General features: G+C 46.4%; 2 protein-coding genes across 5 annotated transcripts; one reads left to right on the top strand and one right to left on the bottom strand.

The window, feature by feature from the left end:
• Nucleotides 1-1,379: 1,379 nt before the first annotated feature.
• spg11 (SPG11 vesicle trafficking associated, spatacsin) lies at nucleotides 1,380-21,747 on the bottom strand. Of its 2 annotated transcripts, XM_019360919.2 has the most exons (40): nucleotides 21,370-21,744; nucleotides 20,699-20,886; nucleotides 20,396-20,623; nucleotides 19,548-19,758; nucleotides 19,063-19,200; nucleotides 18,512-18,909; nucleotides 18,083-18,228; nucleotides 17,748-17,880; nucleotides 17,168-17,323; nucleotides 16,914-17,089; nucleotides 16,631-16,807; nucleotides 16,255-16,326; nucleotides 16,005-16,132; nucleotides 14,728-14,939; nucleotides 14,459-14,654; nucleotides 14,021-14,224; nucleotides 13,655-13,761; nucleotides 13,409-13,554; nucleotides 13,156-13,320; nucleotides 13,002-13,068; nucleotides 12,449-12,611; nucleotides 12,131-12,339; nucleotides 11,733-11,841; nucleotides 11,314-11,473; nucleotides 10,922-11,203; nucleotides 10,403-10,603; nucleotides 10,189-10,296; nucleotides 9,683-9,848; nucleotides 9,382-9,596; nucleotides 8,350-9,085; nucleotides 7,422-7,567; nucleotides 7,097-7,301; nucleotides 6,848-6,988; nucleotides 6,229-6,362; nucleotides 5,828-5,947; nucleotides 4,176-4,344; nucleotides 3,993-4,069; nucleotides 3,724-3,879; nucleotides 1,872-2,023; nucleotides 1,380-1,790 (listed from the first exon to the last, which is right to left on the bottom strand). In XM_019360919.2, the coding sequence occupies exons 1-40, from the start codon at nucleotides 21,582-21,584 to the stop codon at nucleotides 1,616-1,618; spliced, it is 7,287 nt and encodes a 2,428-aa protein (XP_019216464.1). In that variant the 5' UTR covers nucleotides 21,585-21,744; the 3' UTR covers nucleotides 1,380-1,615. The 2 variants fall into 2 exon arrangements, with proteins under 2 accessions (XP_019216464.1, XP_019216465.1); XM_019360920.2 differs by lacking the exons at nucleotides 1,380-1,790; nucleotides 1,872-2,023 and adding an exon at nucleotides 2,033-2,285 and having other exon boundaries at nucleotides 21,370-21,747.
• Nucleotides 21,748-21,889: 142 nt separating this feature from the next.
• Nucleotides 21,890-30,640, top strand: ciao2a (cytosolic iron-sulfur assembly component 2A). 3 transcript variants are annotated; one of them, XM_019360923.2, is made up of 6 exons: nucleotides 21,890-22,162; nucleotides 23,655-23,819; nucleotides 26,304-26,353; nucleotides 28,903-28,948; nucleotides 29,896-30,007; nucleotides 30,048-30,640. In XM_019360923.2, the coding sequence occupies exons 1-5, from the start codon at nucleotides 22,039-22,041 to the stop codon at nucleotides 29,994-29,996; spliced, it is 486 nt and encodes a 161-aa protein (XP_019216468.1). In that variant the 5' UTR covers nucleotides 21,890-22,038; the 3' UTR covers nucleotides 29,997-30,007; nucleotides 30,048-30,640. The 3 variants fall into 3 exon arrangements, with proteins under 3 accessions (XP_019216468.1, XP_019216467.1, XP_019216466.1); XM_019360922.2 differs by having other exon boundaries at nucleotides 29,896-30,023; nucleotides 30,064-30,640; XM_019360921.2 differs by having other exon boundaries at nucleotides 29,896-30,640.
• Nucleotides 30,641-60,948: the final 30,308 nt, after the last annotated feature.

Raw genomic sequence — 60,948 nt, 5'->3', positions numbered from 1 at the left:
GTGTTTGTAGACTTTCTGCCCAGTTTGACCCATTTAGCAGAAGTCAGCCTGTTTAAGGCTCTGATATCTATTCTGTATGACTTAAAGCAGTTATGACATGCTCTGATTTTCTCACCCGATAAAGGAATATTTCATATATCAGTCTGATCTTCATTCTATCAGAAACAGTTATCACAGCTCGTACATTTTCTTTTTACACATATATGTAAGCATTGAGCCAAATTTAGTAATGCCAACATATTGAAAGAACAATATTTGTCTCTTATATATAATACATCTGTATATACACTGTCAGAGATACTTGTCTTTGACTGGAGATTTAAGGTGATAGGAAATATAAATAACTGCTACTTGAATCTTTACTGCAGCTCAGTATTTGGCACAGAGTTCAAACTCACTGCTGTAATAACTAATCATGATTAATATAATAACTGTAATATTGGCCATATTATATTTACATTAGCAAAGTGAGATGACTTTAGTCTCATGAACAACATTAGCTAATTGTTATTTACTAGCTAATCTTAAATGACTGTTCGGTACAGAAATGAAGCCCAACTATCATGTTTTACAGTCCTGTGGTCTCAGCCTCAGATACTTATTAAATCACACAGAGCTCATGTAGAAACAAACGAACAAAATATGTTCTCCTTCATTTCTGTCAAACAAAGCTGTATGACACGTTTCCAGCGGTTGGTATCATGGTTGCTAGGCAACCTAGGCAGCGCGACAGAGGCTAGACCGTCCCATTTCACAAGCCTACAAGCCTCACACTTCCGGCCTTAGCGGTCTTTGAGTACGCGGCCCTTGAGGACCGTTAAGGCTGCGTACTTTAAGGCTGCAGACCCTGAATTCGGACACAGCCAACGTCTATCTCAGTCCACGAGGGACGGTGTCCTGCAGGTTTTAGATCTCACCCTGGGTCAGCACACCTGAATCACATGATTAGTTCATTATCAGGCTTCTGGAGAACTGCAGGACATGTTGAGGAGGTCATTTAGCCATTTAAATCAGCTGTGATGGATCAGGGACACATCTAAAACCTGCAGGGACACCGGCCCTCGTGGACTGGGACTGGGGACCCCTGCTTTACAGCTCTGGTCTCTGTGGGTAGTTCCTCTCTTCATAACACCTGTGCAGGTGGTGAGTCAGCGGTCTGAATGGTATTTATGCTGAAGGTTTGCATTATGAGGGGCGTGGCCTCTTTGACTGACAGGTGAATGTGGCAGAGGAGGCTGTTATGAACTGCACTGTGTTTGTGCTGCTGGAGCAATTTTAGTTAAGTGTAGTGAAAGTCTGTGCAAGACGTCTGAGTGAAAGTCGAGGATTTATCTGATCTCACTGAACACGGACGGTGGAATTACAGGAAAAACCCAAAATAGTTGAAAGAGCATGTTTAATGTTTACTTTCACGTGTTTCTACAAAGAGTTTGTGCTTATTTAACCACTGATGAGCTTTTGAGCCAGAAAACTAAATCCTCGTCACCCTGTGAGAAAGAAATCATCCATCAGGTGAGAAGGACACGGTATTTCTCTACAAACACATTCTGTACATCCACAGTGTTTCCTGTCGTTGGCCGTTATTGATCATGATGATGGTGTGGCCAGGTAATGATCAGCTGCCCAGCCTGTCGCTCAGGTAGCTCGACGTCTTGGCGTCCTGCAGCAGCATCTTGGTGACGTCGTGCAGGTTCTGCTGGTACGCCAGCCTGTAGCGGCTGTACACGTCATCGCAGTAAGTCAGCAGGCGCTTGACGTTGGAGGTGACGCTGCCGGGAGCGCCCTCCAGCCTGAAACACACACACAGCGCAGGTGAGTCCACGTCAAACTTTGGCTGTTTTCAGGTCGTTTTTCTGTGGAGGGAGTCTTACTTTTTGAAAATGTCCTCAAACAGGGTGGAGGTGAGTGGGCGGTGGCGTTTGAGCTCTTCCAGGTAACCAAAGTCTCCGTTCAGGACGACCTTCTGGTACAGAATCTCCGCCCAGTCCGGACTGTAGCCGTATGCCTCCGACACCACGAACACCTGAGACACAGGAAACACTGTCATGGCGGCTCCGCCCATCGTACGCAACAATAAAACCGCCTCCCGAGTACCGGGATCAGATGTGGAGAACAAATCAACAGCTTGAACTTTTCTTCAAGCCTTTAAATTTGATTTATCAGCAGAACCTTCGTCACAGCGTCATAGTGCCCTGTTTCCAACCAATCAGCTTCAAGAAGCGATCAGAAGAGTTGCTGCTTCAGACAGGTGGAGGTTTGTGGAAGGAAGGACAACAGGAACCCACCTGCAGTGATGGGAATAACGGCGTTACAAGTAACAGCGTTACTAACGGCGTTACTAACGGCGTTACTTTTTTCAGTAACGAGTAATCTAACTAATTACTATTCCTATCGTTACAACGCCGTTACAGTTACTAACAAGGTAACGCGGTCTGTTACTATTTTTCAACAAACAGACGGTTGAAGCTGTGTTCAGCTTACCGCATCTTATATCAGCTGCAGGAAGTAGCTGTAAGTAATCTGGACGCTACAGCTTTAAGCAGCTGCGCGCTCCCGCGGACGGTAATCACGATCACTGTCTAGCACAACACCTGGAGCTCAGGAGGCAAAACAATCGCATGAGTGCTGCTGTTTGACTGAGGAAGAATAAAGTAGTCGTGGTAAGTCAATCACGTGACCACTTAAAGACAAAGCAACAAGGTGATAGGCCACGTAAAACCAGAGTCATGATAAACAAGATATACGCGGCGTTTTTTCCTCAATAGTTTCGCCACGTTAGCGCTAGCAAGCACTCTCTGCTTATGAGCAAAAACCAAAACAAAACAGGGGAAGTTTTAGGAGTGACGGAGAGAGAGAGAGAGAGAGAGAGGGAGAGAGCAGAAAGAGAGAGAGAGTTTTGAGATGTGAGATTTGTGACGTTTAGCGTGTTTGGAGTGTGTAGTTAATGTGTTGTCTTGTGTAGTTAGTGTGTAGTGTTGTGGATAGTTTTGTGTTGTGTGTCAGAACAATGAGGCGACTGCTGTCTCCAGGTAGAAACAGCAGTGATACACCTGCTGCTGTCAGGCCTGCAGGTATCAGGCTGTGATGTTCTCCTTTGTAGTGGACACAAAATATGTTTTTGGAGTGGCACAAATAATTTGTGTGGCATCTTATTGAAGAACAGCTGATTGTTCTGTAAATAGTTTGAAATGGTTATTTAAAAAAAGGGTAAAAGGTAAATGGCTGCAAATAACTTTGTTGTTTGCAAAACTTGTGCATAGGATTTTAAAATTGACAATTTATATTTGCATTTGAAGTTATGAAATATGATTCATTAAACATGTTTGTGGTTGTTACAGTAAAAATATAACTTTTTCTACTCTGATTTTATGGTTTTTGTCTGATTTTAGATCAATTCTGGTTATACAGTATGACAAAATGAGAACATAACTGTAAATTCAGGCACGTGAGGTTGTGCTGAAAAGAATGATACCAAACAAGGCAAAGTAAATAGTTTTTAAAGGTAAAATGTGGAGAGAAAATCAAAAGTAGTCAAAATGGCCAATTATACCCTGGACCCCAGGGGGTTAAACGTTCTTTGTTTTTTTTTAAAGTAACGCAATAGTTACTTTTCCAAGTAATTAATTACTTTTAGAATCTTGTAACTCAGTTACTTTTTTGAAGAAGTAACTAGTAACTATAATTGAATTACTTTTTCAAAGTAACTTGCCCAACACTGCCCACCTGGTAGCACCGCGGCAGCGCCATGGCGGCGCTCAGCAGCTCAGCGGGTCGCAGGTTGATGATGCGCAGGTCTGATCCCTGATTCAGGAAGTGGAGCTGAAGAGCAACCAGCTTAGCTGTTCGGACACAGCGAGTCGCCTGACGCACACACGAATCCTGACACACACACACACACACACACACACAGACACACACACACACAGAGTCAGGTCCTCTCTCCTCAGGACGTTAAAGACAGGAACAGGAAGCTGTGGGAGGAGCTCGGGTACCTTGGAGAAGCTCTCTGCCGCGTCCTTCAGCAGACCCAGCACTTTGACCAATGAGCTCTTCAGCTCCGGCGTGATGACTGAAACACAGGAAGTGAAACTGGGATCAGACCAGAGGAAAGAACCAATCGTGGAGGCTTTGATGAGTTTTTGGCGTTGGCCAGTTCTCGGCGGGCGCTCGCTCACCCCAGGCCTGAGACTCGATCATCTTCAGCTGCGTCCTGGCAGCTATTTCGTGGTTTTCTCCGATCTCCCTCCTCATGGTGAAGCACAGTGCCACCATGTTGTACTTCTCGCTGTCTGCGGGGAGGCAGCGCTTTATGTAGTCCAGCAGAGCCGACTTCAGACTGGAGCTCTGCAGCGAGGGAGCGAGCGTCAGTGTGAGTTTACTCGACTTATGGACATGCTGCAGGATGTTTCCTCATCCAACTGTTCCAGACATTACCAACAACTCTCTGCAGTCATGTTTCTCTCACATGTACTCACAATAAAATCAGGTAGAATCATCAGTAATTAGTTATTATAGACCTATTTCTACTCTTTCTTCTCAACCCCTTTACAGTGAGACCCAGTCAGGGTTGTCTATTAGGGCTGCCACGATTAGTCGACTAGTCACGATTACGTCGACTATTAAAATCGTCGACGACTGATTTAATAGTCGACACGTCGTTTGAAGCTTTGTAAGATCCCAAAAGACGCAGGAATAAGTAGTAGTATTTAAGAGTGTAATAACGGACTGAAACAGAAGATGGCAGCACTGCATGTACAAGGATGCCAGCTGCCGTTAAACCCCGAAGAAGAAGAAACTGTGTTCCAGAATTCATAGCGCGGCCCAGCGCAGTTGTCAACAATGGCGGCAGCTAGTTAGTTTTAATATTACAATTATTATTCTTTCTGGGTCACAAAATAAACGTTTAACATATTTTCAGGTGTACATTTTACGTCCAATGGATGCATGATCTGATTAGTCGACTAATCGCAAAAATAATCGGTGACTAGTCGACTATCAAAATAATCGTTTGTGGCAGCCCTATTGTCTATGAAGGTTCTCAGTCATCCCGCTCATCGTAGTCCGAGGAGCCTGGAGAGAAAAGCGCCCGGACTTCTTTAAGTTTCCTTCGAGACGTTTTATCTGAGAAGCTTCTTCAGTTCTCAGAGGAACTCGTCTGATTTTAAGCCAATGTGTCATCTATGTCCACTGTGAACGACCATCTGTGAACAGAGGGCGGGGCTTACACACCAACTGTCTGCCATCTATAATCCAGTTCTGAGATCCTTCCCAGACGCCTTAACGCCCACTCACATCCTGGACCTTCTGACCTCAGTGAGTCACATGATAGGGTGGGGGTAGGCTTCACAGTGGGTCCATGACCCTCTTGGGGGGATACTCCCACAGGGCTTAACTCTGGGACTGCTTCTTAGATGAAACATCTTCAAGGAAACTTCAAAAGTCCAGACGCTTTTCTTTCCAAGCTCCTTAGACGAGTCCGGGTTCAGAACCAATCAGAGCACAGGAACAGCTCTTACTAAAGAAACTCAGCAGCTTCAGCTGTACTTCTTGATCTCTGCTGATTTTAATCCTTCGTGGCTCAGTTGGTTTAACAGGTCAGGTTCTTGATTCGCTCTCACTCGTGTGCAGACTTGCTCGTCTCAGCAGCAGATCTCTGAACTTTCTCTTACTGAGGAACAGGCTGCACGCTGACCTGAGACCAGTTAGAGCTGATCCAGATTCAAAAGCAAACTTTTTATTTCCACTCAGTAACTCTGTGTGTGTGTGTGTGTGTGTGTGTGTGTGTGTGTGTGTGTGTGTGTGTGTGTGTGTGTGTGTGTGTGTTGACCTGTCCTCTGTCTGTGTCCACCTTCTTCCTCAGCAGCATCTCGAAGCAGTGGTTCTGATGCAGCAGATCGAAGACGTACGTCATCTCGTTGTACCTGCTGATACCTGTCAGCAGACGGACCTGCGCGCGCACACACACACACACACACACACACACACACACACACACACACACACACACAGGAAAACTTTTTTTTTCATCTGTAATCCAACTTTGAACCAAGTAACTGAGTAGAAACTATCCACGGCTGGTTTGTGTAATGATAGTCACGAGCATTTTTTTTTCTATCAGCTGGCACCACGTGTACACACCGGGACGCTACGACGCAGTAATTAACACGCATGCAGCAGCACGAGCATGAAGGGTAACATCGGGGTGTGGATCTGTGTTTGGGGGCTCACCAGCAGGCTGTAGTGCCCTCCTGGAGCCAGGTAGGTGTGGCTGAGGTGACGGGCGGCTTGGAGCACTCTCACGATCCCCTCCATGTTGCAGGTGACACTGAAACAGTCGTGCGCCACAATCAGCAGCTCCACAACTACAGGAGACAAAAAGGAAGGGGGCTTTCAGTTCTTTTCAAAATAAGACGCCGAGCCTCGTAAAGCCACCTCCCAGCTGGAAATGGAAGAACTTGAAGCATCCTGATCAGACTCTGAAAGTCCAACTGCACATCTGAATGTGCAAAACTCATCCCACAGTTTTTATCATCACAGTTTGTTATATGAAGGTTTTATATTGTGTCAATGTTTATGAGTACGTGTGTAAATGTGTGAGCATGGGTTTGCATTTATGGCCCTGGTCGAGGATACTGTGCATTAGTGTGCGTAACAGGACGAATCTATAACAAAGTAAACATTTAAATCAAGAAAATTTCGTGCTTCTTATTCAGAAACCAGCATTGTTCATTTGCTTTGTGGCCTCTTGGGGGCAGCAGAACACAACAAAACAGCTCTTTACACTAGAGGTGTGTTTGTGTGTGCGTGTGCATGTGTGTGGGTGTGTGCGTGTATGTGTTTGTCTTACTGCAGTTCAGGTCCCTCAGAGGAACAGAGTTGAGGTGCTCCAGCAGTTTGAGTCCCACCAGGTTCGGGTCGTCACATAGTTTGATCAGCTGCACCAGCGCGTCCCTGCCCTCCAACGGTCTGAAAATGTGCTTCTCCACCACTAACACACACACACACACACACACACACACACACACACACATTACCTGGATGCTGCAGCCACACGTTGGAGAACTTTTCTTTTCAAACCTGAGATGTGCTCTCTCACCTGGCTGCAGCTCCTGGGTGAAGGCCAGCAGTGCCTGAACCACAGCGGAGGAAATGAGCTCGGCCACGGCGTCTGCAGACAGACCCTGAGCTTTGACGAAGGCCCGAGCCTTCCTGAAGCGCTCCGGCTGCTCGGACAGCAGCAGCTTCTCCAGCACTGAGCAGGGCTCCTCCCTGCAGATGCTGCTGAAGGAGCACTGCAGCTCCTGAGGAGACGGGGTTGGATCTCCGGTAAACGTCATACAGTTTTATAAAGAAACAAACAGAACGAGCAGACGGTTCTGCAGGAACTTTATCAAATCACCCGACAGGAGCCGATTAGATACCTTGGAGAGCTGGTAGAGGCTGAGGACTTGTTTGCAGTAGTTGTTGCCATGGCGACACTGATCCACCAGTCTCTGGAGCTGGATGGCGACCTCGTCTTCAGGGAGGGGGAGCATCACAAAGGAGGACAGGCTGCTGACTGAGGGAGCTGGAAAAAGATAGTATTCAGACTCACTGATGACGGTTCAGGAAGCAAAACTGTAATTATTGGGTTAAAAACAATAACAGCTTCTCCTTTTTCAGAACACACAGAGTTTCTGCCCAGCTTGTAAACTGCTGCCTGGATCGAACCATACATGTATTTATAAGCTGCTCTGCCACCGACTCGTCTCAGCGTTTTTATGGAGAGGATTTCTCACGGCAGTTAAGGTCAAAGTTCGGTGGCCTCGGGATCCCATCTCTGCTTTTTCTGGATAATGTGGTTCTGCTGGGTTCATCAAGTGATGACCTCCGACTGCACTTTCATGACCTACAGCCATGAGCTGCAAGGACGACACCACAGATAGAAGCAGCAGGAAGTGGAGCTACTGTTCCTCCACATTGAAAGGAGGCAGCTGCTGTGGTTCGGGTATCTGACCAACATGTCTCCTGGATGAACCTAGGGTTCTGGGGCATGTCCAACCAGGAGGAGACCCACCACAGACCCAGGACACATTAGAAACATTACCGAGCTGGGAGAGGGTCGCGTGGGCGGTTACTGTTACTGCTGACCCCAAAGACAAAGACTTGGATAGATGGGAGAAGATGGATGGATGGATGATTCCCTTTTAATCCTATTACACGAGTAGTTGGAATACAGTTGATAAAAATAAATATACAGCATCAAAAACTTCAATATTTTGTGCTTAATAAAAAAATCTGTTTTCTGGAAGTTCTGCTCGGAGAGGAGATATGTGCTTTTATGTGAACTGAAGGTCAGAGGTCACTTACAGCTCGTGATGCTCGCCCTCGCGGGAGCTTCAGAGGCATCTTCTTGGGGTTCGTCGCTCAGCTCTCCAGATGCCAGGCCTCTGCAGCGCAGCACCAGCCACACGTCCGGGTGGTACAGGGAGAAATAACGGCAAACTCGACTGGCTTCATGGATGCTGCCGTCGTCTAACAGCTGACCAATCAGAGCGGCTAGAACGCTCCTCTCCTCTGGACTCAGTGCCGACTCGGCATTTGGCTCCTCCTGCTTGTCTAAGGGACCGGGCAGTCCCTCCAGCCCGAGGTACCCCTCGGTGTTCAGCTGTGTTATGTGGGAGAAGGAGAACTCCTTCATCAGCGCCTCGTGCGTATTCATTTCAGGGGCGACGGCCGGCGGTGGCAGATTAAAGACGCTCTCCTTCTCCATGGTGACGGTAAGGATGTGTTTGCGGATCCGGCTGAGCCACTGCTCTTTTTCCAGGCTCTCCAGTTTGTCCACGGGAGCCGGGGTGATCCGGGAGAGCCAGTGGGCGGCGAGCCCGAGCAGCAGGCAGCGCTCCTGGATGTCCAGCAGGTCCTCCAGAGCCTCCAGAGACCCTGGATCGCCGGCCTCAGCCTGCGACAGGAAGAACTTGGAGGCGGGGTCTGGATCGGTGCCGTCGGCCTCCAGCTGCTCGTGACATTTCTTCCAGAAGCCGACGCGGGTCTCCAATCTGCCCCACTGCCTCTTGGACTTCTGAGAGCTCACCTCCTGAAGGAGCTGAAGGAGGACAGACAGAAGCTGCCGTTAACTTTAAAGGGAAGTGTCTCCGATTCCTCACCCAAACAGCACAAAGACTTTATACTGGGTAAACTGGACCACTTAGAAATTCACCCTGAGACCATTTACAACAAACCAAACAGAGAAAATTAAGCTCGACTCTCAGCGGTGTGCAGGACCTCTCCTCTTCTGTGTCAGTAAATCAGTTTTTGAGAAGTCACAGATAAATGATAGATTTTAAAGCATGCGTGAAGAAGACCGAGTGTGGAACCCGGCCGTGTGCAGGTGGGTCGCACCTGGCTGAGCAGCAGACGGTGCACAGGCAGGCCGGCCAGCTGGGACACCTGCCGCGCCTGGCTGTAGCACCCCCTCGCTTGCAGAGCGTCCACGGTGGCCTGGAACTCCTCCTGCTGGACAGAGGGAGAACTGCTCTGCAGGAGCCTGGGAGATAGGCTGACCTCTGACCCCTGAAGCAACTGACTCAGCTGGCTCAGCTTCCTGAAATCTGGACCTTCAAATGAAAGAGAAAATGAGAAACTCGGGTTCATCCAGAAGGTTGATGAAGCGGGCGCCTGCAGACCGTCGGGCACAGCTCACCATTGGATTTGAGGAGTTTGTCGACGTCGGCGAGGAGCTGCAGCAGCCGGTGGAGGTCGTACTGGGAGGAGCAGCACTGCAGCATCATGAGGAGCAGCACCGAGGCCTGGCTCTCTACCCACTGCAGGGGGAGGCCACCAGGCGGCGCAGGCCCACCATTTCTCAGCTACATAAGGAGAGAGGCGGGTTAGAGACCCCTCGTTTAAAAAGCTGCTGGGTCGGGCTTCTGTCCCTGAAATGACCCATCTGTGCAGAGCAATAATCACCAGCATCTACTGGAACAGCAGCATGTGTGAGAAATCAGTTTGTAAGTAGTTGACAAATGTGAAATAGAGAGAGTAAAAGTCTGTTTTCTGCTTGAGTTAAAAACAGAAGCTCAGTTCTCGTGGTCACTAACAGATGAAGAAGAAAAACATGCATTCGGGTAAACTAAAGGACGGATGGAATGATGAGGAAGGCCTGTCTTTGTCTTTTGTGTCGGGTGCTGGAGCAGTCGCCGGACTCACAGTGATGAGCGTCCGCTGGAAGTCCAGCAGCTTCGACTTGGCCTCGGCGAAGTTTCTGAAGTCGCAGCACAGCTCAAACATCCTGAGCACCAACACCAGAGGACAGTCCTGAGAGACAAACACAAAAACATCAAGTTTCTGTTTCAAGCTGATGCGACAAAGTGTTGAACGCTGACCACGAACGCGACGAACGGTCACTGAGTTGTGTTTTTACCCTCTGGAAGAGCTCGAAGCCTCGCAGGAGGGGCCTCACGTGGCTCCGGCCCAGGAGCGTCTTCCAGATGATGGAAAGGTCGTGCAGGGTCCATTCGTGATGCTGGGGCGCTTGAGCCAGGTGGGAGGTGGCTTCCTTGGCCGTGACATCATCGACAGAGGTCAGCACCCACACACAAAGGCACGGCAGGAGCTCTGCTCCCTGAAAACATCAGGTTTCAAACATGTTTATACTGCAGTACATGTGGACTTTATTACAGAGAAGCCTGTACAGATGAAGGTGAATTTCCAAACAGCACTTTTTTACTCTCTCTGAACACCCACACAAGTTTTACAGAGCTTGTTTTATTCACCATTCATGCTCCAGTGGATGCATCAGAGTGTAACTCAGCGATGTATCTCAGCACAGATCAAACCACCAACCTGCCGATTAGCAAACGACCTGCTCTACCTCCTGAGCTGAGCCCTGTAACTTTGATAATAACTGGAAAGGATAGCTGGGTGTGTTTCACTCTTTTACCTGCACACAGGCAGCCAGTACCGCCAGTGTCGGGCAGCGCTGCACCAGCGCCTCCTGCAGGAGGTATCTGCAGGGCGCCGGCTCCTCCTGGCTCTGCAGGAGCACCTGGAACATCTCCCCAGGGCGCTCTGGGCTCCCTGAGACCGCCTCCTCAGTTCTCAGAACCGATTGCTGCTCATCAGAGTCGCAGCTCTTCCGCTTACAGTAAACCTGCAGGTCCTGAAATGCCAAGCTCAGGTGGGCCTGGAGGGTGGGGCCAAACTGAGCCGCCAGCGACCTCACCTGGAGGAGGAACCAGATATTGAGAGAGATTAATGTTAATGAACCTGCAGGGCCAGGCTGACCGTGCAGAGGGTACTGCTGTGTGTGTGTGTTTGTGTGTGTGTGTTCACCTGCTGAGGCGGGAAGTTGTGCAGTTGGACAAATAACAGGAAGTGGATGAACTGTCCGTCATGGGCACAGTGGGCGGGGTAAACGGAGCTCAGCTGCAGATTGTGGAGCTGACAGAACTGAACGGGCAGCGCCCACTCCTGAGCCGCCTCGTACGACGACCTGACACACACACACACACACACACACACACACACACACAGACACTTATGAATAACATGGCTACAAGTTTCAGAAGGATAACACAAATGTAACACCAGCCTGTGTTTAAGGAATATGAAGTGCCCATTCAACCTTTACACAAAAACAGGAAACAAGCCTTATACTTCCTGTTTTGAAAAAAATGCTTCAATAACACAATAAAAGTCTATTTCAAACATTTCCGAGCTGCAGAGCAACGCATTAACGAGGCAGGGCTGACCTGCCGATGCCTCTCTGCTCCAAACTGTCTGTTACTGCAGCTTCCAGGTAACCAATCAACTCCTCTGCTGCTCCAGGCTCCGCCTCCACCAGCTTCACGCCTTTAGACACTGAAACGAGACAGCAGAGGGGAAATGTGAACGTGTCCAAGCATCAGGTCAAGTAAAAAAGGCAAAAACCTGCAGTTCCTCTAAAGTCCAGCAGAGGCGCCACAGTGAGTCCATGTTCAAACTACAGCCAGACAGAAAAAGCTCATTTTTCCCTTCATAACAGCTTCATAACAACGGGCCACTTCCTGTTTGCTTCTCAGTTTCCTTCCTGCTCGGTGAGAATATTGCAGTTTAAACTCAACTGTGTGTGTCTGTGTGTGTGTGTGTGTGTGTGTGTGTGTGTGTGTACCCAGAGTGTGCAGATGCTGTGTCGGGCTGCTGTGTGTGTTGTGTTGGTTCCAGTGCTGCAGGATTGCATTCATGGCTCTGATGTCGACCCTCAGCTTGAGGCTGCAGACTCCCAGCAGCTCACAGAAGCAAATGGCGGCCGACGCCACAGACGGCATGTTGAAACGCTGCAGGGCCAACCTGGACGCTCGCCGCGAGGCCTCCTGCAACCTGGGACACACGACACTGATGCTTAGCAGCAGGACGATGCTTCTGTGTGGTGTCCTCGCACCATTACACTTTCCTCACAGAAGCTCTGAAATGAGCGCGCAGTACTCACGTTAGCCTGACGTCTCCGCTGCCGCTCAGCTGCTGGACGAGGAAGGTGGCGTAGGCGAAAGATGGCCGACCGTGGTGGAGGAAGTAGAGATAGTCCAGATTCTCTTTTAGAGCAAACCTCTGGACCAGGTGAGGGCTGGAGAAGTGAGGCAGCTCCGACGTTTCTGTGGAGAAGCATCACAAACAGTCACACGCAAACTATTTATCTATTTAAACTCTTACAACATGTCAAACGTCTTCAGCTCATCCTCCGCCGTCTCCAAACCAGCACAGCAGGCCATCTTCAAACCTTCCCTTTCACTTGTCTCCACCTGCACTTTCTTCTTCTCCTCTCTTTGGCTTCACCTTTGCACCTGTCTCCCTTCCTCTACAGCACCTCCCCCTCTCCAGGGTATCTTTTACCTGCTTCCTACTCTCAACACAGATCACAGTCACACTAAATTAAAGAAAACATCTGTTTTTTGCTTCTTGGTTTCCAAAGTTCAGAGGTTTTGGGGGTGGGGCTTCCTGTCACCACCTGAGCCGTGACCTTCCTGCTGGCTTTCAGGGCTTACCTGTGGAGTTGAGTGTGTTTGCTGCCTGCCAGCCAAACAGCCTGGATGGGTCCAGAGGGTGGAGGGACTGGAAGGAAACACCAACGGGCCGTGAGAAAAACGACAATAACGAGGTGAATACTAACGAGCCGGCAGGTGACGGGTGGGTGTTTACCTGCAGCAGGTGGTAAACGGAGATGTCGGAGGGCGGGCCGTTTCCTCGGGGGACGGCAGGGAACAGGGCGGCCCTCAGTTTGGGATGCGGGGCCAGCGCCATCTTCAGCAGCTGTGGGTCGACCGTCCTCTCCGACCTGCCCGACCTTTCACCCTGAGCCATCACCTGAAAGCACGGCGTGGAAACACTTCATCCTCCACCATTCTTTATGTTTAACACAGAGCAGCAGCTTCTTGACAGGAGCAGAGTTTACCTGGTCGATTCCTCCGGGGGCGAACATGATGGCAGCCAGAGTGAGCAGACTGTGACCCTCTAACAGCAGACTGCTGAGAGACGCCTGGCTGCCAGGTAATAACACCTGAGCACTGGTTAGACTGGCCTGGAACACCAGTCCTGGATCTGCAGCAGAGAATGAGGACAAAGCACGATGAAGAAAGGATTAAGGAGCTAGGAGGACGAGGAACACGCTCAAACTGAGAGCGCAGAGTTCGGTTCCCACCTGACAGATCTCTGGTGATCTCCTGGATCCGCACCAGCATTTCGAACCAGGGCTGCCGCTCAGAGAGGCTCTGACTGCTCAGGAGGGAGCAGTTTCTGGGGGTCAGTCTGTGGACAGGAGGCCAGAGCTCATAATGGTGTTTACACAGCACCAAATCACAACAACAGTCACCATAAGGTCGATGCTACAATAACACATACAGAGACAAACCCAACAGTCATGTGACCCCCTATGAGTGAGCAGTTTGGCAACAGTGGGAAGGAAAAACTCCCTTTTAACAGGAAGAAACCTCCAACAGAAGCAGGCTCACGGAGGGGCGGGGCCATCATCGGCACCTAATCCACTTACATGACATCACACACACACCTGTAGTGCTCCAGGTAGGTGTAGAGCAGGTACTGAAGGTTGTGCTCCAGACAGAAGGTGATGAAGACGCCGTGGAGGTCGAGCCCGAGGGGAGAGCGGTACTGAGGGATGGGAGGAGAAGAAGCCATCACGCCTCCACCCTGAGCCAGCCTCCACAGCAGCTGCTCCAGGTGTGCCAGCTCGTCCGGGATGAACACGCCTCTCCTGCAGGAAATAAAAACCCTGTGGTTATTTTCTCGCACTGTGCCAGCTGCACAGCTGATACGGTGATTGATATCAGGCTAAACTGGAGTTTCCTGGTGTACACAGGAGCTTCTGTTCATGTCTCTGTCGTCAGAGTCAATGTATTTGGTCTTTTGGATGCAGGTGACCTCATCGCTGCTCGCAGTGGAGCTGTGACGAACCAGGACACCTGTGCACAAGCCTCTGTGTTTGTACCTGGCCAGCAGGTCCAGGATGTTCTCCCTCATGTAGCTGCTGCAGGCCGTGCTGTCGTTCACCAGTTCTGGGGTTAAGTCCGGCCACCGGGGGGCGCCAGAGGTCTCCGTATTCTGGATCCAGTCAACCACGCGGCGCTGGTCGTGCAGGACGGTTAGATAACGCCACAGCACTGCAGCGTCGCAGGCTCTGAGCTCTAACGGAGAAAAGGAGCTGAGGTTAACGCTGAACGGAGACTTATTAGAATCTGATCACGACCCGGGTTCTACCTGCGTACTGCAGTCTGGACAGGAGGACGGCTGTCCGGCAGCTCTGGTCCCAGTTCTTCACCCAGTCCAGTCTCAGTTTCCTCCAGAGACCCCCCCGCTCCTCCTCCTCCTCCTCTTCCCGAGGCCTCCTCTGCACCTCCAGCTCTTTCAGAACCTCCTCACCACCTCCCTCTTTACGAGCCATCCGAACAGTCCCAGGAAGTTTTTGGATTCTCAAAGTCAAAAACAAAGAGTTTGTGTTTACTCAGAGGTTTAACGTATGAAAGAGTCGAAGAGTCGAGGGGAGGCTTAGAGGAGATAAAGAGAGGGTTCAGAGGAGGTGGAGGGCAGGTAACGTAATAGGGAACAAAAACAGCCGAATCAAAGCAGCTTAGAGCAGGATGGGGATGTTTGTAAGATGAAACAGGAGGCTGAGAAGGAAGCTGAGGAGAATTAATGTCCGTTTGTGGGAGGAAGCAGAGTCAGAGCATTTATAATGCAACTACCTGACCAATAATATGGCTGCTGTGAGGTTACCGTATCAACAGACTGTCCAGTCAAATTACAGCATTGTGATTGGATGTTACAGATTAGCAGGTGTCTGTGTGATGCTCACAGTCTGCTGGCTCCACAAACAAACATGGCGGTTAAACATGAAGCTTTAAAACCAGCTGACTGCCTCACGGTGAATGTGCCATTTTTCATATACAGTTTATGCATCTACACGACAGCAAAGACCTCCGAGGAATATTCAGACCTGATTTTCCATAAACATGTTCACAGTGTGCTAGATCAAATTTGAAATAATGTAATATTCACAAGCACATTTACTGCTTTATGATGACTGTTATGATAAAGCCCATTAGCCACAGTGACTGTTTTCACTGAGGGAAGCTGATAGAGCAGAAACTTTATATATTTTTCAGTTAGAAGTAAACTGGGCTTTCAGCGTGACGGCAGTATCAAATCACAGGCTGTGGAAATGTCAACTTTAAAGTCTGAAATTCCTCACATTAGTCCCACCTGTAGGATGGAGCCCTTACACAGCTTACCCAGGTCTCACCTATGACCCTGAAAAAGCCCAGGATTGAGCTGTAAGCCGTAGCGTCTCTGTCCTTTTGCAACATACTAACTACTGGGTCGGCTTCCAGAAGCTGACCAATCAGAAAGAAGCAGGTTTTTGGGTGGGCGGTCCATAAAGAGACTAACACGTCCACAACACAAACGTCTGCAGTGCGACAGAGAGCCACTCTGATTGGTGGAACTCTCTGCTGTGTATTCAGCTAGCAGCTGTTTACCCTTGATTCGAGGTACTTCCTGTGCAGCGGACGGCCGGCTGCGACCCCAGCTTCTCCATCTCCCCGATGAACTCAACACTCTCCTTCTCCTCCTCTGGGAAGTAACTCCGTCTGGACAGCTCCTCCACCTGTGCAACAGGTAAGAACAGTTTAGAGGTCGGACGGAGATGATCCTAAACATTCACAGAAATGAACAGAGAGCACTTTTCAAAGTAAAATACAGGGAAACGCCGTGACACGCCAGACTCACCATCAGCTCCCTCAGCTCCTCATCATCCGTGTGGAGGCAGATAAGGTGGAGCTGCTGCTTCACACTGAAACCCTGCAAACCCAAACACAGAGCGCTCAGCCTCGACGCTCTGTCTCCTTTAAAGAACAGAGCTGTCACATCCATCCCAGCGCTGGCTCACGTGCTGAGCTGAAGGATCGACGAATCAGCTCGCAGAGCCGGGGTCAACGCCCTGCTCCGTTTGAGACTGTGGACTCAGAGTTTCTGTGACATCATACAGATCCCAGAGCAGATAAACTGGCCCACAGGTTTTACTCTTACACCTGCGGCCACATTATTAGAAATGCTGGTTGTGTTTGATCGAACGGGAGATAAAATAATTGGTATGAGTAATCACCATGTTGGCGAGGAGCGTGTTGGTGGTCTCCAGGTCTCGGCGCTGCAGGCAGGAGAAAACCTGCCGCAGACCCTCCCTCCTCAGAGCCGACAGGCGACGTTCAGGCCGGTTCTGGCTCCGCAGGACCGCCTGAGCTCTGGGGATCTGATTGGTCAGGATGGACTGATGGATCATTTCCTGCACCATGAACACAGAACAACACTTTTCAGATTTTCACACATTTTTTTAGCGTCACAGGAGGGACTGCGGTTATGGGACCAAAGTAAAAACGTCTAAATCTGACCTCTGCTGAGAGCTGCTCCCACTCGTCCCGCTGAGCCTCCTCCTTGGCCGGAGCAGCAGCTCTGGTAGCCGACACATCGGGTCCTGCAGCCCAGGGGAATCTCTTCATGTAGCTCCTCAGCTCGGCGACGTACCGATCCAGAACATTTATGCAGCTCTGCATGGCCGAGTCCTCGTCTGCAGACGCAGCAGAGCGGCGTCAACTCGGACACCTGTATTGATGCTGTGTGTGTGTGTGTGTGCGCGCTTTCTTACGGTGTGTGTTGGACAGCACGGAGCGGATCTGCGTGTTCACGAAGCTCAGGGTGATGTTGAGCAGCTGCTCAGAGAACTGTCGGCTCTGAGCTTCGCTGTTCGAGTCTCTGACGGCCGAACACAGCAGGTCTAAGGCGGGACACAGCTCCTGCACTCCTGCAGGGGCGACGGCTCGTTACACACATGATATTAATCTTTGTTTCTTTGCACACAGGGCAGGTGGGATTTTCTCTAACAATAAATGAAATCATCTTTTAAAATCATGTAAGTGTGACAAATCTGCAAAAAAATAAGAAATCAAGAAATAAGAATAAGGGGACAGATATTTCTTCACAGCAGTTTACCTCTAAGATTATGTGTTTTCTGATGTTACAGATATGTTGTTAAACTGAACGATGCTTTCTGCTGTTTCTTCGTGTAATAAGCACCAACAACGCTGAAAATTCTTCCCTGAACTCATTTCAGGGAAAGTTGTTTTGGAAGATTTGCATGCGACGGCATCCACGTGCATCTGCGAGCGGTTTGCACGCTTCTCTGCCTGTGATCTAAAACGTGTGCTTGTAACGTGGCGTGCACGTACTGTCTGTGAGGCTCAGTGTGGAGGCGGCGGGATGATCAGCAGAGCTGAACGCTGCCGCCGGAGGGTTCAGGACGTTTTCTTTGCTCTTCAGGTAGAAATCGACCGTGTCCAGCTGACGGTTCTTCAGTCCAGTCTGTGCAACAACAAAGAAGACAAACTGTTTGATCCAAACGTCGTAAGCAGTGGAAAAAAATTTAAATTTGTTTTTATTTTTCTTAATGAATAGATAACAGAGTTTTTTTGAAGATTTTCTCTCTCACAGAACCATCAAAGATCTCAAAAATGTTTTCCTGTGATCACAATGAGGTTTAATTAGATAAATAGGTGTTTGCTACCTGCAGGGCGTGGATGGGGATGGAGCAGCGCCCCCAGCTGTTCAGGTGGCAGACTGCGTCCACTGTCGCCGCGCTGCCGAACAACATCAACCTGCTGAGCAAGTCCTGCTGCGACACGGAGAACAGGACCTGGAACACACCGGCCTCTGACACACACACACACACACACACACACACACACACACACACACACACACAGAAACAGCAGCTGATCACTGCTCACGATTACTGTAAACAGGAAGCACTCTCAGAGAAACACGAGCTGTCAGGTGATCGTGCCGCTTCGACACAAACTGCAAGTTTTTGAAAATTACGTGGACAAAAAAACAAGTTGGATTCATTTGTGCAGAATAACCGTGTGAACCTTTGGCGGCCTGTCGGGCTGCTGAGGCCATCACAGCAACAGTGACTCGGAGCGCGGCGACTTACTCTTCAGCAGCAGCCGATGCTGTCGTTCTCCACAGCGCTGAACCGGCGCCGCCTCGCCCGCCGCCTGGTGGTAGCTCACGTTCCCGTACTCCCGTATATCCCACAATGCCACTGTGGTCTGTTGGTTTCCTGGGCGGACGAAGGTCAGCAGAGCGGAGAACTCGGAGACGGTGAGCTGAGATGAAGCGGATGATTCGGGGACGGCGAAAGCGACGGTCAGCCCCCCTGGAGGCACTCTGCTGTGGGCCGAGGATGGAGCCAGGTGGGAGTCCAGGTGGGGGAGGGAGGAGAACCAGGAGGAGGTCCTGGGAGGCCGAGATGAAGAGGAGGAAGAGGAGGAAGGAGCAGTGGCCTGTTGTGCTCTGCTGTACAAGAAGGTGAGACGAGCCTCCCAGGAGCTGGAGTTGAGGTCAGAGGTGAAAGGTCAGAGGTCAAGGGTCAGAGGTGGACCTTTCTCTCTTCTTAAAATAAATAAATACTTTAACAACAAAAATCAAGAAAGTTTCAGGCACAGCTCATAAATCCAGCATGGCGTCTGCTCCGTAGCTTACCGGTCGGCGCTGAAGGTCGCTCCCAGGGCCGAGATGCTGAAGCCGGAGCTCGACAGGCTGTCCTGGTCTCTGGGGTGCTGCGGCTGAAGAGGGGGGCGTGGCCGGGGGGCGGCGCACAGCAGGTGGTCCGGAAACATCCTGAAAGACAGATCATGACTCTGACATTTGCTCTGTCCCGTCTCTGCAGTGCAGAGCGGGATTAGCTCGCAGACGAGTCAGCGCTATTGGATTTTCCCTGTTTGATGCAGTATTCCTCCAGCTGAGCCGGGAACCTCACACACAGGATCAGAGCGCCGCAGAGGGCAGACTAATCCACCCCGCCCTCACCGTTTCTGCTTCTGTCACCATTCTGAGAATCTTTTCAGCGCTTTATGGTTTTAATGTGACGCTTTTCACCTGAATCACCATAGACAGACTCTAACACAGACACTGCTGCGCTTTCTACACATCGAGACGCCTTCTGAATCATTGCACTGACTTTATACCTGAAGTAGTGGTTGAGGTCGACGGCGACGGCGGCGTGGGACTGAGTGACGGCCACGGCTGTGCTCAGATCAGCCGACACCTGGAGGAGGCAGAAGGAGGGAGAGGAGGAGAAGGGGAAGGAGGTGAGCTCGTCCTCTGCCGGGCTGGAGCTCAGGTAGGCGGGCAGGTTAATGCTGGCCAGCAGAGTGCCATCAGAGACGCTGCACACAGCTGGAGGGGGCGGAGTCAAAGAAAAGGATGTATGGACAAAAAACAAGGCTCTTTATTTTTTGCATTTATAGGAGTTACAGCACAAACAATTTGAGAGGAACGTATTTAAATGATTCATAAAAAGGAGAACTTCATCAGTGGTTACACGCCTCTGGCCTCGACCACATCACTCTTTCCTGTCTCTTAACTAAAGGGAAGCTCTCTTGGACATGTGCAGAGGACAGAGAGTGGGTGATGAAGCTGGAGCTGCCAGGCAGGAGGAAACAGGAAGGCCTCAGAGAAGGTTCGTGGATGCAGTAAAGGAGGACGTGGTACAGAGGAGGACGCTGGGATGGACCATAACAGGAGCAGCTGCAAGAAGAAATCACCCAGCAATGTCTGTTTTCATAAATTATGTTACTGACGGGGGATCATCTGCAGGACTTCCACCGCATGTCAGTGCATTTTTGTGATTGTGACATTTGCGCTGATCTCGTGCTATGAAGCACTTACTGGTATTGTGACATTCTGCACTCTGGTACTCGTGCTGACCTGTTTAGGACGGTGTATGAGTCACACGCCAGCCATGTTCTCAGTGTCGTATGTCACAGTGTGCTCATAGTAATACTGTGTGTAGCAGTGAGACAGTGAAGGATACATATGAGTCCAGTGGAGCTGAGGGCAAACAGGGTTTCCATGGAGACGCAGTGATGGACAGCAGAGCACGAGTCGCCGTCGGCCAGCTGGACTCTGCAGCAGGATAACGTCTGAGGCTCCTCCTCCTCCTGCTGCCACTGTAGCTGCAGCAACCAGTCAGAGTTCAGCAGAACGCAGCAGCGGCCAGTTACAAAGGACAGCACCTGCACCACCTGCAGCTCGCTCACACCTGGGAGCAAACACTCAGTCAGCTAATGCGACACGTTAATAGCAGGCGGGTGGCCTAAACGGTTTTGGTACTCACCGGGGTCCTGGTCTCTAACGGTCTGCAGGAGCCGGTCTGCAGGACACTCACACACACAGAGCACGGAGATGAAGGCCGACCGCTCGGCCCTGACCTCCAGCAGCTTCAGGTCACCCTGAGATCCCACAGCCAGCAGCCTGAAGCCGCCGACTCCCCGAGAGTGGACGGACACCTCCTCCCACGAAAAACTGTGAGCAGAAAGAAACTTTTAGAAAATCTGCTAGTTTACCTGCAGTCCTGGGCAGTCCTCACTAACCTACCTACACAGCACACGGACGACGTCTGATGACCTCCAGCTGCAGTATCAGCTTTCTTTGGAGGCATTTTACTCGCTTTTTGTCTCCGTTTGTGCAGCTGCACTCCACAGAGCCACACACTGCAATGCTTCAGCATACAAACACATGTTGGTGTTTTAGTAATACATGGATTTATTTTTAGCCCCTTTTCTTACTGTGTGTGTGTCATTACCCAAATCATATAAATATTTTAGCAGTCACTGTTAAATGTTTGCTGTGACTGGACAGTGACAGGAGGAGCTCTGTTTGATGGGTTCTCCGTTTAAACAGAGGATGTCTCACACTGACGTGTTTCAGATCCAACACATTTTAATGTTAAACGGGGATTATTCCGCTTTATCACAGTCACTATCTGTGCAGTTCCTGCTGACTCACTCTCGATAGCTGCCCTCCACTGCAGCCGGAGAAGCCTCTCTGTCCGCCGGGTCCCACACCACCAGCTGCCCCCGGACACCCAGACATCCGAGCAGGGAGCCTCCAGGAGCAAGCTCGGCTTTCCGTATGTCCGCTACATCACCACAGTGCTGATTCTCCGGGATCACAGCCACCTCCGTGGATCCAGCCTGAAGCCGCTGATCCACCTCCAACATCTTCGCGCGGTGAACCGGGACCGGAGAAACCGGATTAAAGGTCTAACTGTGAGCTAAGAAGACATTTTAGTTTCAAAAGAAGAATAAATCTGCTGTCGAGGCTCTTTGGATACTTCCTCTTCTCATGTAAACAGCTGCTCGGTTTCAGGTGTCACGTGTGCTGCCTCTACTGTCAGCTGACCTCCGCGGAAACTCATGCGCAATAACGTCATCGTGGATCGATTGCTTTTCCCTGGACCCAGCTCTAGAAAGCGACACGCTAATTGGCTGAGACTAATACCGCCGATCTGTATACAGTTTAGCAGTTAGCGCTCATGCTAACTGTAGCTGGTTGGTTCCATTATCGCAGATAGAGATCTGCTGAAGGCGTGCTGCTGTACGCTAACGGCCGTCTCTTAGCTTTCCTGCCAAAGTCACCGCGAAAGGTTGCGTTTATTATGGCGTTTTCTAAAACATGGAAGCAGTGTTGAGCCTCGTGTCGTTAACTGTCACGAAGGTTTTACAGTTCTCCGGACTGACGGACAGCTGGAATGCCCTGAGGACCAAAAAGATGGAAGAGAAAGCGTTAGAAGTGTACGGTACGTTCAGCCGGTAATGGAGGCTCTGGTCTCATAAACACGGCTCTACTGCACTGTCAGCTAACCTGTATACGTACTGTAAGTCTGTAAATCACGGCCAAGATACTGAAAATAAATACCAACGACTGTAAATAATTATTAAATACATACAGTCAGTGATGCTTACCGACACACTGTAAGAAGAATATCCGAGTAAGAGTTTTCTGTCAGTTTTGCTCGCAGATGATTAAATGACGTGCCGAAGTGTCGAGTGTGTAATAAGCTTCAGCAGATGTTATAGATTAGTAGTAAAAACGTAAACTATTGAAGATTAAGTTAAATGTGAGATTATTGAACTGGAGTTTGGTGCGACGAAAGAAAAGATTTGGCTGGTTAAACATGTGGAAAAGGGTAGAGAATTAAAACTTACCCTCAACATTTGACCTATTTTTAACTGTCCTCCTCAGTAAAACTACATGAAGTTTCCATCCAGCCGTCCTGGCCTTGAACCTCACAGTGATTCTGGGCATTCACTGATTTCTTTGAACGGTTCTTGTTCCAGGGTGGACTGCTTTAAAAAACAAGATCTGGGTGCTCAACTCTGAATTCATTTTGATTGGACACAAGTGTTTATACCGACATGTTTACCTACATGTGCTGAAAGCTTCTAATAAAAGATGTTGGAGGTTCTATAATGTCTTTAAACTTGGCCGAGGCCTGTTAACTTCTCATTAGTGATCATGGTTAATTACAACTGACAGATTCTCTTGGCAGCATAAAAAGGATTTGTTTGACAGCACTCACTGGATTGACCAATACTGGGAACAATGGGAAAGTCCAACCATCTCAGTGAAGATCTAAAAAGCAGAACTGTAGATTTACACAAGTTGAGAAGTCTCTCTGAGCCATTTATGAACAAGGTTCCAGGATCACACAAGTACAAGTTACTCAGATCTGTCACCACTGAGGTCTGGGAGAAGACCCAGACTGTCCCCCTCAGCTTAAATGAGCAGCTGGCCGGGTGAAACGGGGACACAGTGGGGAGTTCCAACAGGACAATGATCCCAAACACACATCAGACCTGGTTTTGGATAAAGCAGGCTAACACTGGGCTTAGCATTGAGCCTTTCTAAACCCCCAAAAATTTGTGGACCAATTTAAATGAACTCGACTGATTCAGCAAAGGAGAGCGGTCAAATATCAGCCAGACATGCCAGACGCTTGTTGATGGATACAGAAACATGTGGTTGAGGTGCATCTTGCTAAGTGCAATTTAACCTGACATTCATGGGGGTGTATGTATATATCTGAGCCTGAGAGCCTTTAGACTCACTTCCTTCACAGTGACCTTCCTACAGGTCAACTCTGCAGCAGGAAAAACTCTGAATTTCTTAGACTCTTCGTATCGTTCTCAGTTTGTTTCAGCTGATCCTCAAACACGAGGCTTTGCCTGTTTTCTCATTTTAATCTCGCTGTCACGTGACTCATGTTTTCTTTTTCTGGCCTCCATCAGATGTGATCAAATCGATCCGTGACCCAGAGAAGCCCAACACGCTGGAGGAGCTGGAGGTGGTGACGGAGAAGTGTGTGGAGGTGCAGGAGCTGGGAGAAGACGAGTACCTCATCATCATCAGGTTCTCCCCCACCGTCCCCCACTGCTCCCTGGCTACGCTGATCGGTGAGTCGATGATTGAACCAGGTCTGAGTTATTTCAGCTCCTGTTAGGAGGACAACTCCGAATATTCCCAACAATCTATTTCTACGGTTTATGGGAAATCTTTGGAGATCAGCAGGAGACGCTTACAGGAGGAACCTCATTTGAAAAACGAATTTTAGCTTCAACAAAAAGAAACCAGAGTGAAAAATCAACATGAGCCTAAAGACAAGACTGAACACTTAAAAATGAAATCAAGTTAAAAACAATCAGGAAATAAAAAGTTTAAACAACCACCAGTCACACACCAGTCTGTCTCCACCCCAGAAGCTCCTGTTAGTTGGGATGCTGTGTGCAGTGTAAGTAACACTGCATCTACTGGAGCACAGAAAGATGTGTCGGTGTTTAAACTTAGAAAATGAACCATTTTAATAAAACGATGAGCTCATTTTGAGTCTGATGGCAGGAACGTGTTTCGTGTTTCTCACGGTGGCGTCCGCTCGTCGTTTACATCAGTGCATAAATGTCTGTGAGCCAAAGAGAGCCGCTGCTCGACGTAGTTTTGTGCAGATTGTGAACCTCTGCTCGTCTTTCCTTCTCACCTGCTGCCAGTGACCTGATTACCTCGGCCGAGGTCACCTGGTCTGTGTTTGGTGTCGTTCTGTCTGTGGACGCGTAGCTGGATAAACTGTCAGGGCTTCAGGTAGAGCAGGGTCAGGTTAGTTTCCATCATTCTTACAGGTGTGGTGTGTGTTTTCAGCATATAGAAAGTACTGTATACAGATTTAAAATGTGATGTCACCTTTGACCTCTGACCTCTCCTTCCATGCTGATAGACTGATATGAAGTGATAATAATGTAATATAGGCTACATACCGGCATTTAAGGAATACTCATGTCACCTTTGACCTCTGACCTCACGCTGCCTTTTTTCAAAGTGTGTTTTTATCGTTAAAGAAAGCGTCGTCAGGTTAGTCAGAAATATACTGCAGTATAATATTAGTCCTGCTTACAGTTTGTGTAATCAGAGTAAACCTCTGTCACACTGCCCGTATCTGAGTTTTACTGCATCACAAACTTGTTAAAGTAGATTTAATAAGAGCAAAGAAAACCAATGAACATGTAGAAAACAGCATCGTGCCCTGACAGCGAGCTGCCCCGCTGCTTCTCCTTCTTACTAAATGTGCCTGTTTTCATGGAGAATAGTAGAAATCTCAGTTTAAACATTTGATGTGTTTTCGCTCTTCTGTTGGGAATAAAACATGAATATTTATGAGAGCTGCACATCACTGAATCCTTGTGGAACGGGGTCGTAACCACCTGTTTTATTTTAATTAGAAGTTTGTTTCCCTTTTAATCACAGTCCAGTCTCTCCATCACCCCTGTAAGGCCGCCGTGCTGGCAGCCACAGAGCTCGTACTTATTATTCTGGACGTCCTCACAGCGTCGGCGCTGCAGTGACAGAGTCTGCCCGAGGACGCTCTTAATGTGATGAGCAGCAGGAAATAACCGACGCCTCGCTTTTAGCTCACAGCGATCTCTGGAAGCTGTGTGTGTGCGTGTGTGTGTGTGTGTGTGTGTGTGTGTGTGTGTGTGTGTGCGTGTGTGTGTGTGTTCTTGTCTAGCTATCTTTGTGAGGACCGAAATCTGCATTCTACTATACTTGTGAGAACCAGCAGTCACTTGTGAGGACACACAACCCGGTCCTCACATTTTTGAAGGCATTTAAAGCCATTTTTGAGGCTCAAAACGTGGTTTTAGTGTCAGGGTTACAATTAGGTTATGGTTAGGTTTAGGGTAAGGGTTAGGCATCCATTTTTAATGGTTAGGGTTAGGGTAAGGGGCTAGGGAAACCATTATGTCAATGAGGGTCCTCACTGACATAGCTGAACGGGGTTGTGTGTGTGTGTGTGTGTGTGTGTGTGCGTGTGTGTGTGCGTGTGTGTGTGTGAAAGCAAATAAAACTGTAACCAGACAGCGCTGCTGCATCATGGAGAGCCTTTTAACACAGCTGTGGGGGGTTAGCCCACAGCTGTGGCTCCATTTTGGGATGTTTTATCGGCCCGCTCCAGCTCCTTTTCCTATTTCTATCAAACTGTCAGAGCGACAGAGTGAATCTTTCTCAAAACAGACTATATAAAACCCGATATATGCTGTGGCGGCTGAAGACATCACTGGGAGCAATGATTAATTTAGCAACTAATGGGAAAAGTTGGTTTGTTTTGAATGGGAGTCTGCTCTCAAGATTCAAGGTTCAAAGTGTTTATTGTCATGTGTCACAAGAGAAGTTTTTACTTGGCTTTGATTTCAAACTCCAAGTTTGGAGACTTTCTTTGGAAATGAGATGAAGCACGTGCTTCATCTTCTCATGTTTGATGTTCCTGTTTGCTGTCAGTGTTTGCTGTTTTCCTCATCAGTAAACTCTGACACACACCCGTCTAATCTGCTGCTAACGTTGCTCTTCGTCAGCAGTGATCAGTGTCTGATGGGCTTCTTCTGTGTCTGCAGGCCTGTGCTTACAAGTCAAGCTCCAGCGATGTTTGCCATTTAAACACAAGGTGAGTTTCAGCGTGACGTGAGTCGCTGCACCCAAACCACAGATGACACATTTTGACCCTGACCTCCTCTGGCATCAAGCACCCATAGATCCTTTTTATCTTGATGTGGTGGTCAGGCCAGTGCAACGAATCTCTCCTGTTTGTTTTGGTCTCCAAGTCTTAGCACTTTGGGCCAAACAGGGTTCAGCCAGAGCTGCTGGAAAATCACCAGCTTTAGTTTGAATTCCAATTTTTGGCAAGCAAATGAACATTTAAAAAAACTTTATTAGGTATGACAGATGTACAGAGAAAATACACAAAGAAGGTTTGATGGGGTTTGATTTGAACCTTTGCGTTTAGCGCTTAGCATCACCTTTTTCCCCGCCCACTTTCTACTCTTGGTCAGGGTTTAGGCGGAGCTCGTCACAGTCTAGGTTAAAATGCGCACCAGCTTCTCAGTGATGCCACAACAAGGTGGTCAGCTGACCTCTGCCAAACGACACTTTTGCTTTCAGCCATTTTCTGACTTCAGTTGTAGAAAAATGGCATCAAGAGAGATTTGCCAAAACCTGCAGTTCCTCTAACATCCACTAGAGGCTCCAGCAGTGAGTCGGTCCCCATAAACTCCCAGGTTACAATAATATGTTTTGTATCAGGTACATAAGCTCTCGATAGATAATTTCCCCTGAGGGGTGAATTTATTTATAACCTGTTTAAATTACATTAAAACATAAAGTCTGGATGGTTAGGGGCGTGGCCTATGCGACAGCTTTGGCTATGTATAAAGCAACTAGTAGTTTCACCTGGTGCTGTGTTTGTGTGCACAGAAGTTTGAACTGCCCTCCAAACTCAGATGTGACAAAACAAATTGAACGTTCCCACAGAGAACAAAAGGAAGGAGTCGAAGCTTCCTGGACGGACACAGCTGTTCTCTCATTAACACATCAATAAGCGCCAGTCGGAGAAACGGAGGCAGGAATACCGCTGTGGACGAACTCTCCGCTGGCCTTGGCAGCCCGTTAGCGGTTTATTCATGAGCTCGTTGGAGAGGTTTCAGCATCAGAGATTGAGGAGTTCTTGGACTGTTATCAGACAGACAGGAGAGGGTGCAGGCAGCTGGAGAGCTGCAAGCTTCATCATTAAAGCTGCTTTACAAACGAGACAAGTAGCCTCTTAATTAGAGGAGTGATTTTAATCAGCAGTGCTGGACAAAGCAGCTTCACACTGGCAGAAAAAGTTATCAGGGTAATGAAAAGTTTGTTTAATGGAGCCTGATTTCTGCAGGAAGCTCTCACTGACTGTTTGCATAGCAATTAATCCAAACCACATGGGAACATTAAAAATACAGTGAGTGATTATTTCAGGTTATTTGGTACAAAAACTCTTATTTGTATTATTGGTGTTTAATCATCTCTTCCTGATTCTCCTAAAAAATAATCTCACATTCGGTTAAACTTATAATTAATAGGTAACACATGAAAAGTGCATAAACATGCTCATTTCTTCCTGATGTTGCCCTAATTACATTTTACCTGCAGATTAGACGAGCCTGACGAGCGCTGGTTAAACAACAACAACAGCTGGTTATAAGCTAACGCTTTCCTGACTGTTCTTCTCATTAACAGTTTGATTTCATTCGCATCATGTGAGAGTTTATTCAGTAAGTGTTCAAGTCCGAGGCTAACAGTGCCCGATAGAGGCTAACAGAGGCTAACAGTGCCCGACAGAGGCTAACAGAGGCTAGCAGTGCCCGACAGAGGCCAGCAGTGCCCGACAGAGGCTAACAGAGGCTAGCAGTGCCCGACAGAGGCCAGCAGTGCCCGACAGAGGCTAGCAGTGCCCGACAGAGGCTAACAGAGGCTAGCAGTGCCCGACAGAGGCTAACAGAGGCTAGCAGTGCCCGACAGAGGCTAACAGAGGCTAGCAGTGCCCGACAGAGGCTAGCAGTGCCCGACAGAGGCTAACAGAGGCTAACAGTTCCCGACAGAGGCCAGCAGTGCCCGACAGAGGCTAACAGAGGCCAGCAGTGCCCGACAGAGGCTAACAGAGGTTTTAGATGTGTCCTTGATCCATCACAGCTGATTTAAATGGCTAAATGACCTCCTCAACATGTCTTGAAGTTCTCCAGAGGCCTGCTAATGAAGTCATTTGATTCAGGTGTGTTGACCCAGGGTGAGCTCTAAAACCTGCATGACACCGGCCCTGCACCAGATGTTCTCTTGGCCAAAGCTCGGTTAGTTTCCAGCCTTGTCTTCCTGCCACATGATAGCGTTTCTCTGCCCATTGGGGACCAAGTCCTATCACTGAAACCAGTCATCTGAGAGCAGTCTCAGTCATCGAGTGTTCACGCTTGAGTTTTAAATGATGAATGGCGTCTGTTGTTCTCTGAGCCGCAGGAATCCCGCTTTATTTCTGTCTCTCCGAGCTTCTAATCCTAAACCACCTTCCTCTGTGTTTCTCTCTTTTGCAGAGCCGAGCTTTCAAATCCTCTGTTAACTGAATAAAAGCTGGATAAATAACTCTGAAACAAGCAGCCCGTTAACACCGCTTCTTGTTCTTTGTCTTCTCAGCTGGAAATTTACATTTCGGAAGGAACACACTCTACTGAAGAAGACAGTAAGTCTGCCTCATTTATTTTTAAAAGGTATTTTCATGGATTGTGTGGAACACGCAGCTAGAAGTATTCAGCAAAGACAGCAGGGGTTCAGGAGGATCCACGAATGTTTGATGCAGCTTTTAGAAACCACAGATTGTCTTTTACCTGAAGGGATCTGCTGTTAGAAGCCAAGATGGCTCCTCTACTCACTCTCTGGGTGCGTTCATGGTATTTACATGTCTGACTTTGCTTCTAACCCTGTCCTACTGTTTTAGTCACGTGCTACCCCAGCTCTGCACAGGTTCCTATGGTTACTATTATTTTTACTGTCTTTAGGTTTAATTTACACAAAACTTAAGAATTATGGGATTAAAGTGCTCAACATGTAAAAGTATTAGCAGATTAGCAGATTAGTAGATGGTGCAAGATAAAAAAATAATATCAAGAGATTATCTGTTCAGATAACTTACATGAACGACTTTTAAAAAATGGAGCAAACTGACAAAATACAACAAAAGGTTAGAGTGAAAACCTAAAATTCACCACAGAGTGATAAAGTACAAAGAGACAATGAAGAGGCCAAAACGCTGCACGAACATTACAGCACAAACATGAGCAAGTGGTTCACAGAGCACATGGTGTCATTAACCATTAAAATCCCAAATCTGAAACATCAGCACTGATCCAGCTGACACTGATACCTGATCCAGCTCAGAGTTACTCAGAAATGTGGTGAAATCTTTACAAAGACTCAGATAAACCTGAGCTGGGAGCAACAGCAGAGGTCCTAGATTGGAGCCCTGAGGAACACTAAGAGATGATATGTTGGCGCTAAGCCGCGCTCTCTGAGGTTATCTAAAAACCAGCTCAGCGACTTCCAAACGTTACAGGAGGGGGCAGCACATGGCCGCGTTTCTTGTGTGGTCCAGTTGTCAGAGCGTTTGTGTCGTCTCTGTTTTTGTCTCAGTTAACAAACAGATCAACGATAAAGAGCGAGTGGCGGCCGCCATGGAGAACCCCAACTTGAGAGAGATCGTGGAGCAGTGCGTCACCGAGCCGGACGACTGACTGCTTGGACCGTGTGTGTGTGTGTGTGTGTGTTTGTGTGTGTGTGTGTGTGTGTGTGTGTGTGTGTTTGTGTGTTTGTGTGTGTCCATAGTGCCTGAAAATTACACTCAGAGGACTGCTTAGCGCTCGCCTGAAGGTGGAGCCTCGTGTTGGCTCGCCGGACCGTGTTGGGGGGATTTGGGGGATTGTTTTGGAGGCTCCTCAGGGGGGAAGTCTGAGCCATAAAGAGCAGCGTCAGAGGCTGAACTCAAACAGCAGGTGTGTGTGTTGACTTTCTCATCATTCCCTGCTGGAGGGACTCTCCCTGAGCGGCGGCGTTTATCGCTGTCGTCTGCTAAGGGTGACACGAGACGCTGCAGGCGGAAGTGGGCAGGGCAAAAAGAGACTGTCCTCCTTCCATGTCATCGTGCAGACTGGGTGGTTCTGTGGAGACTCTGTGAATCTGTGGCTTTACCTCCTTTTATATACAAGAAGAGAGAGAAGCACAGATGTTTCCAGCTTTTCTTGTAATGGTTGTTTTTTGGCGTCTGTCTTTTTCTAAATGCACTTATCGAGATTTATCTGAGGGGGTCGTTATTTTTAATGAGTAAGATGTAAAAATCTAATTTACTAAATAACCAGGTAATAAAATTAGATTAAAAGTGGACCTGTGTTCCTCGTTTTGTTCTTGTTTCCTGTCATAAATCTCCTGTTCCTTCATATTAACTTGATCAAAGTTTGTAATTATGAGCTCAGTGTATGTACCGTCATCCCTGTGAGCCGATAGGTCAGGCTGCAGACTCACTCATTTTATCAGGTTTTTCTACTCCTGGAACTTTATGATGTCACAGAGAACGGTGGAACAGCCAGAACTGAAAGATCTCACATGTACACGAGTATTTTTAATAACAGGCAAGTTCATGTTGATGAACATCTCAGTCGTCAATATTCTCTCAAGTGCTGCCGAGAGCACGCCAAAGCAGCGGGTGTCGATATCATCCCAACCAATCAGTCAGTCAGATGGCCACAAACAAGAACGCGGCGCACAGGCTGATGTCCAAAACCAGAGATGAAGGTTCACTTTCAGCATTGGAAGACTAAATTTTATTTCCTTGTTTTGGAAAATCCTCACCGTCACAGGAGTTTCTCAAAGACCGCACAGAGGCATGAACTGCGTATCATGCAAAGCTGCTCTAGTAAAGCACAGAGCAGATGAATCGTTTCATTTACGACTGCAAAGCTACAGCTGAGAGCCGCCGTTACAGACAGGAAGTGCTGGAGAACAGTGAGGCTCTAAAGTCGGCTCGTAGGATCGATTTGACCAATGGCGACATCTGAACCCGACTCCTGCTCCTGTGCTAAATATCTCACCCTTAAACTTGGCACTGATCCAGCTGCTGTCTGGTACTGATGAGGCAACAGCTTTTTCTTTTTTACTGCGTAATAATAATAAAAGTAATTGTGCTGGAAAACCAACACTGGCAGCTAAAATCACTGAAAACGCTCCAGAAACTTCTCATAATTACCCTCAAACTGTAACTACAACTCTGACCACCAGGGGGTGACGTCGCCAGCAAACTGTTGCAATCTTTCCATCTTTTCCTTCAGTTTCCTCAACAGATTTGACCTTATCCCAGAAAAAAAGGGTGTTCTTAATAACCTGGTTAAATAAAGGTTACACTGACTCGCTGCACCAGTTTGTGGTACAAATGATGAAAGTACAGCCCAGCTGAAGTTCATCCTCAGACGAGTCCACATCCTGTCGAGGCTTCAATAAAACCAGATAAATGCACAACTCTTTGTTTCAAACTTGAATGACTCCCCTCAGGTGGACCTGCGTGTGAAAACTGTGTTTTTTTCCACTGCAATGATGTCGCATCAGCTGCTGGGGGCGCTGTTGGTCTTGGGTAAAGATCCTGAGAGGATGTAAAATGATAATTAAAGCTATGTTATTTGAGGACCTCAGATCTGAATAATCAGGGCCGACTGGTCGACATCAGAGTGAGCGTGTGGGTTTTCTAGTCTTCGGTTCGGCGGCATCCTCTCGCTGCTCGGGCTTGTTGTTTTGCTGCAGACGGCAGTTTCTGAGGTCTGCAGCTGAAGTGCTGAGAACAACAACACAGAGGAGGTTTTAGACCTCATCAAATCCCCTCACACCGACTCATCACGCTCACAGCCACCACACTGTTGTTACTGGGACTGAACACCGATTGCTGTTTTTCTCTTCCTCTCATGAATGGAAAGTTTAGACGATGAGGGGGGAATACAAAAGTCCAGAGGTGCAGGAAAGAGCAGGGGAATAGTAAAAGGAGGAGATCACACTCAGAATAAGGCCTGAAATGTCATTTTTCTGCAGTCTGCTGCTGATGGACTTCTCAGACATCAATGATGCCTTTCGTTACCTAAAGCAATAAAGTCATCAGGATAGAGGTGATGCTAAAAACGATGGTTAAAAATTCCTCTCTTTGCCCCCAAATCAGGTTTTTAAAGCTTCCCTCTGGTTAAGTTGTACTTGTATCTTCCATGTAGCAGAATGATCCCACAGATTGAATTCAGGAGTCTCTGAGTCCTCTGTCGCTTTCCTAACAGTGTGTCTGCACACACCCCGGCTGCTCAGTGCTGATGCTTCCCAGTGTGCTCTCAGGGTTCAAATGGACATTTTATGATGAAAGCATTTTGAGAATCATCACATGAATGTTCAAATTTTCCCGTGTGATGTGGTGACACTGCATGAAATACTTTAAAAACAACGCGTCGCTTGTCTTGAATGTCATATCTGCCTCATCAGGGGCATTTCCAGGTTTGTTGTGTTCCAGGACTGACATGGTGGAGTGGGCAGGAAATCCGAAGAGGGGGTTGGAATTAAATAAATTTTTTTTGCCTAAAATATATATTGTAAGGTAAAGACCCTCCAACAATACAAGGAAAAAACAATGATATGACCCCCTAAGAGCAAGAACTTTGGCAACAGTGGAGAGGAAGAACTCCCTTTTAACAGGAAGAAACCTCCGGCAGAAGCAGCAGAATCCACATTTATGAGATTTACAAAACCATCACAAAAATACAAAAAGTTTCTATATTTTTAAAATTGTGAATCTAATTTAGTTGCATTTTTATAGTATTTATAAAACATAAAAAGTACATACAAAAATATTCGGATATTTTTAGAAACTATATTTTAAAATAGTTATGTTTAACAATAGCTACTGATTTTAAATGATGATGAAATTTAAAATGTTCAAAATTGTTAAATTTGTGGATATCTTCATTGATGTTATCTTATTATTACTTTTCAGCAAGTTTATCAATTTCTTTGTAGAATAATTTTTTTCAAGATATAGAACTCATACGAGTGAAATTACTCAGTTTATATCTTTTGAAAATATTTTATTATTTGCAGTTATTATTACTACTCCTGTATCATTGTTTTAATTTTTTTTTACAATGAAAACACATCCAATAATAACTGATCTTTGCGCGATTACAGAACTCAGACGTCTTTTTGTGCAATCTTCACTCAGTGCATCAGATGTTAGATTTTTAGTTACAGCATTAAACGAAACTTTAACATCTTTTCTTTTTAAATGAACATCACATGTGTGTGAAATTATGTTACATTTATAAATGTATTTTTTTTGTGGTAGTTTTCAGTTCATGTTTATTCACAGTTTTTCTTATTTTGTATGACATTATTTAAAATTCCAGGAAAATTCTGTAAAATTACAAATCTTCTTCTCCCCACTGAGTCAAACAGTTCAGTCAGTCGCGTCTGTGAAGACCAGCTGACTGCTCCTGCGTCCCTGATGATCACGGTCGGGTCCATCGGGACAAAGGCATTATTCACATTAACAAACACAGTTTTCTCGGGTTTGTTTCCACAATAATAACAAAAAACATATAAGATTCAAAGTTCTTGAGATCTTTTCGCGGATTTGGATCAATTAAAAATTTTAGATTTTGTCTCAGCCTGAGGCGATTTTCTGTTTGTCCCACGAGGTTTAACACCAAGGTGTCCACTGAGTGTCCATTAAAAAACACACCATCATCGTAAAGGTGGTGAAACTGTCCCCGGTGGGCGCAGACAGACACCATCACGTGGCAGGCAGAACACGCTGAAACAGACCACAGTGAGCCAAGGCTGAGTGGATCCATCCACGACACCAGGTTAGTCATTAATCTGCTTCTGTCTGGATTACTGCTCATCCTCAGCTTAATGCCCACGCTGACACCTCACTCAGCCCGAGAGGGATTCTCGGAGGGGCCGAGAGTGACGTTGGGGGTTTTTGTGTGTTAAAAAATGAAAAATGAGGCAAAGAGAAGAAAGCTCCCGATTCAAACCCCCGGCTGGTGTCTGCCGCCTGCCTCAAGGCTCCAGCGCTCCTCCGTCAGCGATCAAACACTGGCACATCCGCGGGTCGAGGGTGGCACAGGCGCTCAGCGAGCAGCGCTGCCTCTGCTGTGCTGAATCATCGGCTCGTCTGACAGCGGAGGCTGAGAGTGCCGCAGGGACGCCTTTGATAACAGGGGAAGGGGAAGAGGTGATTTGCATTCAGTGTCAAAACATAATTTCCAGGACTCCAGCACTGAAACGGGCTGCGAGGAAGAGAGAGCTCAAACACTGCTGCTGCGGCCTGATGGGAAGCAAACTGGGATTTTAATTTCATGCTACACATCCTGGACCCAGCTCTCAGAACAGAAGCGTAATGATTTTGTGCATTCCTGCGACACTTCTGATTCTGATCAGCTGGTTCGCAGCGGACACGTTTTACATAACCGGATTATGTAAATGTCAAAAGAAAACATGTTGAATAAATACTCGCGATTCTTCCTAATATCCAAGATGACTTCAGGGTAAGTGAGCGTGATATTATTCACTTTGTGAACTCTGCCTTTTCTGTCTTCCATCGCTCTTTGAATTTACAGCATCTTTATGTGAGGAAACATCCCACACGGTCCCCAAACACCTCTCAGCCCGAGCATCGCAATGCTGAGCAGAAAAGCCACTGTTGAGGAGAAACTTCACCACAAACTAGTTTCCACGTTAAGCGTGGAGGGAAAACACGCAAATGCTGGACGCTCAGAGAAAGAGCAAAAACAACAAGGAAAGGTCCGTGAAGAACACGAGGGATGTTGGAAGGCCTGAAAACCGAGCTAGATCTGAACAAGAGAAAGAGAAGAGCAAACCCTCACAGCCACTTTGTTAGGTACAGCTGCTTGTTACAGCAAGTATCTAATAAGCCAATCACGTGGCAGCATTTAGGCACGCAGACGTGGTGAAGATGACCCGGAGTTCAAGCTGAGCAGCAGATATCAGTGACTTTGAATGATGCGTGGTCGTTGGTCGGAGTATTTCACAAGAGTCGGGCCGATTGGAACGAGCAGAGCTTCACCTGAGCGCGTGCAGAGCTTCACCACGTGTGACGCCCGCTTTGACCGCCTGGCTGCTGATTTCTGCACGTGCAGGTTTGTGGCAGTGGATACCTGCGCGTGTGGAACTGCTCGTGAATATATTCGGTTTTGTGTGGTATTTAAACAAAACTCTGACTCCATAGTTTCGTCTCTCAGATCGCGTGGACCACATGCATCTTAGCACTGCTAAATCTCAGATCTGCATCAAACTTTCATGGTCCACATTTTTTGATGTGTGTGTGAGCGGACCGCTCTGATATTTAGCTTCATATATCCACCATGTATCTCCATCCATGTTCATATTTCAGTGTGAAAGTGGGTCGATGGGCCTTTTAAAAAATAAAAAGCTCAAACTTCACAGCACTCATTATATATGCTCAAACTCTGGACCATAACATTTTTAGCTAAAGCAGAAAATGTGATGATATGGGAGGAAATTACCCCTGTAGTGAAAGCTGTATTAATATTGCAGTTTAGTATTATTTTCTGATATTGTCGATGGGGGAAGAGAAGAGCAGGGAGAGCTGCTGTGTGGTCTGAAGATGCTTGTCCTGATGTAGAGGACCAGGACACGTCCTGACCAGCTAAAGCTGTCTCAGTACCCACAGGATGAGGATGTATGGAAAACAAGAGCCTTCGCTGCTTTGTCTGTATCAACACATTTGTGAATTTTGGAGTCAAAAATTGTGGAGGCACTGAGCTTGTTTAAAAAAACATGAAAGGACACCGTCACACGGGGACGGTGTAGTTTGGAACTGCTATAAAGCAAAGCTATTCCAAGGCAGTGTTTCCCAGCTCCCGCAGATAGGAACAGCTAGCTCCGCTAAAACAGATGAAAGGAGTACCTGCAGCATGCTGAGGCAGTGACCTGCATGTAAGCAAACAGTGCCATTTTTAGTTCATGAAGAACTCTCAGAAAGTCACAATAAAAGCTGTCTCCATAACTTTGTTGGAGCCGTCTGATCCTGTCTCAGACGGGTGTACACCTCCATCAAACAGCGCATAGCTCCGTCACAACGACATGACAGAGTGCTGTCCATTAGGAGAGAGATGAGGGCTCCACTGTGGCTGATGAGGCCACCTCCAGGAGAAGCAGAGAAAGTGGTGCTGATGTTGTAAGACAGAAGTCTGCACCTCTGCTTCAGGAAAACAGGAGAAAATCCGACTAAAGAAACGGAAACAACTGTGTCAAACGACGCCGTGTCGGGGGGCTGTGTCCCGGCATGTTTCAGGTTGTGATTTTTTTGTAGTTCTTTGTGTTTGGAATGTTTAGTTTCTGTTAGTTAGTATTAGTTACTCTTTGCTTTGATTGGATGCCATCTCAGCTCGGTGTCTCGTCTCCGCCGTCTGTCATGCGTGTCCATGTACGCCCATCATGTCTCGTTCCTTCTTCCCTTTCTCTCTCGTTCTCCTCCCTCTTTCTGTCTTTCGTACCAAGCTTGTGTGTCCCGGTTTACGTCTCCCTGTGTTTCCTGTTTTATTTTGAAAGTCTTGTGTTTCCATGTTCAGTGTGCTTAATTTTGCTTCCCTGTGGCGTCATGTTCATTTGTGTCAGCTGTGTTTCCACTTCCCTCATTATTGTGTAGTTAAGCCCTCTGTCTTCCTGTGTTCAGCGTCAGGTCGTCAGTTTGTGTGGCTTCATGTCATGTTTTCAAGTTTTGTTTTTTCCAGGTTCATGTTTATGTTTTTTCATGTCTTGATTTAGCTTCATCAGCTCAGATCATATTTTAGTTTTCGCCATTGTTTCTCGTTCCTACGTTTTTCTAACAGCCATAATAAAGCCTCGCTTTTTGTCAATCTTCAGTTCTGTCTCTCATGTTGTTTGTATTTGGGTCCGCTCCACAAACACCCGGCATCCCGGCTGTGACACACAGCTTCCCACAGTGTTTCTGTTTTCATTCAATTCAATTCAATTTTATTTATACAGCGCCAAATCACAACAACAGCCGCCTCAAGGTTCTTTATATTGTAAGGTAGCTCGTAAAATAATACATACAGAGAAAAACCCAACAATCATATGGCCCCCTATGAGCAGCACTTTGGCGACAGTGGGAAGGAAAAACTCCCTTTTAACAGGAAGAAACCTCCGGCAGAACCAGGCTCAGGGAGGGGCGGGGCCATCTGCTGTGATTGGTTGGGGTGAGAGAAGGAAGACAGGATAAAGACATGCTGTGGAAGAGAGACAGAGGTTAATAACAGATATGATTCGATGCAGAGAGGTCTGTTAACACATAGTGAGTGAGAAAGGTGACTGGAAAGGAAAAACTCAATGCATCATGAGAATCCCCGGCAGCCTACGTCTATTGCAGCATAACTAAGGGAGGATTCAGGGTCACCTGGTCCAGCCCTAACTATATGCTTTAGCAAAAAGGAAAGTTTGAAGCCTAATCTTGAAAGTAGAGATAGTGTCTGTCTCCTGAATCCAAACTGGAAGCTGGTTCCACAGAAGAGGGGCCTGAAAACTGAAGGCTCTGCCTCCCATTCTACTTTTAAATACTCTAGGAACAACAAGTAGGCCTGCAGTGTGAGAGCGAAGTGCTCTAATAGGGTGATATGGTACTACAAGGTCATTAAGATAAGATGGGGCCTGATTATTTAAGACCTTGTATGTGAGGAGCAGGATTTTGAATTCTGGATTTAACAGGAAGCCAATGAAGGGAAGCCAAAACAGGAGAAATATGCTCTCTCTTTCTAGTCCCTGTCAGGACTCTTGCTGCAGCATTTTGGATTAACTGAAGGCTTTTCAGCGAGTTTTTAGGACATCCTGATAATAATGAATTACAGTAGTCCAGCCTGGAAGTAATAAATGCATGAACTAGTTTTTCAGCATCACTCTGAGACAGGATATTTCTAACTTTAGAGAAGTTGCACAAATGGAAGAAAGCAGTCTTACATATTTGTTTAATATGTGCGTTGAAGGACATGTCCTGGTCAAAATGACTCCAAGGTTCCTCACAGTGTTACTGGAGGCCAAGGTAATGCCATCCAGAGTAAGAATCTGCTTAGATACCATATTTGTTTGAGTGACAAGGGTTAAAACATAACCAAGGATCCAGCTGAAATAACTGCTCTGAATATTATGTCCCCTGAGATGCTCACTGTGGATCAGTTCAAAGAAAAACGATTACCCCGAGTTCCTCTCGAACGACCGCGCTGCTCGCCCCGTCTCTGAGGGACACTCTTTGAATGATGTCACAGATGATGTGTTCTAGTCAGTATGTGTATTTGTTCTCCTTTGACAGCCAGATGTTTGACTGCGTCACAGTCGCTGATCGTCGTTGCACAGGCTGACATGGTAATAAATAAAGAAGGCTGTATTTTGCACTCTCACATCGGTGCTTTTGGGCTCTGTTTATGAACTTGAGCGACCGCAAAGTTAAGCAGACAAACTGAATATGAAGTAGGATGAAAGTGCAGAGAGGAAAGGCAATTGTGCCACTGGATATCTGGGCCTCTGCTTTGATTCTGACCCTTCCTTTGAAGCCGTGCCAGTGGCGTGGCTCACAGGGACGGCGATGTCTGCCCGTCCGTCGGACCGCCGCTTTGATCCAGACCGAAATATCTCAAAATGTATTTGAAGTTATAAACAGTGCAGTTTCTAGCGCACATTACAGCAGCGCTCCCCTCACTGAGACACTTACACAAACACGACTACAGGCACTTATCCTCCGCTCACTTAAACACAAGTTGTTTAAAAATGTTTACGTTGTAGGTTTTAGGAAGTGGGACGCCCCGCCGCTGGTCCTCCTCACAGATGTCCTGGGGATTGAAACGCGTGACGTCAGGTGGGTAAACCTGCTGCATGACCGTGAACAGCTGCTGGAGATGAGCGTGTTCACGTATGTGTGCTGTGATGCTGCGGTGCGAGCACGTGGAAACCATTAGGAACCTCTGGAGGATCTAAATGGAGTCTCTGCACTGGCTGCAGTGATGCTTTCTGAAAGTTCTCTGGGGACCAATCAGAGAGGCCTGAATATCTCTGAAGGGTCCAATTATTTATGAGTTTGTTTGCTTAGTTTATGTGAAGCCCTCAGAGTGTCCATGACCTCATATGCAGAGCATTAAATAACATTAGTGAGACTTAACAGCGGCTAGAAACAGATATCGCATTTCTCAAATACTGGCTCCCTGTTAAACCCAGAATTTAATTTAAAACCGTTCTCCTCACATATAAAGTCCTGCATAATCAGGCCCCATCATATCCCAGTAGTTCCATATTATGCTAATAGAGCACTTCTCTGTCAGACGGCAGAGCCCTCGCTCTCTCCGTGCTGTCTGGAACACAGCACCTCCATCCTGTGTCTGATTTTGTTGCTTCTTCATGTGACTGATGAACAGGACAGCAGGAGGTGGAGTTTGTTTGCGGCATACATCACACGTCTCTATAATCTATTAAACAAACAGACCTGTTTCAGGTTCTTAAAAGTGGCTGGGACAGGAAGTTCTGGGAGGAAACATGGCGGTGTCACAGGTGTCGTGAGCCCACATGTGGAAGTGTCAAAACCATGTCAGATGATGTCACAGAGGACCGTGCAGACAGATGTGCTGCTGCTGCACTGAGCACGGCGACAGCGGAGGATGAGGCCGCGGTGAAGACGCTGAGCTAACCGGCCACGATCGCCTCCCGTCAGGCTCAGCGTGTCTGAAGGTCTCCAGCAGAGATGCAGACCTCGCTCGCAGTTTATTCTCACGCAGCTCGTTGAGAAGTAGCCAGTGAAGCTTCTGCAGGAGGTTTGGAGTAAGCGGGGGGGGGAGGTTTGTGAGATGGGCTTAGAGAGACATGAATACATCACTTTTATTGTTGTTCAGAAAATGAATAATGAGTGTGCTTTTCACCCCAGCAGAGCTCAGAGTTACAATGGTATTAATAACATATCACATAAATGTAAAACTAAGATTTTTCATCCCTTTAAAGATGATGAGATGTTTTAACATCGGCTCATTTCACCCTAAAATCCAAACCGTCTACTCTAAAGCTGCGGTTTCGCTTAAACCTTCTTTCCCTCAGGACTCCAGCGTCTCTATCTGTCCCTCATGTGCAGCTGACATCACAGCTATGGAGCTTTGCTCTGTGGTCCTCCTAAGCTTGGTGTGCAGCTCACAGTATACCGTCCAGCTGGTGGGTTGGATCAGACTGAGAAAAATATTATGTAAAGCTACCATACATGAAACTGTGCAGATGAGGGTTTTGTGTCAAAACACGGTTAATTATCTGTTCTTTCACTGAGCTGAGAGCAACCATGTCGAGTGAAATGTCCTCTCTGGACAACAAATGCGCTGCTTCATCTCATCAACAATGAGAAGTGCGTGCTTTAGCAGCAAGTGATCCTTCATCACTCCTCCAGACCGGCTGATTATACGCACAAGAAGGGCAACGAGCAGGGTGAAATAAGCCGTGTGAGCAGTGCTTCAGTGGGAATCAGAGCTCCTTTGTGCTGTGACATTTTCACTTGTGTAACGTCAAGACAAAAAAGGAACAAACAGAATCCTGAACTCGGTGCATGCTGGCCATCATGAACAGGAGACGAGAGAGATGCACTTTCTACAAACTGCATTACCTCGGCCTTTCCGACACACCTGAAGGAGTGCAGACGTGGCCGGCGCTCTCATCTGCATGCGGCCCAGCCTTCAGCTCTGAGCCCGCTGGAACAAAAGTTGTGTCGCAAGTTTGGAAAGTTTTCATTCCCGCTCCTGTGACAAAAACAAATTTGTTTCTTGGTTCTGCTGTGCTGCTTCATGGTATCAAAGAGGCCCAGGCGGACGGCTCAGAGCTGCGAGATCCAGCGTGAGCGCTGGTCTGGAAAGAATCGAGGAATTATTCTTTAAACTTACAGCTGAAGACACATTCGTCACGAGGAGCATAAATGTGACACCGGTTGCTTTATTTTCTGTACAAACTCGTTGACAAGGATGTTTGTGTGGCGGAAAGTTTTCTGGGCAGTTTGTGAAGCCAGAAAATATCTTTTCCAAGTCCTCCGCATGCTGAACAGTATTTTTAAAGCACCGCAGGAGGTTTAAGTCAAATAATGCAATATATCAAAATACACCAGTCAAAAAAAGAAATGCAGGTTTTATGTCACGAAATACATTTTCAATCACTGTTTTAAATCCATCTCAGTACAAACATGTTCAGTCCCAGCCTGTCGGCCTGCTGAACGCTGGCATGCGTGTCGCTGTGCATTTATGAGGAGGTGAGTTAAATCTCTCAGTTCAGGAGAACAAATGGCCTCACGTTCATTTCGACTGTAACAACGTCCGAAAACTGAATAACAGAGCGCAAACACGGAGGGACGACAGATGAAGCAGGACGGAGGCCAAATAAACACAGTGCTGTGAAAGGTTTCCATACTTGGCACACATGCATGTGTCATAGCAAACTTTAATATTAGAGGAAGATAAACAGAGTGAAAATGATGATTTCATTTATTAAAGTTCTCATTTATGCTGTCAGCAGTGAACCACAGTGAGCATCACACACGTCGCCCTTTGGTTTATATTGTTTGCATATGAAGGGATGCCAAATGCTATCATTTTTCTGTAAAGCAAATTTTCCTTGCCTATGGGTATAAATAAAGTTACCTTGAACCTATTAATCCAAAAATGAAGTTCAAACCTTTAATATTAGACCTAATAAGAGAAAAGAAGCTGTCCAAACCTACCTGTCACATTAGAAAAGCTACCTGTTACAGAGACACTTCTAAGGCTTTGAGACTCCAGTGAACCACAGTGCGAGCTGTTATCCACACATGGAGAAAACCTGGAACAGTGCTGAACCTTCACAGGAGCGACCGGCCAACCAAAATTACTCCAAGAGCATCGACGGCTCATCCAGGAGGTCACAGAAGAACCCAGAACAACAGGGGTGTCCAAATTCAGGGGCTGCATCCTCTTGAGGAGATATTTGTAGACTGATTATGTCACAGTGATGGAATGAAGGCTGTCCCAATTCGAAGGCCAAATGCGTCCTCTTTTTCCCCAGATTCGAAGGATGGGTCGGGTGTGTCCTTCATGGCCCACCATATCCCAGAATTCATAGCGCGGCCAAGCCAAACTCCAGTTTCCAACAATGGCGGCCGCTAATTAGTTTTAATATTACTCTTATTACTCTTTCTGGGTCACAAAATAAACTTTTAAGATATTTTTAGGCGAGAATGTAGCTGTGTAAACTTCGAATATCTGCTCGGTTTATCAAGACATCGCATATTTGCAAAAGTGCTGCGACATTTTTAGAGACGTCTGTTACCCACCAGCTCGATAGCTAGCGCGGGGTTCAAGGCTCACTAGAGCCGGCGAGAGCAGCGGACTCCCGGCTTCATCGTTTTCAGCCCCCCGCTGTGTTTTGCTACTCAGGTTAAACATGATATATAAGTCACTTACATAAAAATGTTATTGTTTGGCTTTTTTCAGTGTTTTATTTGTTCCTGAGTAAATCGGTTTGGCCGAGATCAAAGTTCTAGTTTTCACACAGCTGAATAAACGTCAAACAGAAAACTGATTAAACAGAAGTGTGAGACGGTCGAGAGTTTACTCCAGTGTCCTGTTATATTTTAGACAGCAAGGAGCAGACGGCCGAGTTTATTAAACTCCACCGAGACAGCGGTGACGCAGGTCTGAAGGCTAGACCGTCCAATTTCACAGCCACTCACTTCCGGCCTTCGGAGGACCCGGCACACGTAGACCGCAAAGGCCGGGTCCTCAGGAGGATGCAGCCTATGAATTTGGACACCCCCAACATCTACAGACCTGCAGGCCTCACTCAGTTCAGCAAAGGTCAGAGGTCAACAATAACAATGAGACGGGATAAAGATGACCCCCATGGGAGAGTCAAAGGAGAAAACCACTGCTGAGCAAAAACATCCCAGCATACAGACGACTCGCTGCAACTGACAGAGCTGTGGCCTGAAAACCCTGAAGGAGGATCAGTCCATGCCCTGAAGCCCAAGAGCACTCGGGCAGAAGGACAGAAACACAGCAGCACGTTCACCTCTGATTGGCTCACAGACACAAAATGAAGGTTTCGGACACTCCAATGTGTCTGATTTCAAACAACTACTAAGAAAAGTGGGCCAAAATTCTTCTACACTGATGTGAAACACATGAAATAATTTCATGTAGAGAACTTTTCTTGGTGAAAGCTGTGTTGACACTGGGAGACTTTCTAGCAAGCAAAACTTTTTAAGATAAGATAAGATAACTCTTTATTGTACAGTAGTACAATGAAATTGGAAAACTGTCCCATGTCGTCCCACAACAACACGACACAGTAACATAACTTAGTAATAAAATGAAGAATAAGTGTATGTGTATTGCACACTGTTATTGCACATTAATTATTATTGCACCTTGTTTTTTATAAATATAAATATAATTATTGTTATTGTTGTTACCCAGGGAGGTATCCAATCAGGTCAGCTGTTAGCATTGATCAGGGCTGCTGCCCTGTTGTAAAAGCTGTCCTTGAGTCTGTTTGTCTGTGACCTCAGCAGCCTGAACCTCCTGCCAGACGGCAGCAGCTCAAACTCCCGGTGTCCTGGGTGTGTGCAGTCCCGTAGGATGCTGCGTGCCCTCTGGAGACAGCGAGTGCTGTGCAGGTCCTTCAGGGAGGGAAGAAGATGTCCAATGATGTTTTGGAGACGGTGTTGGGCCGTCTTCAAAGCCACAGAGGTGTTTGAGCTCCAGGAGGTCTGTGTCCATGTGCACACCCAGGAACTTGAAACTGGACATCCTTTCCACGCACTCCCCGTTGATGCTGACGGGCTGCAGCTCAGACATCCTCCTTCGGAAGTCGACTACCAGCTCTTTTGTCTTCGTCCAAGTTGTTGTCTGCAAACCAATCCGACAGCCTCTGACCCTCAGCTCTGTACGCCGTCTCGTCTCCCTCGGAGATGATCCCCACCACGGTGGGATCATCTGTGAACTTAATGACTGCGATATCTGAGTGGGAACTGACACAGTCATGTGTGTACAGAGTGTACAGTAGGGACTCAGTACACAGGCCTGTGGAGAGCCGGCGTTAAGGCTGAGGATATTATATTTTTATATTAGGTTTAAAACAAAAAGAAGTTCAAAGAAGCTCAAAAACCTCTGTCAAAGTGAGGCTAATGATCGTTAGCCTCACTTATCGACATGAGCTCTCCTTCTGTGACGGGTGGATGAGATGAGTCACTCAGGTGTGGCTCACAGTAGAGACGCTGCTTCTCCACATTCGAGGACGTAGCTGAGGTAGTTTAGACGTGATTAGACTCCCCTGGAGAGATCGCTTTGTGTTCGAGTTCCTCCTGGATCGATGGTTTTGTTAGTTACCTGTTCAGCAACACGAGGGGCTGAAAAATGAAGTGAGCGTGCCAAAGCCAGCAAATACAGTGAGGCCCGTATGTAAAATATACATTCTATGGTTAATTTCCCCCATTCACAAAAGGCTTCAAGTTTATCGGTATTAGGGGCGTGGCCTCTTTGATTGACAGGTGGATGACAGGTAGCTATAGCTGCTTGGAGCCTTTCTAATGACTTTATCTGACCCACAATATCTCTGCTGTGAGGTCACTGCACTAGTGATGTGCGATACCACTGATTTCCTTTCCGATCCGATACCAAGTAAAATTCAAGGTGGTATCGACGATACTGATCCGATACTTTGTACAAAAGCTTATTTTATTTATTGCATCTTTTATTGTATCTCAAATTATAGCGTCATAATGATTACAGGACATCAGATTACTTGTTCTTATCACTTAATAATGCAGAATTCATCATATAGAAATAAAAAAACTGAAGTTGTGCGCTATTTGAACACCTTGCCTGCCTGCAGCACTAAAGGACTCCGTGAGAGACGTCTGTCTCGCCCTAGCATCACCTGTCCCTGTCCACTCCTCCTCTTCAGTTCGCCTCAACATATGCTCGTCATATTCTGTGATATGATTTACTCTGAGGTGTTTGACAAGGTTAGTGGTGTTGCCACAACACCTCACTTTCTTGCCACATGTATCGCAAACCGCGTCTTGGCTGTTTGTGGATGTAAAGCACGTCCAACAACTCCAATTACGCTCAGCCATTGTTGGGGCTGCCACACATTTATACAGCCGCATTTCGCACATGACTATGAAAGGCGGAAGAGGAAGTAGTTCCTTCCAATGTAGACAATCCAAATGATATAGTTTCTTTCCACTGTGTTCCTGTTGATGATAAACTACAAATTTACCCTAAATTACTAAAATATCGATATTTTAATGTGAGAATCGATTCTAGAACATAAATGACTGGTATCGGAGGAATCGATATTTCAGTATCGATCCGCACATCACTACACTGCACCAACAGGCCGTCCCACAAGTCCCAGTTCCGGTTTGGTGAGTGAAATTTAAGGATTTTAGTTGTTGCTCAGGATGAAGTAACATCAGCCTGATAACCAAGCAGGCTAGCTCCACACCAAGATCCAGATGTGGTCACCTATGGCTCCTTAAACCCAACAGGCTAAAACACCAATCATGAACATGCACTCAGTCACATTTTCCCAAACTTTTAATGAATATTTTGATATTAAAAACAGATAAATTATTCTGCTCGCAGGACCAGATCGTCCTTGATGCTTTTCTGTAGCTGCTCAGCTCTACACAGAATGTTAAACAAACGCCTGATGGGACGGTTCTCCGTGTACATTATCAGGGACGTTTCCAGTCTTTTCTTCAGCGCTTCACGTCGCGATGAGGCTCAGAGGACTTTACAAGGACAAGCTGATGTGATCTGATTTAAAACCCAAAATAAATGACTTAGTAATTGATCTGTTTTCCCCAGTAAGCACTGGAGGTGAGTTCAATGTCTCAGCTGTATCTCTTAAATCAGCTCGAGAGAGAAAAACATGCTTTAAATACTGCGCATAGAGGATGCAGCAGAATGTCTAATGAACCGCATCGGGCTCGTTTTCAAGACAACAACAAAAATGATGCCTGTGAAACAGCCTTCAGAATAAAAGCACCGTAACAGCTGCCTCGCAGCAGGTGACGCTGATTTAAACACTTCTCTTTAATTGAAATCTTTACGATGAATAATTTGTGAACTTTCCTAACAAGAGCTTAACAAGGAACATTAAAGAGTTTTTCTGTGAGGTGACAAACACTCCCGCTGCTGCTCTGACGGGTGGCGCTGCTCTCAGGTGGAGCTGCTCTCAGGTGGAGCTGCTCTCAGGAGGAGCTGCTCTCAGGAGGAGCCGCTCTCAGGTGGTGCCGCTCTCAGGAGGAGCCGCTCTCAGGTGGAGCCGCTCTCAGGAGGAGCCGCTCTCAGGTGGTGCCGCTCTCAGGTGGTGCCGCTCTCAGGAGGAGCCGCTCTCAGGTGGAGCCGCTCTCAGGAGGAGCCGCTCTCAGGAGGAGCCGCTCTCAGGTGGAGCCGCTCTCAGGTGGTGCCGCTCTCAGGTGGTGCCGCTCTCAGGTGGAGCCGCTCTCAGGTGGAGCCGCTCTCAGGAGGAGCTGCTCTCAGGTGTGAAATATCCATCAGGACTCAGTGAGGAAGGTCAAATGTTCAAAAAATATTGAAAGGTATCAAACAGGTAGGACAGTAAAATGGTTTGAAATGAAAACTCTCTGTCTCACAAACGACCAGCAGTCAAAATGTGCCATCAACGTATTACATCTGTTAGACCTACGATGCTGCATCACCGATCATCAGACTTATTTTTAAACAATATCACACTTTTTCTATAATTCAGCAGCAACAACCAGGCCTGTGGGAAAACGTGAGCAACAAAGCAGCAAATGAAATGAACATGTAACAGTAACATCAAAGTGGGACTGAACTGAAGAGCAAATGATCAAATCCCCATCACCTACCAAGCCGCTGAAATCAGACTTTAGTCTACACGCACACGAAACAGTGGACACAAACGTGCTCATGAAAATGAAGAAAAAGGAGGAAAATTCAGAATATTTGAGAGAAAAATGGCAACAGTGTATTTCCATATACATCAGTAGGTTTGATGAGCTCGGTGAGTACAGCTGTATCGTGTTTGTCACCATGCCAGACCTTCATCTGGAGCACAGGTAAGGACAGCAAGAACTAAACTCTGTGGACCTGTCTGCAGGTTACCATGATAAACACAAAAACCAGTGGACCTCAGAGACACGTGCAGGTCTGAATCCTGTTTTGTCCAAGCACAGAATAAGACAGTGAATCTGGGTTCAGACAGGAAATATCCAGGTAAAGAACAGAAATCTTTATTTGTAGCTAATGCTAAATCCATCCACACAACAGGAAACAACTAGGACAGAGGACAAGAGAGCAAGGTCAGGAAACTGGAAACTCACGGGGGAAAGGCCTGACTCTCAGTAGGCCATAGAGGGTGACAGCGACCTGGCAAAGAGTGCAGGTTTCACTCTGCATTTAGTGCCAGAGATCTGAGGAGCAAATACAAACCAGGTGTCCAAGCTGGCTCAGGAGACATGGCAGACCTGCCCGGGCTGAGCAGCGAGCCGGAGCACTGCCCAAACTCCTCCTGACAGGAAGAGAGGAAACAGGGAAAAAGGGCCCTGACAGTTATATTCACAAGCCTGCCATTATTTCTGTCTGAAACACACCAACATTAGACTCCTTTTTTCACACACCCATTTATCCCTGGTTAGATAATAGATGGTATTAATGCTCTTTAGTCTATAATATTTTTGTGAGACCACAGCATGCAGGTGCATTAGCAGGTTAGCCAGTTGGATAGTTAGCAGTCACTTCCACTGTGGGTGTAGTCTTCTAGCTTCAGCTGAAGCACCAGCAGGAAGACAAGACAGAGAGAGGAAACGTTAGCGAACCGAGGCAGATGGATTAGTCAGCACGACCCTCACATGTCTCAAAGGACAGTTATTCAAAAGCTGTTGTGTAGCACGCACACACACACACACACACATGCATATATATATACATATATATATATATGTATATATATATGCATGTGTGTGTGTGTGTGTGTGTGTGCTATATACATATATATATATATATATATATATGCATATATATATATGTATATATATATATATAAATCACACCATGCAAGACCCCAGGTGGAGACTGTGCAGGCAGGGCATACATGGAACGCCATAACCAAGCGTAGTATACAGTAGTCATTCTCAAACTGTGGTATGCGTACCACTGGTGGTCCTTGGGCTCTCTCTGGTGGAATGTGGGAAATCTCATTTTTTTTAAAGATTAAATAAATGGTAAATGGCCTGTATTTGTATAGCGCTTTACTAGTCCAGTCCCAAAGCGCTTTACATATCCAGTCATCCACCCATTCACCCACTGGCGATGGCAAGCTACGTTGTAGCCACAGCCACCCTGGGGCGCACTGACAGAGGCGAGGCTGCCGGACACTGGCGCCACCGGGCCCTCTGACCACCACCAGTAGGCAACGGGTGAAGTGTCTTGCCCAAGGACACAACGACCGAGACTGTCCAAGCCGGGGATCGAACCGGCAACCTTCACGATTACAAGACGAACTCCCAACTCTTGAGCCACGATCGCCCACAATAACATACCATTGAGGTATGCAAAGATGACACGAGAGTTCTATGAAGAGCAGCCTTTCCTTATCGCCAGCGGTCGTGGCCGCTACAGAGCGCTAGGGGGCTCATTGCCCTGGGACTTAAAAGTGCAAGGCGGCAGACAGCACCGTGCTGTGGCACCAAAACGCTGATGGTAAAAACACAGCCCTTTTCCGCGGTGCCACCGTGCCGCAATCCCAGCCACTATCGATGAGTCTGAGGCCCCCGGGAGAATCGGTGGGGGCGTGGGAGATACCGTCAGAACTGGATGCCAAAGCTCCTGGTAGCCAGGAGCTTGCGATCTGCTTCTTCTGTGAGTGAGCGGTAATCCTTCGAGGCCAGCTCGCACTGGAGCCGGCAACTGTCTGAGAAATACGTGAATGAAGAGGAATCCGGCGTCATCCGTTCCTAGCAAGGACAGCGTGCTCTCCGTGAGCTCGAGCGCAGCACCATCAGCCAGGACCGAGGGAGAGAGGAGTTTCTCGGCCGCTCTGCAATCGAGAGGAAGTAGCGCCGCAGCAGCAGCGCCTTGTATGGGGGCATCCCAGAGGAGGGTCGTCACACGGCAGGTAGACAGCGGATCCAGCGAGGCCACCACATGATGGTATTTTGTGTTGTTGGCTGAAACGCCATGAAGAGCAAACTGAGCTTCGATGTGCACCAGGGTTTTAATAGTTTTGCAATTTTCATTAGTTTTTATTTTTATTTCGTTTTGACTTCAGATTTTCAATTTTATATTAGTTTTAATTAGTTTTTACCAATTGTTTGCTAGTTTAGTTTAGTTTTTATTTTTTTGGAAATCCTTAGTTTCAGTTTAGTTTTGATTAGTTTCAGTTATAGTTTTAGTTGTGTTTGCAATAAAGTGTAACAAAATCCCAGTTTCATCATATCAGGCATGCTCTTCTGCTTATCCTTGGGTATGTTGCTATTCCAGCTACCATACCCTGCACCCTGCACAGGTCGCCTGTCTGTCGCAGGGCTAACACGCAACAACTCACATTCCCACCTATGGGTTCTTTAAATAAATAAATAAATAAATAAAGGCAGATGAACAACTATTGATACCAGGCAACTATAAAATGTATATCTTGGCCCCAATGAGACTATTAACTCTTGCAGCACCGGGTGTTAAGGCAATTGACTCACACAGTTATGTAGATATCCCAGTCCTGTTGTCTCGGGATGCATCACGCTGCCTTGCCTGGGGTTAGCTTCTGTTTCTGGGGATGAGGGTTGGGCGTGCTCCCTTACCTTCTCAAGGTAAGCTAGGTTAACCTTCTTGTGTGAGCTTTTCAAGTGCACTTTAAGGTTTGTGGGATTTTTTTTCCTTTTAGAAATGTCCCTCATAATTTGTCTCTTTCCACTACAAGACACTTGCTTTATCCAAAACACAGTCATATTCAAAGTAATCCCAAATTGGACTCTGGCGCTTTCTCCAGACTTTTCCTGACATGATTCTGCGCGTGGACGGAGCAGCGACACAGACGACTCGACTAACGTACTGCCACCTGCTGGCATAATGAGACACAGTAAGAAAAAAACCTGGAAACTAAACTTCATTTTCACCCTTGACTATTGTATGACACGCACACATCAACGAAAACTAAACACATTTTTGCTATAAATTCAATTAATTTTAGTTAGTTTTGTGAACACTCATTACAGTTTTAGTTAGTTTTCCTTTTTTTGTTTTTATTTTTATTTCCGTTAACGAAAATGTTTTTTCACTTCTAGTTTTCGTTATTTCGTTAGTTTTCGTTAACGATAATAACCTTGATGTGCACGAACCACAAAAGAGCGTCGCGAAGCCAAAACTCCGGCAGCTTAACCGCCACAACAAAAATTCAAACGTACAGCTCTGCTATCACTTCCAACATAAATGAAGACAGAAAACTAAACAGCAGTGACGTTTGTAGGGTTACTGAAGTTGGGCTAGCTGCTATATAATGATGTGCTACGTGATTGCTAGCGACACAGCTATGTTAGCATAACATAAACACAGTGAAGCTTGAGGATGAACTTTTTCCACTCAATAAAAGTTAACGTGAGGGTTCCCGGTGGTTAGGGACAGGAACAGGAAGAAGAAGATCCGGGCTATCAACACCTACGCCCTGCATGTGATCAGGTACGCTGCTGGGGTAATAAGCCGGCTAAAGGAGGATGTAGAAGCCACTGATATCTAAACACCCTCCTGACTATGCATGGAGGCTTTCACCCCAGCTCCAGCACCCTGAGGCCGGGGACAGATGAGACAACAAGCATCCATGAGTACATCAGGAAGAGGGGAATAAAAAAACATTCAGGAAAAAAATCTTGACTCAGGTTCTCATAATTCATCCATGAAAGGGTTTTAATGGGAATCACCTGCTGACGAGCAGAGAAACCAGTTTTATTATTTGACGACTGCATCAGTGCCGGGCATCGTGGATGACGATGGTGTGCTGACTGATACAAAAGCAACAGCTCCTCCAAACTTTGCTTTTAAAGGTGCTCCAGGTTTAACGCCATGCGGTGAAGGACAGATGCAGCCTTTTGTCTTGTTCTCGAGAGGCCGTGTGTATGTTTTGACTTTGGCTGCTTTCCTGTTCGGGCCTCTGCTGGAATACAGATTACCTCTCAGTGGGACTTCCTGATTAAATTAAGGTAAATAAGTAAATATGCATGGAGCTGTTTTGATTTAATGGTCTCAATTACAGGACACAGAAGTTTATTCAGAAAGTGAGAAGCTGCACTTTAACCACTTTCTATGTCTTCTCTTTACTGAGAGATTAAATGACTTCATTATTTGATCATTTAATAAAGCAGCCATCACAGTGGGAACTCAAATCTTTTTTGAGATGTAATTTAAAACGATAAATAAGATTTGTTACTGACATTTTTACAGTTCCACTTCCTCTCTGTGTTTTCCTCTTGGATTAGCTTCTCCATGTAGTTTTTAGTCTGTGGAGAAAAAGCATTGCAAAGTAAAAATGTGGGTTGATGATGGGTTTAGATTTTATTATTGTCATTTGTATTAAGGAATATTTAACCATATATGCTTAGAGGTGTATAATCGATTGTGTAGTGATAGGATGTGTGATCTTTAGTAGGCTTTGTGTGCATTCCAGAGTGCTCTGGCTTTCACACCCACATTTTGGGAGCATGGGAGAGGTGGTACCTTGTCTTATTGTTTTATGGTAGGATAAACGTATCTATATCTGCTTTAGTCTAAGTGCCTTTTGTTTAGCTGAACTGCTGGATTTCCAGACCAGCAGGTTTAGGGAAGCCCCCCCCCACACACACACACACGGGTATTCTTTGTTCACATGTATACCTATGTAAGATGTTATATGTTAATGACCCTATGCATATTCATGTAACCACAATAAAAGGAGTGCTATGGGGAACCTGGCTGAGAGTCTGACGGAGGTCAAGTGGGTGGAACGACACTTGGCTCCAGGCAGGCCTCCTCATGCATGAGTAACACAAAGAACTTTGCCTGCTTGTGTCTTGTTTTTGCTGTGTAGCAAATTGCCTTGAACGTTCCAGCGAATAGGTTTATGCTACAAACCTATCAGTTGATATAAGGAGCTCGTTAAACTCTCTGATTGGTTAAAGACACATGAAGCGGCCCCGGATCCTCTGAGTGTGCTAACATGGCTAATATAGCATCACTGCACGTAGCCGCACTGTTTCAGGTTCACGTTAGCTTGTTGTTGTCAGACTGTTGAATTTAAACAATGATGCACATCTCACCATTAGACGTCAACACTGTGAAGCTTTGAGTATTACACAGCGTCTGTCACATATACTGGTACTTAGAAGCCAACTGGTTATTGATAAGTCAGTGATAAGCGAACGATGAAACTGACTTGAATGTGTTTTTTATTGAACTCTTTCTTGATTTTATAGAGTTCAGCAGTTGTGGATGTATCTGGATCTCTGCTTGGATCTCTTTTCCTTTCCTGTGAGCTGAGTGATGGTTTAATCCTGACAGAGCAACAAACACTCATTAAGAAATCTGTTCCTTCCTGCAGCTGTAATCGAGCAGGGTAATATGTGGAACAGATAATCAATACCTCAGCTTCAGGTAGATGATCGACAGTTTGCATTCTTTGAACACTGATGGGGCATTTATGGTCTGTCAGAAACAGGACAGGGATGTGCTTATTTTAACTTCCTGTCAGTATGTCCTCATGTAGGATATTACATTCTGGCTTTTCTGTTTCTCTCTTTGGCTGTAGCTCAGCAGGTAAACCAGGTGATCTGCTAATCAGAAGGTTGGTGGTTCGATCATTGGCTGCACCCTTGGGCAAGATACTGAACCCCGAGTTGCTCTCCAGTGTGTTCATGTGTGAATGTTAGACGAGTGGTTTTATGAATGAGGCATGCTGCATAAAGTCAGTAGAGTGAAAGTGATGAAATGTTCCTGCAGTGAGAAACATTCTGGGATTATTGAGCGTGCATGAAGACAATCTCTTTCTTTTTGCACTAAACTTTTCTTTTGTCTTTCAAAGCAAACTGTAGTTTTCAGAATGAAACTCGGAGCATCCATGAAAACATCAGGAAGATGACCACCTGAGATGCTGCTTGCTCATAGGGGGTCATGTGATTGTTGGGTTTTTCTCTGTATGTATTATTGTAGGCTCTACCTTCAGCTTCAGCTTCACCTTCAGGTGACTGTTGTTGGGATTTGGCGCTGTATAAATAAAATTGAGTTGAACTTAATTGAGAGTGAACAGGAACCTCTTCATATAGACTACAAGTACCCAGGTCCTGATGGGAGACACCACTGGTGACCAGCTGACACAGCTGCAGAGGAGCAGAAGACTGCTGCTGTGACAGATGCAACAATCGCAGCACAAAGCAGAGACGTACCAGAGGCTGAGGGAGCAGCAGATGTGGAAGGTCCAGGTATTCCCTGCAGTAACAGGAACGTTAGGAGCTGAAACCACGAAACTGAATGAAAACACTGACTTAGCTACAGGACAGCAGCTGTATGTTGGATTGAAACTACGTGTTCTAACTGTGTTGTTTCAGCAGCTCCAAAGGTCCAAACTTAAAAATACAAAGCTTATCAAAAAAATAAAATAACATCTTTTTAACTGGTAAAAGAAAAGTTGAGCATTTTCTCTGGTTCTGGCCTCCTTACACTGGCTTCTAATTGAATTTAGGATCTATTTTAAAATCCTTTAACTGGTTTTTAAATCCTTAAATGGTCTGAAGCCCCATGTCCCCCCTCGCTCACTCAGCTGAGCAGCTGCTGCTCTCAGTCCCTCGATCACGGCTGAAACTTGGAGCGAGCGTTCTCTACTGTGACCCCGAAGCTTCAGACGATCTTCCTCTGCCTGTTAGGTTTTCTCATTTTTATTCGCTGGCCTTTGACTCAGTGGGTCACTGACAGTTATAATATTGTTATTTATTTATTGTATTTATTATTCTTTTTGTATTTTTTATATGTTTTTATTGTATTTTGCATATTTCTGCTGTACAGCACTTTGGTCGGCCATGTGTTGTTTTTTAAAGTGCTATATAAATAAATTATGGCTGTGGTATTTTCCTGCTGGACAGATGGTCCAGCTCCTTTCCTCCGATTAGTTTAGGATTTCTGTGACAGCAGTAAATTTCCTCCATCCATCACATTCACTTAACACATAAAAAGACCAAAGATGGCCAGTTTCTGACTGGGAGGAGACACAAACCCAGCTTCAGGGTGGAGGCTGTCCTGCAACTGTCATTATGAGTGTGCACTCCTGTTTGGCCCTAAATATCATTACACAACAGTTATGCTGCATTTTTGGAATTTTCTGCTGCCTCTCGGCCAAATCACTTTAGTAAAGGATGTTTTTCATCTCACAGAGATGTTTTTACCTGGATGAATGCAAACGTGGCTCTGATCTGTCCTGTGACAGGAATATTCTGTCTGCTTCAAAATGACTCAATATCATTCATGAGCCATATGTTTGGCATGTGTGAGATTATTATATTATCTTATGCCACGTTATACCCCTAATTAAAGATTGTGAAATCACTATGTAGTTTTAGGTTGCATTTAACTCTTGACTTAGAAGAAGGTGACAACTATTAGATTTATTAGACTGATTTGTATTACATTAGACTATTTTTTTTTTATATTGTAAATGAATTACATTGTTTTATGATGCATTATACTGCTGATTTATAAGAAATACTGTTTTCTGAAAATCATGGCCTTATTTTTCTGATTACAAAGAGAACAGAGCATACCGTAGAGGTTTTCTGCCCCATCTCATCAGGAGGAGATAAAACAGGAAGCCAAGGCCGTCACTTAGGCGCCGTAGGAGAGAAAGAATGTGAATGCTTAGTTTGGAGGGGGGCTGAAGCTATAAGAATGTGAGAAACGCTCAGACACTTTGAGATCTGGCCTTTCACAGATTACAGGCGAATATATAATTTACTATGAATTCCTTTTTGGCAGGACAGCGGTCACAGCCCGGATAAATGGGAGGGTTGTGCCAGGAAGGACATCAGGTGTGAAATCTGTGCCAAAACAAGCACAGGGATCTCTGCTGAAAGCACTTCTTCTTCATGGCTTATCTGAGGCGACAAAGTAAAGACTAATTGATTGGTGGGAAAACTCGTGCAAAATGAACGGGAGCTAAGCTTTAATCATTTTAATTTAGCTCCTAATCTTGATTTGGAGACTTTGTGTAACGCTGCTGCACAGATGCTCACAGCTGTGATGTGATGCTCAGCTGTGCAACTAAAGTGTTGAAAACAACAACACATTTAGCTGATCTGCACCGTTCTATCACACGTGTCGATGGGTTTCATGGATGGTTGGGTGGTGCCATGCTGTGAATGAATGAATCCATGAAGCTCCCTCCATCCTTTATCCTTTAAAGGAGGTGATAAAGGTTCTCTGATGCTCCTCTCCTTCATAGTCAGACATTTAAAGAGATCCACTCATTTCACTCAGTGTGACTGTGTTCAGAGATCCAGCTGGAACCTGTGAGGTGTGCGAGGACTATGAGGGATGTGGGTGTGACCGATCATCCTTCATAGTTTATTTAGATCAGTGTGATTCACCTGTGGCCTCCCTCCATTCTGAATGTGTAACATCCTTTCAAAGATAAATGAAACACACACTTCTCAGCAGAGACTCATCAGTATTCACAAGTTCTTCTAAATCCAGTCCACTTCCCTGCAGGCTGTACTAATATATTCCTGTTAAATGTGAAGTATTCCACTTCATTAGCTCAAAGATACCAAGTGACTCGCTTCCGAATGTCACCCACATTCCCGTGCCGATAACAGCTGCTTATTATTATTGAGCTGCGAGGCTTTTCAGCACGACTACCCACGCAGCTCGACAGAGATTACTCGCGCGTTGTTTGTCTCGCTCGCCGCAGCAGTTAGCGTGCATCTGTTCGTTTCCAGCCTGCAGTTATTGAACATGAACGTCTGACATGTTCAGTGAGACTCGCAGGACCGCTACTCCTGCACGCGTCTGGCTCGGATACTTCCGACAATCTCTTCAGGTCAGCGCTGCTCGTTCTTCAGAGCACGTCCTGCTGATTGTGCATCTGGTCTCCTGTCACATCCTGTAAATCCATCGTCCACGCTCCACTCTGTCACACGCAGGGACAAGCAAACACAGACAGACCTGTTTGTTTGGGCTCATTTCCCTCCGGCCTCATACCTGGATGGTTGGCGGTGCCCTGGCCTCTTTGTTTCTGTCTGCAGCTCCAGCAGGTGTCACAGCAGCTGGAGGACACAGTATAAAGTCTGCTGCAGGCTCTGTAAACGCAGCCACAGGGGATACAGTTTTGGGGGATTAAAGCCCCCTCGCGTCTTAAATGTCTTTGGTTTTCAGTGTGCACAGTTATGTTTTACTCCTGTGTATGAGGCTGACTTTAAATCTCAGGCTCAGGGATGGGGGGGCCAAGGGTGCGCCAATGGGCGACATGTAAGAGATGGATGTCTTTGTGGACATTATCAAGCTTAATATTAATGTTTCGGACTACGCCATGCTGTGTTTGGAGCCACAACGAAGTACAAGAAGATTATTCCAGTTTCGATCGGTCGGGTGAGGATCAATAACCAAAGACTCGTAGAAGTGTGCCGATGATGCTGTCAAAAGTTATAGGAGCTGGGAGCAGAGACTCGCTCCTCTCTGTGTTCCCGAGACATTTGTTCATTCTGTGAGTTTGCTTGAAGTGGCAGATGTGTCACTGCTGAATTGCAGTAATCAGTTATTGATTCCCGCCCGGGCTGTAGGGAGTAATTTCATGTCGAGCATTCAGGTACCGATAAGATGCTCAGACCGAGTGAATGGGAAAAACAGGACAGAAAAACACTGAAGCTCCGTGTTCTGCAGTTTAGAGTCTGTATATGTTCATGTGAAGTAATTATAAATATTTAAACCATAACTGAGGGTTGAAGCTGGTGCAGAAGTGTGCTGCAGTGGGGCGCATTCACATAACTGAGCCTTCATGTGTGCTTGTGTGGACCAGAGAAAGCTTAAAATACATTCACACTTGTTCTTGTTTTGATGATTTCATGATTACATCATATCCTACCTGTCTGTTTGGCTCATCGTGATTGGTCAAAAAAAGCTAGATGCCTCACTTCGTAGGATAAGATATCACTCACCTATACTTCACCTTTATTGTTGTGACAACTGTTTATTTCACAGTCTAAGGAGCTTGGAAACAAAAGTGTCCGGACTTCTTTAAGTTTCGTTGAGAAGCTTCTTCAGTTCTCAGAGCAGCTGGTCCCAGATTTAATCCCTGTGGGAGTGTCCCCCCCAAGAGGGTCATGGACCTCCTATTGATCCTCTACCTAATCACATGAGCCAAGGTGTGAAAACAGGTGTAGGTCACAATCAGCCAGGGTTTCAGGTGAACCCGCTGCGACACCTAACCCCACCCTATCATGTGATTTCCTGAGGTCAAATGGCCCAGGATGTGAGTGGGCGTTACGGTGTCTGGGAAGGATCTCAGAACTGGATTATAGATGGCAGACAGTTGGTGTGTAAGCCCCGCCCTCTGTTCAAAGATGGCCCCTCACAGTGGACATAGATGGCTCTGACAGCACTGAGCAGCTCCTTCAGTGGCTGCGGCACCCACGGTGTGGGACGGAGAGATTTCGCAGGTCTTTCCTCCCCACTGCTGTCAGACTCCACAAGAAAGACTTTGCAGCTATTCTGTACAGTTGTGTCCAGTATCTTATTCTTATTGTATTCCAGTGTTCTCTAATTTTTGCTACATAACTTTGCACAGTCCACTTTCTGCTGTAACAAATCAATTTCCCACGTGTGGGACTAAGAAAGGTTATCTTATCTTCTTTCACTCCTCTTTCAAACCATCTGTCTTCTCTGTCCAACATGTGAACATGGCATCCTCAAAGTGTGACCTTTGACCTTTGGATGCAGAGGCTCTTGAATGTTGTGTCGAGCGTTTATGAAGTGGCTGTTTGGTCTGATCATGTCCATCTGGGACTCTCCACCAGCTGCTCTTAGAACTGAAGAAGCTTCTCAAGGAAACTTAAAGGAGTCCAGACGCTTTTCTCTCTGAGCTCGTTGGACTACGACGAGCTGGATGACTGAAAACCTTCACAGAGACATTTATTTCACAAATAAATAAAAAACTGTCCAAACATGAACAGGGAACACTCCCTTTGCTGGACTGTAAACCTGATACAGGCTCCATGGTGGCTGTTAAACTCTGTTATGTGTAAAAGAACACAATGAGAACAAAATCAGGCAGTAGAAATGTTGGAGGCTGCAAATATAGGAATGAAAAACCAAGCGAAACATGCAGGGTGTGATTAACAGCAGCAACAGCACATTGGTCTTTGTCAGTGTGTGTCTGTAATGAGATTAGTGCCTGCAGACACACCGCGGGCACACGGTCTGTCACACATTCTTCTCTGTCGCACCGACTTTTCCGAACATAATCAAGTCTTTAATTCAGGGGTTAAAATGTCAACACGAGCTGTTCTTGTTTTTAGCTGAGATGAGAATAAGGCTGTTATATAAGAGGATGGTAAATACGAGGAGTATTTTTTTCCACCTATTTTAAAGTGGATCAACTCTGGTCCTTTCCAGCTCCATACTTTTATTTTACCCTCCTAGAGTAGCTGTGCATGATTCATGGTTTAAAATAATCCTTCTTTATGTTCTTCTGAGACTGAAACAAGCTGTTTTAGCATCTTCCACTTTCTTCTGATTGGCTGGGCCTCACAAACATGCTGGTGCGAGGGTCCAGTGTCACACAGACACGTCCTGACTGTGGATTAGATCAAACAAATATTCTGAAGCTCTCTGGATCATGAATGTCTCTGAAAGCGCCCAGCTGCTCGGCTGAAGGCGGGATCACAGGAAACACTTGGTGAGCAGTCATCTCTGTTCTGTGGACGCTTTGAATCTTTACAGCCGAGCCAAGAGAAGAAGTGCAGCAGAAACTGCAGTTCCTCTAGTGTCCACCAGAGGCTCCAGCAGACACTTTCATATTAAAATGTTTGCAGCAGAAATAAACATGTTCACAGCCACAGAACTATTTTCCCCTTCACAACACCTGTACAGAGGAAGAAGACTGTTATAACTCACATTATTAGGTTTGCATTATTAGGGGCGTGGCCTCTAACAGGTGACAGGTGGATGGTGTAGCTGCTACGCTCTGGGTGACCTCAGCCGCACGATCTGATATCGTCGTGTTGGTGTTGTTCCCAGATCATCATACTAAATGTTGTTCCAGGATCAACATTGCAAGTGACCAATCAGAATGTTGTGACATCATACTTTTGCAACTTCGGGAAAAACTGCCGTAAAACAAAAAACTGTACTTAAGCTGCGAGAAACCGCCTCTGTCCGCCGATCAACGGACCCTAACCCTGACCCTTTAATAAACGGTAAGCAGAACTGATATCGTCCTTGCAACATTGGAATTTCATAAATGCACGAATGGCTTGGCGCGCAAAAGAATAACGTCACAACATTCTGATTGGTCACTTGCAATGTTGAACCTGGAACAACATTTTCATGATGATCTGGGAACAACACCAACACGACGATATCAGATCATCCGACCTCAGCCAGTTAGAGTCCCTGACTTGAGTCCAGTCTGTTTGCAGGATTGTTTGAATTCAGACACATTGGAGGTTTTTCCATCATTAAGGTCACGGCACAGCATCTCGGTCTGATTTAAGTCCAGACTTTGACTGAAGACTCCAAAAGAATCATGACCTCTGACCTTTACTGAGCCGAGTGAGGCCTGCAGGTGTTTAGATGTTGTTCTGGGTTCTTCTGCGACCTCCTGGATGACTCATTGATGCTCTTGGAGTAATTTTGGTCGGCCGGTCGCTCCTGTGAAGGTTCAGCGCTGTTCGGGGTTTTCTCCATGTGTGGATAACGACTCTCACTGTGGTTTACTGGAGTTTCAAAGACTTAGAAATGTCTCTGTGACCTTTTTAAAGGTAGTTTTTCCTCGTAGGACAGGTAATAAAGGTTTCTCAGTAAATTAGCTCATCATTTAAAAACTGCGTTTTGCATTTCTCTAATATTAAAATAAGTTTGATCATCACTTTTGGATTAATATGCAAATAATATAAATCAAAGTGCGATGTGGGTATGTCCTTATGTATGCTCCAAACTTGTTCTTTGCTTTTTAAATAGTTTGTTTTATTCCTGATTTCAGATGAGCTTCCTTTCCTCATGTCTGAGTTTCTGTGAATATTTTGCTTTGTTTGCTTTTCCACATACAGATGAGAGTTTGGCGTAAACGTGGTCCACATGTGATTTCTCCACGGACCAGCTTTTGGTTTTTCCAGGAGTTCTGACAAAGCTGAGCTGTAATCACCAGAACGAGCCCAGATTCATCCCAGATGTTCCTCCTGTGTCATTTATTTAAAATACACAAACAACAATTTAGTGTTTACAGTTTTTTCTGAACGCTTAAACCCTAACTGTGATTCTTATAGCACAATTTCTAAAACTATTAATACTTATAGCAAAACCACTCACTGAGTTTGCAAAACTAAAAGCACAAACACTGCTTTGCACTCAGTTTGCCATTTTGTAACACACA

This window comes from Oreochromis niloticus, linkage group LG7 (genome assembly GCF_001858045.2).
Source record: "Oreochromis niloticus isolate F11D_XX linkage group LG7, O_niloticus_UMD_NMBU, whole genome shotgun sequence".
Lineage (NCBI taxonomy): Eukaryota > Metazoa > Chordata > Actinopteri > Cichliformes > Cichlidae > Oreochromis > Oreochromis niloticus.
The sequence above is the reverse complement of the archived record's forward strand: the minus strand, read 5'-3'. Positions and strand labels throughout refer to the sequence as shown.

What these genes read in the sequence shown, in the direction of transcription:
- spg11 (XM_019360919.2), bottom strand. Translation starts at nt 21,584, where the DNA reads ATGTTGGAGGTGGATCAGCGGCTTCAGGCTGGATCCACGGAGGTGGCT. An exon ending in GCATCGGCTGCTGCTGAAGA is followed by an intron (nt 18,229 to 18,511) that starts GTAAGTCGCCGC and finishes TGTGTGTGTCAG; the next exon opens with AGGCCGGTGTGTTCCAGGTC. An exon ending in TCCCCATCCACGCCCTGCAG is followed by an intron (nt 17,881 to 18,082) that starts GTAGCAAACACC and finishes GTTGTTGCACAG; the next exon opens with ACTGGACTGAAGAACCGTCA.
- ciao2a (XM_019360923.2), top strand. Translation starts at nt 22,039, where the DNA reads ATGGAAGCAGTGTTGAGCCTCGTGTCGTTAACTGTCACGAAGGTTTTA. An exon ending in GTTTGCCATTTAAACACAAG is followed by an intron (nt 26,354 to 28,902) that starts GTGAGTTTCAGC and finishes TTGTCTTCTCAG; the next exon opens with CTGGAAATTTACATTTCGGA. An exon ending in ACACTCTACTGAAGAAGACA is followed by an intron (nt 28,949 to 29,895) that starts GTAAGTCTGCCT and finishes TTTTTGTCTCAG; the next exon opens with TTAACAAACAGATCAACGAT.